This window comes from Mustela nivalis, assembly GCF_964662115.1.
Source record: "Mustela nivalis genome assembly, chromosome: 17".
In the NCBI taxonomy this organism is placed as follows: domain Eukaryota; kingdom Metazoa; phylum Chordata; class Mammalia; order Carnivora; family Mustelidae; genus Mustela; species Mustela nivalis.
The window spans coordinates 12,944,088-13,016,176 of NC_139036.1; the positions used below are offsets into that span (position 1 = coordinate 12,944,088).

Genomic DNA, 72,089 nt, shown 5'->3' on the forward strand with positions numbered 1-72,089 from the left:
TTTAATAATCCAGGGAACTCAATGATCCAAATCCAGAAATAGTAAACTACAATCCTTACAGGAATTGAAAAATCTGGGGAAGTTTTTTTTTCTTTCTCTTGAGTTTGGAATACAAGCATACGTCTATATGCATAAACACACGCATGTCTTTGTGATTCCGTTTCCATGTGGGAGGCCAAGAATCTGAGCACTGGGAGAAAACTTGGTTCTTTACTTACAGAGCGAGAATGGAAACGCAACACAGTGTGATGGAAACTCTCTTTCTGCAAGCTGTCTTTAGTCTAAGATTCTCTTGCATTGATGCTGGCCCTGGGTCTAGCCCAGAGAAACTGCTTTGCTAGCATAGCAGTTCCTGTAGCGACAGTATGTATTTTTCCCTTCTTCATGGCGCAGTGGCAGTTTACTAACTGCCCTGACCAAGCACATCCTTGGACGTGATGGAATACCTGGGCTGGTGCCAATTTGGTGAAGTCTTCCCTTCAACCTCTCCAGGTAGCTTCCAGTTGCAACTACTTATACCTGGCATGAGAATGAGAAGCTAAGACATTACTTTAGAAACCTCAAGGCTCCCTGGGGATAAAAATATATGTTTATAAAAAATAAAAAATTAAAAAAAAAAAAAAGAAACCTCAAGGCTTACCAAAAAAAAAAAAAAAAAAAAAAAAAAGGAAGAATAGGAGAAAGAAAACAGACTTCAAGCCATCTAGGAGATTGCAAACTCAGGATCACAGAGAGCAGGTATACAACCTGTTGGGACTGGGATCTGAGATCTTATTCTGTGTTTCCATGGAACAAGGTAACCATGGGGGAGAAGATGCCAAATAGTGTGACTCAGCATGTAACATACAAGCCACCCTGAAGCATCCTTCAAGGAAAACGTGGTCTTCCAGCAGAAAGAGGCTGTGGAGAAATGACAAGCACTGACTGGGGATCTTAGAAACACAAAACTCAGACTGACACATAAAGTTTCTTCAGAAACAGTCCACTATCCACTAACCAGTAAAGTGAATATTTTCTTCTCTGCTGTTTCTCACATTTGAATGCTTTATTGTTCATGAATCTGCTTCTGTCCCAATGGACAGTTGAGTATTATGTTGATATCGAATAGTCCTGTTTAATAGGCCAAATGTAGATCTCTAGCCATAGGATCTATTTCTCAAGTTCTTTTTTTAGATAAACTGATACGAAGGCCAATATCCTTTAATCTAAGTATATTTGACGTACAGTGTTATGTTAGTTTCAGGTGTATAATATAACGACTCAACAATTCTATACATCCTCAGTTCTCATCATGATAAGTTCACTCTAATCCCCTTTATTTCACCCACTCTCCCCACACATCTCCTCTCTGGCAGCCACCAGTTTATTCCCTGTATTTAAAAATCTGGTTTTTGTTGTTGTTGTCTCTTATTTGTTTGTTCCTTAAATTCTACAGATGTGTGAAATCATATGGCATTTGTCTTTGGCTGACTAACTCATTTCACTTAGTATTATACTATGTAGGTCCATCCATGTTGTTGCAAATGGCAAGATTTTGTTCTTTTTTATGGCTGAGTACTATTCCATCGAGTATACGGACCACATCTTCTTTATCCATTCATCTATGGATGGACATGGGTTGCTTCCATATCTTGGCCTTTATAAATAATGCTGCAATAAACTTAAGGGTGCTTATTCTATTTTATTTCCTTCCTCCTACTAGCTTTGCTCAATATTTAGCCCTGAGATGATGTGAAACAATCTATCAGGGAATCAGTTAAAGCACTAACTCACTAACTTTCATTGAACTTGCGTGTTGTGATCTAATTTTCCCTTTTCTCATTAGTCTCTGTCTCTATCTCTGTCTAGCATCACAACTTCTCTGGCTCCTGTACTCAGGCAGAGTCCACAGGCTCTCTGCCTCCCAGGTAGCATACCAGCCCACACTCCACTAGTATTGGTGGGAGTTTCCGCCCAGAAGTCCATTTCTACAGGAAGATTCTACTGTGTACAGCACTCCCTGCAACCTGGGCTTTGCCTAGATATTGCTGTGTCTTTCAGCTCTGTTTTCCACTAAAGTGAGTGAGACCCTGGAGCCCAGAGAGCCTGCAGGCTGAGCAGCTGCTCTGCAGAGAAGTGGCCAAGGCGGCCTTCCTCTCCATTATGCTGTCTTCTTTTAGAGGGGCTTCAAAAGTGCTGTCTATGCCCAAAGATTTGGAGAATTCTTTAGCCTTTGAAGGGCTTCTACAGTAATAATTTATATCCTCTGAACTCTCCACAAAATTAAGAGACCATTATCATGGAGGCTAGGGTGGGACAGAGAGCCACCAAATCTAAGGCGTAGGTAACCTCATAACAGGCTGGGTCTTCCTACCTTAGGCATGCTGTGTACCTATGTTTCTCACCATAATCTGACACATTACACTCAGCTCAGACTGCATCTACCCAAAGTGGACTTACTTCCAGTGCCCTGTTGTCCTTCCCTCTTACTCCTACTGGGTCTTGCTGGGGACAGAGAGCCCTCATTTCTTCCATCTAGTCCCCTTAACTCCAGATCCTGGACACTTTTAAAAAGAGATTCACCAGTCTCCTTATTCAGATTGAAATACTATCTGCTAAAATTAAGGTATAGAGTCTGCTAAAGGATTTTTCTTTCCAACGTGAAAAGTTATTTGAAAAGACTTCCATGGTGTTGTGGACTAACTATGTGTGTTTCCTCAGAATTCATATGGTGAAACCCCAGACCCTGGAGTGATGTCTGAAGATGGGGCCTTAGAAAGATAATTAGCTCATGTGGTTGGAGCTGTCATGATGGGATTAGCATGCTTAGAAGAAGAGACACTAGAGAGCTTGCTGCTTCTTTCGCTTAGCCATGTGAGGACAATGAAAGAGGATGGCCATCTGCAAAGCAGGAAGAGGGCTGGCACCCTTGAGGCCTACAGAACCATGGGAAATGCATTTCTGTTATTTAAGCCACCCAGTGTATGGTATTTTGTTATAGCTTACAGAAGAGTCTAATACACATAGTTATAAAATAATTCACTATTAGTTTTCTATTTAGCAAATAAGTTTTTACAAATGACAGCAAACCAGGACAGTCTTAGAAAATCTGGACATATGATTATGTCTGCTTCAGTATGAACAGTAGCAATGATCAGCAAGTAAAAAAAAACTCATTGTACTTAGTCACCTCCACTTGGAATTCTCCTGTTGATCAGTTCATTCTGTGAGAGCTTCACTCCTGTATGTTATATAACACGTGGGATCCATATGGCAATTTATGAGAACCTGGCACCTTAATTACATTATGTAATTGACCCTGACCCTTGACCGTTTTCTGTTCCTGGCCTGCTACTTGAATGGGCCATGGTACCTCAGTTTTCCCTGGTACCGCTCTTGAGTGTGCTTCAGTTCATTTGCATTTCACAGCTTTGGTGATGCGTTATTTCACTTTTATCAAATTCTCTTCAAAAATCCTTTCTAGATAAGATGCCTTGGTTTTATGATGACTTTAAACACATGCCTCCCACCCCTGACCATTTTGAAGATGAAAACTACCACTCTGTAAATCCACTACATGTGTTTACCTTTGTTTCTCTTGAATTTGTTTCCATATCTGCTCTAGAAGTCTACACTGGACTAGCTCCAGATTGTTCACCAACCCTATGCTCCACAATTCCTCCAATACACCACACATGCGTGTGTGCACGCACACACACACACACACATACACACACTTCCTACTCTAGGCACAATTCTAGAGAGAGTTCATGATTGCAGAATGATGGGCCCTTCAGGTTTTTGGAGCAGAGAGGTTATTAGTGAAGATAGGATACGAAAGTTGTAAGAGCAGGATGTGGGAGATGGGAAATCTAGAGATTAAGTTTTGGCTTTATAACTTAACCAACTCTCTGTCTCAATTTCCTCATCTTGGAAACAGGACTCATAACACTTGTTCTATTTATTTTATACTGTTATCAAAAGAAATACTTTGAAAAACATAAAATTGTGTGCAAACATAAGGATGGGCAATGTTAGGTTTATTGCTGCTTAGAATATCTCGATTACCTGCAGGCTACCCAGCAGTGCCCAGGAGTCCCACTCAGCATGGACCTGCCATAATACCCACACTTGCTAAGGCAGACTCATATCCTTAGGAGGCACATATCCACGGGTGTGGACCTTATGGGCAGGGGTAGGTTATGTTGTGTCTCATTTTTGAAAATTATTCTTCATTCATTTCATAGAGAATTGAAACATGTGAGATGGGATGATTGTCTCAAGAGAAAAGTGGGGTGTGCAGAGTGGGTGAAGCAAGGGGAAATGCCTCTGTCAGAAGAGAATACCGAGGGAGAGACTCGGGAAAGTGCTTGGGATTTTACGGCTAGAAGGTACAGTGAAAGGAGTGAAAGAGGGAGCAGTTTTTGTGTTTTCTTTTTTTTTAAAGATTTTATTTATTTATTTGACAGAGATCACAAGCAGGCAGAGAGAGAGGAAGGGAAGCACACCTCCGGCTGAGTGAAGAGCCCGATGCGGGGCTCGATCCCAGGACCCTGGGATCACGACCTGAGCCGAAGGCAGAGGCTTTAGCCCACTGAGCCACCCAGGTGCCCCAGGAGGGAGCAGTTTTTAGAGTGCTTGATCCCCAGAGAAGGGGACACTGACCCTGTGAATCTCAGGCATTTTTATAAAGGACTCTAAGACTCATTGGTTTTGACTTAGGTGTGCATATTTCTAAAATTCTGCCCCCTTACAAACACATTTGTTCTAACCATATTGCAACAGATCTTCATTCCTAGCCAATTCCCTTGAATTCTTAATTCTTGTTAACAACTCTGACAATTAACCAATTACTCCTTCCACTGAAGGGCTCAGGGAGGAAGGGACTGATGATTTATAGCAGCCCAGCATCCATGCTTGTTGAATTGAACTCAATTGCTAGAGCACTTCATTTAGAGAATAGATAGGCAGGTGAGTAGCCAACAGGCTGAAGCCAGTCAAAAGATTAAAATGCCCAACAGGTGACACGTTGGCAGCGCTGCATCCTCTGACTCTTGAGCTGTGTCTCCCTGCTTCTCTCTCTTCATCTAACTCACACAAAAACCTATGGTGCCTGTGGAGTTCAGCCCACTAAGCTAGTGCTGATGGTTTTACTGAAATGGTGGAATCGAGTTGTTAAGAAGTTGTCTAGTCTAAAGGTGCAGGAAGCTGTTGCACACTGCCTTTGGGACCCTTTCCAGATATTACCAGCAACAACTTTGGAAGGCAACTCATTCCATCGCTGGACAACACCATTTGTTGGAGGGTCTCCCTTCAAAGGAGGCAAAATAAAACCCTTCCTTTTTGTTACATAACTCACCAGGGATTGTACTTTTGCCCTATGAAGCAATCCACAATAACTCTGCTCTGCCTCCCCTTGATAAGGTACCTCCAGAATCTGAGAATAGCTTCCAGGTCTCCATCCTCCTCCTTCGCTGGTGTTCCTCTACCTCTCCTGGAGCAGGTGTTATCCCTTCTCAGCACCTTCCAAAGACACCCTTTTATTTTTCAAGGCTCTGCTTAAGTCATAGCACCAACATTTTAATGTAACTGCCCATATTGCATTTCTTGTGAGCCATGTTCCCGCCATCTAACTTTCCCATATTATCTTTGGTCCCAGTAAACCATAGATTCTGGGGGGAACTATTCAATTAAAGCCAATAAAATGACCAGGAACATTCTGATGACATTTGCTAGTTCTTACCTGAAATAACTTTGGAGTCATCATTTCTGTTTCAAGAACTGTTTCTAGGGCTGTGTGGCATGACTTGAACTTTTGATGTGCTCTTTAAGAGAATCTAAATTTACTGAGTTAATAAAACTATAGACACTGGTAAAGGCAATAATAGAGGAAAGGAAGAGGAACAATGGTATCAGCCAGCGGGAGGAAAGAGAAGGTCACTTGGGGGAGAGGAAGGCAAATGGTTCCTACAGAGGAGAAAGCTCTTTGCTGGTAGATATGGAACCCCCCAAAGGGCAAGACTGACCAGATGCGCAGACATCCCAGTGTGTGCATGATGTGAATTGAGGGGTGCTAAAATACCATCAGTTCCCACATATTTGTTGCACACCTACACCAGACATCCCCATGTGGTTAATACCTTTTGCTTGAGGCCACCATAAAAATGTTAATGTTCTCTGGGAGAATAAAATATTAATCCATTATCAACCAGTAACATCTTAGCTCTACTTGACCAAATTAGTACCAGCTGGTCACTGAGTGGACCCCTAAGGGAATAGGCTATAAAGCTGATATGTTTTAATTGGGGGAGAACAAAGAATGATATAAAAAGACAATGTTTCAAGAATTTGTGGTGGAAGGGGGTGAATCGGAGGGACACGGCGGGGATAAAGATTTGGTGGGCAGTAAGCTGCTTGAAAGAAGTGGGGTACTTTTATGTAGGCCTATTGGATATGTAGCCATGTGGATATCAGGAGCTAGATGGATACAGGGAGGATGCTAAAAAGGAATCTTAATAAATCTCTTAGGTTGAAACAATATGGAGGGAGACCCTGAGGAAATATCTATAGAGTTTGAGCTCAGGAACTATGAATCTGCTGGTTAGGCATGATGCCCTAGTTCTTTGATTTTTAATTATCATTTCCCACTTCTGAATGGACTTAAATGACTTCAGAGCTGTAAACTACAAGGGGAAATGTCATTTAGTTCTCTGCTTTTTTCTTTTTATTTTATTCTCTTTGATTTCCCCCTATTTTTTCCCTGCGATTTTCGTGGCCAAGCCCCAAAAGAGTGGTGAATTAGCAAATGGAAGGAAGGTCAGAAAGCAGATCATAAATGGGAAAGAAAGATAAGGAAGAATAATTTTCATGTTCTTTATAACTGTAAACTAGAAGGACTCTTTGACTTCTAATGACAGAGAAAAAAAATGAATTTGGCACAAAAGAAGAATGTATTTATTTCCATAAACAAAGAGTGGAAAGGGGAGGGTAATCTCAGGGATGCTTTGATCCTGAGACTTTAGCGCTGGCATCTCTTTCTCTTCCAGTTCTCCACCCGCCCTTTCTTCTGTGTGTTTCTTTCTAACATGGAGTGCCTTTCTCTCCATATTGTAGGTTTCCACCTCTACCCCCTCTTGACAATATAAGAAACAGTTCCTTTTTTTGTTTTTCTTTTTTTGGTCTGTTTTAGGAAAAACATAAAACAGAGAGGGGCTCTGATTTGTTCAGTGAGGTCATGTGCTTTTTTTCCAGAATGATCACCAGCCAAGGTGAAGGGTGCTATAATTCATTTATTCTAGATTCCATGTTATTCCCATGGACAGACAGTTGATATCTGTTACCAGTCTAGGAGAGAAGAATGTTGGACAAACAAATTAAGAATCCTCTGGAAGAAAGAGTGGGGCAGTCATTAGACAGCAGCGTCCCTGCACTCCTAATGAACATGAAGATCTTGGTGGGGTTTTTCTTTTTTTTTTACAACTTGCAACTACTTAGAAGATTTTAAAATGGACTGTATTATTTTTCTAAGGCTGCCATAACAAAAGACCATGGAGTGGGTGGTTGAAATACAGAAATTTACTCCCATAGCTCTGGAGGCTTAAAGTCCAAGATCAAGGTGCTGTCAGGGTTGGTTTCTCCTGAGGACTCTCTTCTTGGGTTGCAAATGGCCTACTTGTCACTGTGTCTGCCCAACATCTTTCCATTGTGTGCACACACCCCTAGTGTGTGTCTCTTTTTGTAGGAACAGCAGCCATATTGAATTCAAGTCTCACCCTTATGATTCATTTAACCTTAATTAGTCCCTTAGATGACCTGTCTCCAAATCAGCCACATTTGGGGTTAGAGCTTCAACAAAAGGATTTTGAGGGAACACAGTTCAGTCTGTAACATGGACTAATCTAGGTTTTACTAAGGAAATGGGCCCAGCTGAAGAATGGTGTTTGGGTTCATTTTTTCCCACTAAATCTTGGAATAAATCAGGAAGGGTAAACATACTTGAAACACATATATGAAATATTTGCATTGTAATGGTTAAGGACAATTAAGATGTGGTTATGACTGATAAGGCCACTGAAGACCAGATGCAGCAGACAGGTAGAAGACATTGGACTAGTATAAGCTGGGAATTCTACCTCACAGAAAGACTGATGTTAAGTTCTTGGAAAGTCTCCCCAAAGAGGAGAACCCTAGTTGGTGAGGTCATATTTTTTGGCAGTGCCATCATCTGAGAACTAAGTTTTTAAAAATGTCTAGGAAAATGTAATACTTATCTGTGAATATGAATGCTAATAGGACCCTAATGCTGGCTAACATTCATCAGAGGAAATTGTTCCATATTCAAAATATCCATGGATGGACCCCTAAAATTATCACTGCTATTAAAAGTTTATACAAGAGTTCTTGTTTGAACTAAAGTGAAAATCCTGTCTCTATACTGAGAGAAAAATACTCTAGTAGGCCTCCTACTTATTAGGAAGAAATGAGTTTTGGGAAAAGAGAAGTAAAAGCATTTTTAGAAATCAGTTAGGTCTGGGGAATAATTACTATTGTGATCCATTGAATGGAAGTTGTGTGTTTGCTCAGTTGGTGAATAAATCATTTATAATCCTCCTACATATGTACATAGATCACATTTGGTGTGAGAGAGAGAGAGAGAGAAAGAGAGGTGGGAGCGAGAGATAGAATAAGTGAAAGAGAATGAAATCAATATATGGGTAGCATAATTAAGAAATTTATCTTTTTTTAAAAATATTTTATTTATTTATTTGACAGAAAGAGACAGAGCGAGAGAGGGAACACAAGTAGGGGGAGGGGGAGAGGGAGAAGCAGGCTTCCTGTTGACCAAGGAACCTGATGCAGGGCTCGATCTCAGGACCCCAGGATCATGACCTGAGCTAAAGACAGATGCTTAATGACTGGGAGCCACCCCGGCACCCCAAATTTATCTTTTTTTAATAATATAGATTGAAAAGTAAGATAAGCCTGCAGTGAGGGGTGTGTGCGTGTGTGTGTGTGTGTGTGTGTGTGTGTGTGTATAGACAGGTTTGTGTATACAAAAGGAAAACTTTTTTCATATACAAAAGGAAATCCATGTATTATACCCCCTGCAAATATAAGCAAGGATGTGCACATATGTCCCAAATTAATTCTGAAACAATTTCAGACCCAGATTTGAGTTAATGCATTTAGCAAGTAATTAGTTGCCCATTCATTCATTAACAGCATATTTTAAAACTTCCTAAAAAACCCTACCTCCCCCTTCAACAAAGTGGCACTTGTAAGAAGACAGAAGGGATATAAAATATGTGGAGTAAGATGGGAAAACAAATCAAAAAATAAAACTACATGTTAGTTGTAAAAGAATCTTAGTTGCAGAAATGGGATTTACAAAGAAAACACTTTGCTTCCCTTTACCTTTCATACAAAAAAGGGTGAAGTTGTGAATCGGAGCTGCATCAGTGAGTACTTTAGCATTTTATGGTTTCAGTTTAGTATAATGTTTTTCTCTCTTGGACATAAGAATTTTTCTTCCATTTGTAAAGTGCTTTATAGTTTTCTAAGCAGTTTCACATAGAGTAGTTCATTTGTGGAACTAATGGCATTTACATGGGATAACAATATTCTAATAGAATTGTACAATTCACATAATGAGTTTAACTTGGATAAGATTGAGTGAGGAACCAGGCTGGTCAATAGTGTTTAGGTAGATGATGACTGTTGCTGATTCGTAAGAGGTAGGGATCCATTGTATCTTTCTTCGGGCCTCTTTTTTTTTTTTTAAAGATTTTATTTATTTATCAGAGAGAGAGAGGGGGAGAGAGAGAGCACAGGCAGACAGAATGGCAGGCAGAGGCAGAGGGAGAAGCAGGCTCCCTGCTGAGCAAGGAGCCCGACGTGGGACTCGATCCCAGGACACTGGGATCATGACCTGAGCCGAAGGCAGCTGCTTAACCAACTGAGCCACCCAGGCGTCCCGTTTCTTCGGGCCTCTTGATGCTTCCTCTTTATTTGTATACTGCCTGTCTTTTGCCTGTCTCCACTTTTAGTTAGCAGAGAAGATGAGTCAGAGCAGAGACAGTGGAAATAAAAGGGCTGTCTGTACCTTCTAAGAGTACCAAAGAATGTTTATTTATTTTATTTCTTGCTGATATTTTGTGGAAAAAAAAATGAGGGACAACTGGATGGCTCAATTGATTAAGCATCCAGTTCTTGGCTTTGGCTCAGGTTATGATCTCATAGGTCCTGGAATAGAACCTTGAACCAGGCTCCATGCTTAGAGGGGAGTCTGCTTGAAGGATGTTTCCCTCTATCCCAAATTCAAATTATTTGAATTTATTTCATTTAAATAAATAAATAAATCTTTTAAAAAATGAAATAGTATCCAAATGAGCATACTTGGCCTCTTCTTAGTAGTTGGCATAAAGATTTGGAGATATTTTATGCAGGGTGAACAGAGACCCAGAGCAGTGTTTAGAATGAGCTAATAGCATTGTACCCCATCAAAATGCAGTTCTAGTCTTAACACAGAAACAATAGACAATACCTAGTGTTGAATCACCCTGTCTATGCTTTCTTCACCTCTCTTTAAACATTGATGGAGCTCTGATTTTCTGTCTTGAGAACTTCATACCCTCTTAAAATCTTACTTTTGGCAAAAGGCAAATCATCTAGGATGGGACAATTAATTGGGAAGTTATCGGTCTTAAGGTATTTTTAGAAAAGAGAATATGAGGATCTGGAGCAAAAAAGAGGAAATAAAAGAGTGGGAGGTAAGAAATAAAATTACTTTGGGGGAGTAGGACCATGGATTAAATATTATAACATTCAAAAAGGAAGGCTAAAGGTACAGAGATGCCCTGTTCCAGCTTCACATAATCCTTAAGTATTGTGACAGAAATTTTTGGTTTCCATTCTCATTTTTTCTCCCTATAGACACATGCCCTGCTTGTTGGATGTGACAGGGTGCCCAGCTAAAAAACTGCAGCCTCCTTTCTCCTCCTTGTTTCTGTAGGCCTACAGTTTTTGCAATATGGTGACTTTCTTGCTGTGGGGCTTGATCCCAGGATATTTAGATCATGACCTAAGCCAAAATTAAAAGTTGGCCACTTAACTAATTGAACCACCTAGGCACCCTGAAATATGGGGACTTTCTAACCACACAAAGCTGTAGGGAATAAAGCTGTGTGCTCAGGTTGGGGAAAAGAAGGATGGAAGGAATCTGAGATACTGAGGTTATGTTGAACACATCCTATGCACACCTGTTTTTCCAACTACTGCTAAAGTGATAAGCTTCACTCAAGTACCTCTCCCTAATCCATAGAATCTCTGACTGTTGCCTTCACATGGGATACTAGGAGGAACTTCTCTGACACTGAAAGAAGTACTAATCCAGAACTGTGTAACACATTTTGGGAATACTGAGTACCCTTATCAATGAGGGATGGGAGACAATGGGTCCATGCTTTCTTCTTTCATTCTGTCAGATGGTCTCTTACTGCAATAGCAGAAAATGATTACATTAGAAAATAGAAAATCTCATATCAACAAACTAAGCTTTGACCTCAAGAAGACAGGAAAAAAAAGAGCACAATAAATTAATAGCAAGAAGAAGGAAATAATAATAGAGATCAGATAAATTGAAAATACTAAGACAATGGACAAAATCAAAAGAGCTGAGTTCTTAGAAAGATCTATAAAATCAACAATCCTTTAACAATACTAATAGGAAATGAATGAAGACACAGTTTACCAATATCAAGGATGAAATCGCATATAAGAGACTCTGCAGACTTTAAAAGTATATACGGGAATAATGTGGGCAATTCTACATATATAAGTTTGAGAATTTGGATGAAACAGATCAGATTCTCAAAGAGTACAAATCAGTACAAGTCACCCAATATGCAGCAGATAATTTGAACAATCCCGTAACTATTGAGGAAATTGAATTCGTAAGTTAAAATCTTCTAAAAAAGGATTCTTCAGGCTCAGATGGCTTCACTGAAGGACACTACTAAATCTTTAAACAAGGATCAGCAAATGTTCTATATAATATCTCCTGGGAAGTAGGAGAGGAGGGAATATTTCTCAGCTCATTTAATAAAGCTAGTCTCAGCCTAATACCCAAATTGAAATAGGTAGTACTCCAAAAAATGTAACAGTGGAATTTGTCAATGATGTTAATAACTGTTCCCATAAAAATACATATGTAAATCTATGTTATCCACATATCACAATTTGGCAAGTCTTATTGAGAAGAAAATACTACATAAACATAAACATTTGATGTGTGGAAGGGGATATAACCACAGATGTGAATGATATTTATATAATAGCAAGAAAATACGTTGAGCATATTTAAGGCAACAATTATTAATTCTATTTATATGGATATTCTAATGAACATGTGTGTTTGTGTGTGTGCATATTTTAATGAATGTGTGTGTTTCCGTGTGTGTGTGTGTGTGTGTGTGTGTGTGTGTATTCTTAACTAAATAACCATTGAAGGACTTTGAAAGTCAGTCAGCTCTGGATTTTCAGCCCTGGTAATAATGAATAGCTAGTGTAAATAACTATCCTATTGGAAAATCCCTGAATAATGTAGATAAAATATTTTTTAAGTGCTCGAAGGCATTGGAGATCTAGTAAGACATTGAGAAATCATCAGATCAAAACATAAGAGAAATCAGAAATACAGAGAGGTAATCCCAGTGTCTAAGACCACTTTGATTCCAGTGCATTTACTGACACCTGATTCACTAAGCTAGGGTGAAAATAAATAATGACAACTAGGAGCTAAAAATAACTATTTTAAAACTTTTATGAGAATGTTAGAATCGAATGGTATAATTACCACAGTTGAGAGCTCAATGTACAGACTTATAGCATATTAGGTACATTTGAAAACAGAAATAGGAAACTAGTACACAGGTCAGATGATAAAGTACAGAGAAACAAACTGAAGGAAAATGTGAGAGGAAAGACATAAAAAGGGAGGTTCTAACGTACATTCTAAGACATATCCAGAAGAAGAGAGTTTAAGGAATAATATTTGAAGAGACAATACCTGAAATATAAAAACAAATTACATATGAATTCCAATGAGTCCCAAGTAAAAAAATTTATGAGAAAATCACACCTATCATCGTAAAACTACTGAAAGCTGAGGACAAAGAATAAGTCTGAAAAGCAGTTGAGCAAAGAGACCAATTACTTTAAAAGGAACCACTGCCTGACCGACAGCAGACCTTACAACAGAAACAATGGAAGTCAGAAAACATTGAAATGTATCTGCTATGTTGAAAGACAAAAAGGTTAACCTAGAATTTTATTTTTTTAAAGATTTTATTGATTTATTTGAGAGACAGAGATCACAAGTAGGCAGAGAGGCAGGCAGAGAGAGAGAGTGGGGGAGAAGCAGGCTCTCTGCTGAGCAGAAAACCCAATGCAGGGCTCGATCCCAGGACTCTGAAATCATGACCTGAGCTGAAGGCAGAGGCTTAACCCAGTGAGCCACCCAGGTGCCCCAACCTAGAATTTTATAACAAGTAAAATCATCCTTCTGAAATAAACACATTTTCAGAAAACTAGTTTTTAGAAAGGTTTAGATATAACAGTAACACACAAAAAGAAATTCCAAAGGGTATTTTTCAGAAGGAAGTAAAATAAATATATGAAGAAGAACAGAATGTACAAAAAGGTAAACTTGAATACATCTAAATGAATAGTAACTGTAAAAATTAAATGCATAATATGTTTTAGGGTTTTACACACCACACACAGAGTCAAAATAGAAAATAGAAGCTTAGAAGATATGAAACAGGGAAATGGAATTAAAGTGTCCTTGAAATGCCTGGGGGGAAAATGTACCATTTTATATCAACTTTTTATATGTTAAGAACTTATTGGGCGCCTGGGTAGCTCAGTGTGTTAAGCCTCTGCCTTTGGCTCAGGTCATGATCCCAGAGTCCTGGGATTGAGGTCCACATCGGGCTCTCTGCTCAGCAGGAAGCCTGCTTCCCCAGCTCTTGCTGTCTGCCTCTCTACCTACTTGTGATCTCTCTCTGTTAAATAAATAAATACAATCTTTTTTTTTTTTTAATAAATAAATAAATACAATCTTAAAAAAAAATAACGTGCTCTAATTTCTAGTGTCATACTAAAAAATAAAAGTAAATAATGTCAGGTAGCAGAGGAAAGAAATAAACAGGTTTTAAAAAACCCCAATTCATCCAAAATCAGGCAAAAAGGAGAAAAATTTCAAAGAAAAAGTGAGACATACCTAGAGGAAATAGTAAGATTTTACATTTGAAAACAAATGATGTTAGCTATTACTTTCACAATAAATAGACCTAATGATCTAAAAAACACAAAATTATCAGCCCAAGTAAAAAGTAAAACCCACCTAAATGCAAATTAAGAGAGTTTAAGGACACAGAAAGGTGAAAATTTTAAAAATAGAAATGCATGAAAACTTAGCAGTCCTTAACCAAAAGGCAGGTTGTGTAACTACATTATTATCAAAGACTTCAAAGCAAAAACCATTAACAGAGATAAAGAAGAATGTTTCACAATGGCAAAAGGTTCAGTTCCTCAGGAAGGAATAATGATCATAAATTTGTGTATTTACCTAACACATACTCAGATATATAAAACAAAAATAACTGGCAAACTACTACCAAGAAGTCTAATGAAGATACGATCTTTGTGATACATTTTAACACACTTCTCTAAATTAACTCATAAAACCAGAGAGTTAAACAGAAAGAAGACAGAATATAGAATATTTGAACAACACAATGAACAAAGGTGATATGACTGATATTGAATACTGAATCCAACATATAAAGAATATGAATGCAAATGAAGTGCATATAGAACCTTAACCAAAATAGATTATCTGTTGATACATATAGAAAATCTAAATAAATTTCACAAGATTGTAGTTATGTCGACCATGTTCTCTGACCACATAGCAAATAAAGCAGGAAAACCAAAAAAAAAAAAGATAACTAGTAGATTCCCATATGTTTTTTAAATTAAGATGTATATGTCTAAGTAGAGTCAAAAAAGAAATTACAGAGGAAATTATAAATTTATGAGAGATAATGAAAATACAACATGCAGATTGTGGCTTAGGAAATTAGAGGGGTAGGGACACCTGGGTGGCTCAGTTGGTTGGACGACTGCCTTCGGCTCAGGTCATGATCCCGGAGTCCTGGGATCGAGTCCCGCATCGGGCTCCCAGCTCCATGGGGAGTCTGCTTCTCCCTCTGACCTTCTCTTCACTCATGCTCTCTCTCACTGTCTCTCTCTCAAATAAATAAATAAAATCTATTTTTTAAAAAAAGGAAATTAGAGGGGTAGTTATAGACTTAAATGCCTATATTAAGAAGGTAATAAGGATCAAAAAATCATTTGACCACCCATCTAAGAAAGATAGGCAAAAGATAAATGTGAAACCCAAAGAAAGGAGAAGGAAGAGAATTACAAGTAGAACAGAATTTAAAGAAATAGGAACAAACATGCAAAAAAGCCAAATGTTAACTCTTTGAAATGTTTACCAGATTGGTAAATTTTAGTCTTTGAATGAAACTGATGAGAGAAAGATCAAAATCAAGAATAGAAAAAAAAGGCATTATTAAAGATCTTACGAGTAATAAATGCTTATATTAGGAACAACTTTATGCTAGACATTTAAAAATACAACATTCAGTGCAAAAATTCTTATGGAAAATTTCTCTTACAAAAATGAAAATTAGAAGAAATAAAACACTTAAGTGTACATAACTGTTAAACAGAAATGACTAATAAAGAAGTCTTCTACAGAAAATAAAATACACTCTATGGCCAGATGGCTTCTTGAGTGAATTTTACCAGTTACTTAAAGAGAAAATCATGAAAATCTTAGGCATGCTCTCTCGGAGAAGAGAAAACAAACACAAAATTAGGGAACTCTTCCAACTCAATTTATGTGGTATACATAACCTCTATACCAAAACTGACAAAGAATTATGAAAAAGACTATTACAGGTCAGTTTCTCTTATAAACATAGATAAAAACTTCTAAATAAAAATAGAGCAAACTGAATGCAGCAGTAAATAAAAAAGGTCATATTTCATGATCAACTTGGTTTTATTACAAAAATGCTGTTTAACATTAGAAAATTAGTTAATGTAACTTACCACACAAACACAGTAAAGGAAAATAAAAATATATTTTTTAATAAATTCAGAAAAGACAATTTTAGAAATTTGCCCTCTATGATTAAAACAAACAAAGAAAACTTAGCAGAGTCGGCATAGAAATGAATTTCCTTCATCTGATAAAATATAGCTAGAAATAAACTTGTGGCAATTATCATGCCATTAAGTATATTGAAATATTTAAAGGTATTCAAGATTGGGAATAATTTGAAGATGACTTCCAGTACTATTCAATATTTTATTGGAATTCCTTTAAAGGGCAATATAATATTAAAAAAAATAAGAAAGGAAAATGAAAATCTTCTTTATTAAAGATGATATAAGTATAATCATAAACACCTAAAATGTTTTAGATGAGTTGTTGGAATTAAATGGGTGTAGCAAAAATTTAAAAATCAATTATATTTCTGTATACTAGTCTCAGAAAATTTTAAAAAAATGAAATATATCAAAAGATACCATTTTAATGCATAAAATTATTTATTTAAAGCAAATCTAATGGAAAATATGTACACTGTTTACACATAAAATGATAAAATAATATTAAGAGAAAATAAAGTGGTTCTAAATAGAGGAAATAGCATGTTTGTTGATTGGAAGACCCAGATAATAAAAATATCAATTCTCCCCAAATTTATATTTAGATTCAATACAATCCCAAACAAATTTTCTAATAGATTACATTATGGAAATTGATATGCTAGTTCTATAATTTACATGGGGGCACCTGGGTGGCTCAGTCTGTTAATCTTCTGTCTTCATCTCAGTCAGGGTTCTGGAGTTCAGGGATGGAGTCTGGCATCAGGCTTCCTGTCAATGGGGAGTCTGTTGCCTCCTCTGCCCTTCACCCTGCTGTGCTTTCTCTCATTCACCCTCTCTCTAAAATAAATAAATAAAAATCATTTTAAAAATTTAAAAAAATTTAAAAAATTATATGGAAATGGGCCAAGAATACCTGCTAGGACTTGTCCTATTAGACATCAAACTTAAAATGAAGCTAAGTAATTAATAATATGTGATATTGACAAATCATACTTAGAACAGATTCAGGACCAGATACACGCATATAAAGAGGCTTGATTTCTAATGGAGATCCTTGTAGAAAAGTTAAGAATGGGCACCCTTTTCAGTAGGCTTTGCTAGATCAACTGGATATCCATACAAGGAAAAAAAGGGGTTTTGACCCTCACCTCATATCAATAACAAAGTCAACTTCATCTGGGTTGTAGATTATAAAATTTCTGGAAAACACACAACCTCCCACCTTGGGGACCTGATGCTTCAAAAAGAGAATATCCGAATTACCAAAAAGCATATGAAAAGATGCTCAGAGAAAAATATAAATTGAAATAACTGATATATTGGCATATATTTTCTAGACTAATTAAAATTAAAAAGACATAATGGAAAGTGATAGCAAAAATAAAATGACCACCACTGCTGGTCACTGCTTGCTTGGGATGTCAATAATTATATCTGTTGGCATTATCTGCTGAAGCATTTCTATTCCTTGGGATACCATATAGAAACCCATGCTCATATGTACCAAGACACATCAAGGGATGTTAATAGTTTAAAAATGTCATTTGGGGGCACCTGGGTGGCTCAGTCATTGGGTGTCTGCCTTCGGCTCAGGTCATGATCCCAGGGTCCTTGGATCTAGCCCTGCCTCGTTGGGTTCCCTGCTCAGCAGGAAGACTGCTTCTCCCTCTCCCACTCCCCCAGCTTGTGTTCTCTCTCTCTCAAATAAATAAATAAAATCTTTAAAAAAATAAAAAAATAAAAGTGCCTTTTTACAAAAAAAATGCATTTTACAACATTAGATGAGTAAATTGCAATATATCTGTATAATGAGATACTATATGGCAATGAAATGGATATATATTTTGCTACACACATGGAAACATGAATTGATTCAAAAACATATTATGTTGAGGAGAGGAAATTACACATGAAAGGGGACCCAAACCATATGATTTTACTTATATTTAGTTCAAAAGCAGGAAAACGAGCTATAATGTTTAAATGTAAGGTATAGATTGCACATGAGGAGGAAGAGGAGTGCAGTAACTTGAAGATATGAAAGATCATCTTGGGTTCTGGTAGTGGTCTGTTTCATGATCTGGATTGCAATTACATGGAGTTTTACTTTGTGATAATAATTGAGCTATAAAGTGTATTTTGTGCACTTCTCTATTTTTCTAATATATGAATTACCTAAAAATGCCTAAATAGTTTACTATATTATCCAAAGTCTCAAGAAAACCATGCATTATAAAGCTATAAAGAACTGAGAAAAAAAATGAAGGGAACTTTATGAATCTGTTTATGGTATTAGCACATTTAATTCCCAAACAAGAGAAAAACAATATAAAAAAAAAACAAGAAACAAAACTAAGTCAACTTTATTATTAAGACTAGATGAAAGTGTAAGATAAGTAAGTAAGGTAAGATAAGTATAGAAAATACAAGCAAATTTTATCCACTAATAGATAAATAGTAAATAGTAAATACCAAACAAGAAAAATAGCTCAATGTGAGAAAAGTATATTGGTATAATTAATAGATTAAAAGAAAAAATATATGGTGATCTCAGTGGAGAAAAAATATCTTTCATATACATCAATACCCATTTTCAGTAAATATTTGAATGAAATGATGAAGGCATGAGGTTTTTTAAAAGCATATTTTGAAGGAAAGATTTAGGACAGTTATTTTAAACCTTTGTTTTGAGAAGGCTTTCTAGAGCAGGAAAAAAAGAAAAAAAACTCAGAATCTACAAAGGACAGATTAACAGATTTTATGACATAAAAATTAAATCTTTGGTATGACAAGATTCCTTAGGCTAAGAAAAAAAGATAAATGACACACTGAAAGAAAATAACTGAAATATATAAAAAGAGGAAGAATTATCTATCTATCTATCTATCATCTATCTATGTGTTTCAGGGGAGCAACAGATGTGAGACTGAAAAAGAAAAGAATATATCTCAATATATTATCCAAAAAAAAATGAATAAGTTCAGACTGGAACAAGTGGAAATGACATAGAAATTTAAATAGACATTAAACTTAAAAAAACAAACAAACAAACAAGAACATTTAAGTAAGAAAAAACATTTTGAAGGATTAGAAACACTTATATAGTGTTTGAGCGTGTGTAAGGAAACACAAACCATCAGTTGTAATGTAAATGTGTATAGCCTTTTTAGAGGGCAGTTTGTCATTTTGTATCAAAATTGTCAAAACTTTGACTTGGAATTTCCACTTCTCAGTTTTTACTCTTGAGCAATGCTTACAAAACATATAAAGAAGTAAGTAAAAAGATGTTCATTGTGGCCTTTTTTTTCCTGGTAATTCAGAGAAATTAGGGATCAAAGTTGCTAATAAATTACAATAATCAAATATTTGTATGATTTAAGTTCATCTATGTTATGGAAAACTATTCAGAAATCTAAAGCAATAAGGCAGATTTACAAATACTAAAATAGAAAATCTTCAAAAAATTAAGTGGAAAATTTAAACTATAGAACAGAATTGAGGTACTGCCTTACTTATACAAAGGTAAACCATTTATATATTAAACACATATGCAAATATGTATTTTAGATAAATGAATAATACAAAAACAGGAAGATACACTTAAATCATTACAGTTATAATGACTGTTTCTTTGGACTGGAGTCAGGTTGGGGATATTGCAGTGAGATTTTTACTTGTTCGGTTCATATTGTTTCAAATTATGAAACAAATGTGTGTTTGGGCATTGCTTGTGTAATTAAAATATGAATTCCAAATATGCTGAAACACATGTCAGGGTATATGGGCTTGTGGTTTTATCAGCCCCCCTGTGAGGTTATTTTTCAGTAATTCAAATCTATGTTTTATGTCTCCCAACATATCATCTCTGGTATCAAAGGATAAAATTCCAACTCAAAATATCAATTATAAAAAAAAGAATCTCATAGGAAAAAAGTAATAAAACATGGTAAAGAATAGTAAAAACACAGTAAAAATAAATCACAATGGGTTGTACCTGTCAGCTGAATTTAGCATTTGAGAACATTTAGATTATCAGAATGTCTAGATCGCTCTTAGAAAGATCGCCACCTAATATTGGCTCTAGAGTCCATCTGATAGTTACTGCAGAATTGGGGAACTGCATGGCAACATTCTATCCTCTACCTCTTCATTCCCCACTTCCCTTATTATTCTGGCTACATGGAGAGAGTACTGACTTCTGTTCCAAGCATATGTCTTTCTTAGTGGGACTCCCCTTCCAGACCCGAGGAATCTTGAGCAACTAGTTTGTGTGCCAGCAGTTCTGTATTTTTGGATGATGAAAATTGATTTTCCTCCTTTTAGCAGGTGCAGTCTCCGAGTGAGCCTCTCCCCTCACGACCTGTGCCGATTATGCCATCAATAGTGGGAGAGGGATGAAGACGAACATTTGGGGACCTCAGCACATAGCACCAAAGGGCCCGGCGAAGCCTTGCAGCAATGAGGGTGCACTAAAATAAAAGGTAATAATAAACTCAGCTTAGAACTGTTTCCTTCGGAGTGGAACTGGATCGGGTTTGCTGCCAGCGGCGTGAGCTTCGGCCGCCACTTTACAACAGCTCCACTCGCGCCGGACACAGGGAGCAGCGAGCACGCGTCTCCCGCAACCCGATCTCCTCGGACAGGATCCTTCCGCCGCAGCCCAACGGGGAGATCTCTGGAAACCTGGCTACAGAACATGTTAATGGAAATGGTACTGAAGAGCCCATGGATACTGCTTCTGCAATTATCCATTCAGAAAATTTTCAGAGATTGCTTGATGCCGGTTTACCACAGAAAGTTGCTGAAAAACTAGATGAAATTTACGTTGCAGGGCTGGTTGCACATAGTGATTTAGATGAAAGAGCTATCGAAGCGTGAAAAGAATTCAATGAAGACGGTGCATTGGCAGTTCTTCAGCAGTTTAAAGACAGTGATGTCTCTCATGTTCAGAACAAAAGTGCCTTTTTATGTGGAGTCATGAAGACTTACAGGCAGAGAGAAAAACAAGGGACCAAAGTAGCGGATTCTAGCAAAGGACCAGATGAGGCAAAAATTAAGGCACTCTTGGAAAGAACAGGCTACACACTTGATGTAACCACTGGACAGAGGAAGTATCGGGGACCACCTCCAGATTCCGTTTATTCAGGTCAGCAGCCTTCTGTTGGCACTGAGATATTTGTGGGGAAGATCCCAAGAGATCTGTTTGAGGATGAACTTGTTCCATTATTTGAGAAAGCTCGACCGATATGGGATCTTCGTCTAATGATGGATCCACTCACTGGTCTCAATAGAGGTTATGCGTTTGTCACTTTTTGTACAAAAGAAGCAGCTCAGGAGGCTATTAAACTGTATAATAATCATGAAATTCGTTCTGGAAAACACATTGGTGTCTGCATCTCGGTTGCCAACAATAGGCTTTTTGTGGGCTCTATTCCTAAGAGTAAAACCAAGGAACAGATTCTTGAAGAATTTAGCAAAGTAACAGAGGGTCTCACAGATGTCACTTTATACCACCAACCAGACGACAAGAAAAAAAAACAAACAACAGAGGCTTTTGCTTCCTTAAATATGAAGATCACAAAACATCTGCCCAGGCAAGGCATAGGTTAATGAGTGGTAAAGTCAAGATCTGGGGAAATGTTGGAACTGTTGAATGGGCTGATCCTATAGAAGATCCTGATCCTGAGGTTATGGCAAAGGTAAAAGTGCTGTTTGTACGTAACCTTGCCAATACTGCAACAGAAGAGATTTTAGAAAAAGCATTTAGTCAGATTGGGAAACTGGAACGAGTGAAGAAACTAAACGATTATGCTTTCATTCATTTTGATGAGCGAGATGGTGCTGTCAAGGCTATGGAAGAAATGAATGGCAAAGATTTGGAGGGAGAAAATATTGAAATTGTTTTTGCTAAGCCACCAGATCATAAAAGGAAAGAAAGAAAAGCTCAGATGCAAGCAGCAAAAAATCAAATGTGTGATGATTACTACTATTATGGCCCACCTCATATGCCCCTCCAACAAGAGGTGGAGGGCGTGGAGGTAGAGGTGGTCATGGATATCCTCCAGATTATTATGGCTATGAAGATTATTATGATTATTATGGCTATGATTACCATAACCATCGTGGTGGATATGAAGATCCTTACTATGGTTATGAAGATTTTCAAGTTGGAGCTAGAGGAAGGGGTGGTAGAGGAGCAAGGGTTGCTGCTCTATCCAGAGGTCGTGGGGCTGCTCCTCCCCGCGGTAGAGCCGGTTATTCACAGAGAGGAGGTCCTGGATCAGCAAGAGGCGTTCGTGGTGCGAGAGGAGGTGCCCAACAACAAAGAGGCCGCAGGCAGGGAAAAGGAGTCGAGGCTGGTCCTGACCTGTTACAATGAAGACTGACTTGCTATGTGGGATTACACCAGAAGCTTGCAGTGGAGTAATGGTAAGGAAATCAAGCAATCTTAAATATCTCGGCTGTATAGGAGCATATTCTGTTGCAGAAGACCTTCCTATGAAGATCATGGAATCAAATACAGGACATTGAACTAATACTTGGACTTTGATATGAATTTCTTTAACAATTTTCTCTGCAGTGCAAGTTATTAAGCTAAAGCTACTCTATTTTCCAAATGTGTTCCAACAGAAATCCTTCATAACTTCTAGCATGGTATCTTAATAAATAATAAAGTTATTCTCTTTAAAAAAAAAAAGAAGAAGAAGAACTGTTTCCTTCTTGGCCCTTCCTGGGCACGTTGAGTGTTTTATATGCATTTTCTGGGATTATCTAAATGGACAATCTTTTTTTTTTTTTTTAGAAAGCACATCCATTTTATAAAATTCAAAAATACAAGCAAAAAAAAAAAAGGCTTTAAAGCATCCCCAAACCTGTAATAACTATAGTGATAAAATAACTGATAAAGTTTTGTATACCCTACTGTCTAATTCCCCATGCAAACACAGACCTATAATTTCTAAAAGTAGAGTTACATCATACATAACTATTATGTTGCCTGGGTTTCTTTTTCTTTTTTTTTAATATAATTTTTTATTTTTTATAAACATATATTTTTATCCCCAGGGGTACAGGTCTGTGAATCACCAGGTTTACACACTTCACAGCACTCACCAAAACACATACCCTCCCCAATGTCCATAATACCACCCCCTTCTCCCAAACCCCCTCCCCCCAGCAACCCTCAGTTTGTTTTGTGAGATTAAGAGTCACTTATGGTTTGTCTTAAATGGACAATCTTTATGCAGGGCTTATTATGGGCTGTGCAGTTCTAAATGGGTCACTTTTGTTAAACCTGAGTAATGGGAAGACTCCATTTAAAGAGAAGAATATAAAGGAGATCAATGTGGCTCAAATTATGTTTATTATAATGCAACCTATATTTTTCAAACCTAAGTAAGTCTTATTGTGCTTATAACTGTTTTGTTGCTAGGATAATCTAGTTAAAGAGGTGAAACTTTTTTGATACACAATACAAAATCTCAGAGATTTTGAGTTAGGAAATAAATACAAAAGTAAATTTTGTGCTTGCATATAGGATAGATGGGCAATTTGGGTGTAGGGTCAAATAAACTAGTCAAAAAATTATAACAGGTTTCTAGGCCTAAGTGTTAAGTGTCTGAACAATATGGTGGCAGTGGGAGCCAGGGACAGGGTTGGGGGTAAATGCAGGTACAAAAACAGAAGTCTTTCTACAGATGATGAAAAAACTCAAGAGAAAAGCCTTCTAAAGTTCTTGGAAGTTTTTAGGTATTTTTTTCAAAAGGTGAGACTGGCACTCCGTAGTAGAAGTTAGTGTCAATGGCTGAAAGACCGTGGAAGGTGGGGAAAGAAAGAGTATGATTGGAGGGTAGAGTCACCAGATGACATAAACAAAAATCAAGTTATTCAGGAGTGAATACACAAGACAAGCAGGCAGTCTACCATGACAACTTATGATACAGCTTCTGGAAGAAGCCACATGAAACAGTAGCTCCTGTGAACATCTAGAAAGTGTGGGCACTGCAGGAAACATCAGTATATTCTGTGGTGCCCTAGGTTAGTTTTCTTCCCTCAACTACTCAGTGGTTGCATGTTCTAGAAATAGTTTGTGTCCTTGCCATAGGAAAAGGGGAGTGAGGAAAAGATAAAGAAGGAACACTTTTTAATTCTTCAGATAATTGTATGATGTGGAGGAATTCTAGAGAGGTTGAAAAATTTATGAGATTCAAGTCTAAAAGATGTGGGAAAGTTGTAGGAAAGCAAAACTAAGGTCATATACAAGAGGCAAAATGCAGAAGATGTAAGAATCCCCTCATGGACGTCCCCTTTCTGATTCAGGTGGGACATATACACCCATGAGGACTTCTAATGGCACTGAGTTTGGTGAGCTAAGTGATGATCCGTTTCAAAGAACAGGACTTGCTTTGTTGGAATAATGTGTAGGTCATTAAAATTATGCAAGGGATGATAACTTAGTGATTTGTCCAAGATCTCTGAAGGTAACTGAAATAGAGAAGCAAAATTGCCCACCCAAACTCTCAGAGAAAAACAGCCAGAGTGAGTACAGTATTCTCTTAGTGTGCTCAAGAGAATAGCATATAGGATCCCTAGTACTTTTCTGTAAGAAGGACAATGGGCTTTCATATGTTAATAGAACAGGTGGCTGATGTGGTAGCAAACAATTAAGTTAAAAATTTGATACAGGGACTAAAAACATATACCTGGTGTGTGATTTGTGATTGGAATACAGAAATTCGAAAACAAATCTGCCTGGCTATAGCTTATGTAAAAAAAGTCTTTCTGGTATTAATTGATTCCTCAGTAAATCAGTGTGAGGAGAATTTGAGTGTGTGTGTGAGTGTGTGTGACAATGTGTCACAATATATATTATACCTAAATACATATGAAGCTCATGGTTCAACATCTGAACTGTGGTTCACATTTCTGGGTCTCACATTTTAAGGACGCATTGCAAAAACTAGTGGTCATTCAAAGGAGCCCAAATAGAGAAATGCTTTGCCAGGCAGTCATTTCATGTAGGAAGTGGGCTAGTAAGCCAAGAGAAGAAAATACCTCCTTGATGCATGATTACTCTAACAAATACTTGGAGGCCTATTGTGTCGAAGAAGGACTGGCCCTTTTATTATACTAGAGGGCAAAACTTGAACCAGCTGGTTATATTCCCAAGGAGATGGATTTTAGTAAATATAAGACATAGCTTTTTTTCTAACAATAAAAGCTTCCCCGACCCCAGAACAGCCTTCCTGTGAGGCAGGGGTGTTTTGGTCACTGGGAGTGACCATGTTGAGGCTGTGGTGACAAGCTGCCAAGATTTCTGCAGAGGCTTTATTTGTTGGATGGAAGGTGGCACTAGGTTAGTCTTGAGGTTCCTTCCAAATTCAAAATTAGATTATCCTATGAAAATAAATTAAGATCTAACTATTTCAGACTATGGCAGCTCTTCTCCGCGTGTGATTTACAACTTGTCTATGAAAGTAAACTGAGGGGAGAAATTACATTTAAAAAAAAAGATCAACTAGAACAAGGCTAGGATAATGGGATACACTTCCAAAGTGGACATTTTGCAAGTTACTGTACTTGTTTAAACAAACAAGGTGATGGATAGATATACAGATATGCAAATGGACATAGATAAACATATGGATACAGATAGTTATTACTTTTTAAACATATGTCATAGGCTCGAAAATATCCAGATAGTTCAAGGCACCTTCCAGTGAGCATTTCTTGAAGTGGCAATGGATGAGTTAATCTTTTGTCCTCAAAGCCCACAGGAATGTTTATCAAGCCCAGAGCAGGCCTCCTTTCTTTCTTTTGGTGAGTTAAGTCTGTCTCTGCTTTGTTTGACGCTGCCCATTTGAGGAAAGCTTATCCCTGACCTTCTGCCAGAGAGACTGATGGCAAGGACAGTTTACACTAACCTTGACATTCACCAGGGTAAATGGCTTTTTCCACAAGTAGTCTGCAAACAAGGAGAGCCAGTCAAGAGCTAATGAATCTGCACCTGAGAGAAACTGAACGACAATTGTGCTTTTAAAGAAAAAAAGAGTCCTTGGAAGGTGCAAGCCCATCTGGTGCTTTAAGGTTTAGGGGAAATTAACCCTTTTAGCCAGTGCAGTTTGAAAATAAATAAATAAAAACAACCCTGGTCTTAAAATCTGCCATGAGGGGTCCTTTTAAAGCTTGACCTTCCAGTCTCTCCAGCTTTAAATGAACTCTCATTGCCATTCTGTGGAGCCTGGGGAAGACAGAGTGATGTTCTGGAGTGACCAGGATGGCAAGGCCCATTTTTTTCAGCCACTGCTTTTGCCACTCAGCCCAAATCCTTCTTCACTGAGTTCAAGGAAAGTAAATTGTGAATTTTTTTTTAATTTTTTATTTTTTATAAACATATATTTTTATCCCCAGGGGTACAGGTCTGTGAATCACCAGGTTTACACACTTCACAGCACTCACCAAAGCACATACCCTCCGCAATGTCCATAATCCCACCCCCTTCTCCCAAACCCCCTCCCCCCAGCAACCCTCAGTTTGTTTTGTGAATTTTATTTTTTTAAAGAATAGCTCAGTTTATTTACTGTATATGCTGTAAGAAGTCTACAAAAAGCAATATAGAATGGAATGTCCGTATGATAGGCAATCAGACAAACTAGTATTCTCTAAGGGATCCCTGTGACCAGATGCAAATCCTACTGGTCAAACTAAAAATTGTGCCCCTCTGATGTTTTGCTTCCAAAGGCCTCTCAATACCCTGTGAATTCTGCCCTTATTCCTCTGATACTGATTACTCTGTTTTTGTGGTATCTGTATATTACTCTCTCTTCTATATAGTTATGTCTTTAATACAGTCCTACCAGGACTGTTCTTTACTTTGGGTGTGTATGCTTTGGCTTTTCACTAAGATTTGTGAAAAATTATTCAGGTTATGAGACATTATTTTATCCCCCACAGTGTTACTCAATTCTGGGATATTAATAAGAGTTTAGCATGGAAATAAGTGCTGGTGCCTTACAGAAGTTTACTAATTATATTTTCTCAAGTTTCCACGTAGAGTCAGTGCTAGTGTTCTCACCCAGATGATATTATCCACCACAGCAAAACTACTTCTATATTTCCATTACCTTCTGTTATTTCTCACTTTGAATGTTGGCATTATAGCATGCATAAAAGATGCATAAATTTCAGTTGTACAAAGTAAAACATTTCTACAGAGTAACATAGCCGTGCAATCAGCAGTCAGATAAAGAATAAAATATTATCAGTACAACAGAAGTTTCCTTAGTGCCTTGTATGGGTCACCTCCTTTCAAGGTAACTCTCATGTGTCTGGAGTTTTTGCTTAGTGTTATCTTGGTGAAATTCATCCTGTGGCTGAGTGTAGATGTAGTTTGCTCATTCTCAATGCTATATAAAATTCCATTGTATGAATATACTTCTATTTATCCAATTTCCTATTGACAAACATTTGTTTCCACTCTTTTATTGTTGCTGTTTGTTATTAAAAATAATGCCATTGCATACATTTTTATAAGTGCATGCATTTTTGTTGGGAGTGAAATTGCTGGGTCATAAGTAATACATATGTCAGTTTTAAAAAGAGATTGTCAAATAGTATTTCTAGTGTATGAGAATTTCTCTTTCTCCATATCCTTTCAATACTTGATATTACAATATTTTCTTTTCTTCCCTTGTCTTTATTTTTTTCTGTTTTAACCTTTTGTGGGGGGTGGGGATATGGTTAACTCATGGCTTTAATTTCCATTTCCTTAATACTAATAGTGTCAAGCTTCTTTTCAGAAGTTTATTGGGCTTTTGGACACACTGCTATGTAAAGTGATGTTTCATGTCTTTTGCTCATTTTTTTAAGCTGGGTTATTTGTCTTTTCAATTTTTGTTTTAGATAGAAGTCCTTTTCCAAATAAATGTTGTATTATAAATATATTTCCACACTGTATGGCTTGCCTTTTCATTGAAACTGTAAGGTGTCTTTTGATCATGAAGACTTCTTAAGTTTATTTTTTGTTTTTTATTCTCTGTGCTATACTTTTCATCTATATGACTTATTTTTTAAATGGAAGTTTGTATCTCTTAAGAAACTTCTTAATTTTAGTGAAATTCAATTTACCAATATTTTCCTTTATGCTTATTGCTTTTTATCTTCTGCTTAGGACATTTTGCCTTCCCTAAAGTCATAACAAAATTATCCTTTGTTGTATTCTAGAAGCTTTATTGTCTTACTTTTACATTTTGTTCTAGAATGCAACTGAAATATATTTTTCTATATATGAGAAAGGATCAAGATTTATTGATTATTTATTTTTTAAAGATTTATTTATTTGAAGGAGTGAGAGAGAGTGAGAGAAGGTGGGGGGTGGAAATGGCCAGAGGGAGAGGGAGAGAGAGAATCTCAAGTCCCTATGTTGTTTAAAATCTATATCTTTACCAGTTTTTTGTCATTGTATATGATCAGTTGCTGAAAGTAATTTTAAAAGTCTTTTATGGCTGACTGTATAATTCTCCTTCTGGTTGTGGCATATTTTGCCTTATATATTTTAAGACTCTGTTATTAGGTGCTTACCAGTTTAGAACTCTTAAATATTAGTCACTTGACCTTTTCGTCATGAAAAATTTCTTTTTATCTTCAGTAATGCTTCTTAATTTAAAGTCTATTTAATCTGATCTTTGGTAGTTAAATTGGCTTTCTTTTGGTTACTTCTTGCATCTTTATTTGTTCACTATCAGTCTTTACATATCTCGATATTTAAAACAAAATACTATTGGATTTATTTTTTCTAGACAGATAATTTTTATTTCTTATCTGGAATAATGACTCTATTTGCATTTAATGCAACTACCTTATAATAATTATCTATTTGCATCATCTTTTCTATTTTTTTTCTCAATTTGTGACCTTCTTTTTTGCTAATCTGGTAATTATTTTTAATATTTCATCCTTCTGTTATGTTTTAGTTATATACTACTTAATTGTTTTTTTTAGTTTGATATTACATTATGCATCTTTGACTTATTATGGTTTATTACAGATTACTCTTTTTCCTCCCTTTCTAACAATGCAAGGGGTAATCTGTTTCCATTTACTACCTTCTCCAAATACACACTTCTATTGCCTTTAATTCTCTGTACATTCTAAACCACACGGGACTGATTTTTAATATTTTATTCACTCAGTATCATGTAAGGTTACCCATATGTTTATCATGCTGTATTTTTTCATACGTTCTTGAGTTTATAAGCTTCTCTCTGAGATTATTTTCCTTTTATTTATAGAACATCTTTTGATAATTCGTTTGTTAAAGTATTTTGTTGATGATTTCTCTCAGTTTTTGTTTGTCAGAAAATGTCCTTTATCATTGATGTTTTTGAAAGAAATATTTACCAAATTTAGAATTATAGCTTGACAGTTATTTTCTGTCAGAACTTTCAGATTGCATTCTGTTATTCTCTGGCTTCATTGTTTCTCTTGAGAAGTCAGCTGTATATTTTGATAATGCTCCTTGGGAGATAATTATCTGTAAACCATAATCTCTTTTTGCCTTCTTAATATTTTACTTTTCTTCTTGGTTATAAGCAGTTTTTCTTTTTTATATATGCATAAGCAGTTTTCTGTGTTATGACTAGATATATTTTTCTTTGAATTTATCCTGCATGTGGTTCACACTATTATTTACTTCTATGACTTGATACTTTTTCTTATTTGGGGACAATTTTGTTGCTATTTTCTCTTAAAACCTTTCTTCTGTCCCTTCTGTGACTGTAATTACGTGTATATTAGATATAAATGTGATGTCCTTTATGTGATATCCTGTATGTCTCTTATATTTTTGTAACCTGCCTCCATCTGGATGACTCTCTGGATTTTCCTTTCTGCTGCTGTGTCTAACATAGCTTAATCTATCTATTGAGTTCTTCATTTAGTCACTATGGTTTTTCAAATACTATACTTTCTATTTTATTATTTTTTAATAGGTTCATTTTGTCATCTATTTTCACAAATATATTAAGCCTGCTTGCCTTATTAGTACTGAAATCCAAATTTCATCACTTAGATGCATATGACTCCTGAACACTCCAAGCAACCATTTCCTTCTTGCTTTCCTTGCCTTTGGACCACTTATGATAAAATGCCTCAAAGAGCAGGTAGAAAACAATGCCAGTTCACCTGAATGTATTTTTCTTTCCTCTAAAAATTACGGTTGCTAAAGTCTTTGATGCCTTTGTTGCTCCCCACTACCTTCAAATAACTATATTGTGACATTTGTCTGTTTTATAGTTCTCTATGGAAGACAGTATACTCCTCATATCCATGTGACTAGTAGTGTTAGCATATTCAAATGTTATTTCAGAGGAGGGTAGAAGTGGAAATTGGGCACTTTCCTTAGTTGAAAAGGCAAAGAAGAGGAGTAAACAGTGTGCAAATTTTGTGTAACACAGCCAATGGTGGATAGAGTAGGTAGATAGAATTTTGTTTTGACCTAAAATTTTGTATGTATTTAAGTAATTTTGACATTACGATCTAGAAATGTTTAGCTCATTTTAGTCATTAGAAAAAAGGAGGAAATTGCATCCTAGAGCATTGTGGCATTTTACTGTGGGACCAGCTGATAAGAACCAGAGTTGAGAGCACTTCTCTCGTTTCCAAACTTTCAGTAAGGTGGCTGTTATGAACTGAATGGTATTTCTACAAAGCTCATATGTTGAAGTCATAACCCCCAATGTGTAGAGGTAGGACTTCTGAAGAGACTATTAAGGATAAATGAGATTATAAGAGTGGAGCCCTAAAATGATAGGATTAATGTACTTATAAGAAGAGAAAGAGAGATCAGAACCCACTCTCTTTCTTTATCTCTCTCAGTGCATGCACATAGAAAAGGTCACATGAGGACCCAGTGAGAAGTTGATTGTCTGTAATCCAGGAAGTGAGGTCTCACCAGACACCAACCCTACTGGTACATGGTACTGGGACTTCTAGCCTTAGAACTGTGAGAAATAAATTTCTTTTGTTTAAGTCACCAGCCTGTGGAATGTTGTTATGGCAGCCTGAGAAGACTAATACAGTAGACTTTCCACTAAACTGGCTTCCACTTGTTCCTCAAAGCCCTGTTGATTACTAGAGATATCTAAAGGCAGTCGGACTCTATGTACTCCCACCTCAATCAAGGGAAGTTCTGTTTATCTTTTCTCAATATTGGGATTCTGCATAAGATTTTTTTGGAAAAAGTCTTTGCTAAAAATAATTTGAAAGTCAGTTGTCCCATAATATATTCAAGATTTGGAGTATTTCCATAAATGTGGATATATAAAATGAGGTCAGGAATTTTTTAAAGATTTTATTTATTTATTTTACAGACAGAGATCACAAGTAGGCAGAGAGGCAGGCAGAGAGAGAGAGAGAGAGAGAGAGGGGAGGAAGCTCCCTGCTAAGCAGAGAGCCTGATGTGAGGCTTGATCCCAGGACCCCAGGATCATGACCTGAGCTGAAGGCAGAGGCTTTAACCCACTGAGCCACCCAGGCATCCAGAGGTCAGGATTTCTTAACATGTTAGGGAGCTGAAGTAATTCTGTTGGATATCAGAGGACAGTGTCACATACACAATTCATTTTAATTTCTCCAAGTGTCAGTTTATCCATCTGTGTAGCAGGCAGTAATTCTAGTCCTTGCAAAAAGTTACCTGTGTGAGAAATATAAATTAGTTTATTCTTCTGTGATTCAGCTTAATTTTTATTTTGTCAACTTGGCAGAAATGTAATGCCATTTAATTTGAGATGCCCTCTTTTCCATGGCTGTTTCTAAGTTCTAGAAGACTTATTTAGTGCCATGGCCTCATTGTGAAGAGAAGATGATTAGAGGGTATGTAATCCTGATTATATGTATTTATAGTGGCATGATCCTTTTTCCCTTGCAGTCATCTGCAGACACTCCACACAGGTTGCAGCTAAAGTACCCCTTACTTCATTCTGCAAGTCTCTTCAGCTCCAGTGGCTTTCCCAGCTTTTATATTATAATGCTCACTGGAAGTGGTAAATTCTTGAAGGTGTGACCTAGGCTTTGCCATTCTATATACAGCATGAAGACATTCCTTTTGGTGATATTTGTATTCCTTTAGCCCACTCTCCATTGTGGGAAACAAGTCATCCCTGCTTTCAGATGTTGCAAATCTTGGAGTTTTAGTAATTCTCCAGGGCTTGACCCAGGGGGCAGGACATGGGACCCCACTTTCTTTGGGATTTACTAAGATCTATGCATACATCATTGCCTCAACCCAATCTGTAGGAGGTGGACTGCCTTAAGGTGTGAGTTTTGTTCTTTTATCATTACGTTTATTCCCAAACTGATAGTCTGTACTGAGTCATTTCTGTTGCCTCGAGGGTCTTGGCTTTTGAAACTCAGAGCCAGAAAAATGCTGCCTATCTTTCTTTTCTACTGTCATATCATTTCCCTGAGGCAGAAGCATCGAATGGTCTAGCTGCCACTTGAATAATGGAGAGAGTGGAGAAAGTTAAAGGGATGTATGGATAAATTGATGAATAGATAGATAGATTTCTCACAAAATATATAGCTTCAACTAGGTATGTAGGTTTACTTACAATTTATTTACAATTCTAGTATATAATAAAAATAATAGTTACAGAGTTTCTTTTGCTAAATAGTTATTCTGCAGGTTACCATCCTAAATATTTTACATATATCAATCATTTTTAACCTGCCCAATAATCCTGTAAGGCAATCTTATCTGTAATTCACAAGTTCAAAAACCAAAGCTTGCAAGTCTTTAAATTAACCAAGATCATGGAGTTAGTTAAGAGACAAAACCAATATTCTCATTCAGGTCTACCTTACCCTTCACATTTTGCTCTTAATCATGTTGAGCTACTTTTCTTTAGGCTACCAAAGTCTTGCCATTCCATAACCTGTGTCAAAACATATTTAGTTGTATTTAGGAGATTGGAAGTAATGAAAGAAAACATCAATGCATTGACATTAGGTATGAACCAGGCCATTATTTCTCCTGTGATAAGTATATGATTTATGTACATGTTCATTTAATATTCACAAGAGAATTAAAATATTATCCTATCATTGTATTTATTTTATAGGTAAGAAACTGATGCACAGAAAGGATTGAACCCAGGCAGTGGGGCTCTATAGTCCATGGTCTTAACTATCATATTTTTCTGCTTTCTCCATAGAAGAGACGGGAGGGTGATGGGTACTCCTAGGCAAAGCTTGCCAAGTGGTAGATAAATATACAGTTTCAACTGTTAATGGGAGCCCCAGGTCCATTTATGCTTCCTGAAGGCTTACCAAGCAAAATTGAGTACAGTGGGGAAAGTAGTATTTCATCTCCTTCTAAGTCCATTGGTTCTCAGCAGCATGCTTTCTGGTTTGAGATTTGAGGATCTCCAGGCTGACAAATTCTACAGTCCAGCAAAGGGCAGTCTAAATATGAGCCATATAAACAGCACCTTAACCATAAGCACAAGGCTGATTTGTAGCTCTCAATTCATTCTTTCTTTTTAATGACAAGGCATAGCATGAATAACAGAGAAGGCAAGGAGTCAAGGAGTTCTTTTACTGTCTGAGGCTCTACTTACCTAAAAGTTGTTTTCCTGGGTCTTTGCTCTTATATTCCTCTGCAGCCTGAACATTTCTTTCTAAGTTTACCATGTGTCAAATCTTGTGTCTTCCTTTATATTTTTATATTCTTTGTTGTGGTTATTGAAGCATGCATGTGCATGTGTGTGTGAATATATATTTATAAAAACATGATACCTTTGTTGCAATTTGCAAAATAAAGACATAATAATTGGAAACATATTTTGATTTTCAATGCATTGGTTTCAGGTTAATAAATTCATGTTGTTCATGATAAGTAGGTCATTACTTGGAACTCCATGGCTGTAAACTTCTTTCTTCACCCTGCGCAGCACCTGCATGTTGCAGTCCTCCACAAAAACCCACAGGGGATGGGCAGACATCTTTGAGCCTTCTTTCTGATGAACGTCTGTGATTGGACTCAATCATAAATTGCCCTTGTGATCTTTTTGACTATCTGTTCCCTCTGAAATATAGCTATGAAGAAGTCATCTTCAAATTCTGCTGGTAGATCTCAGGTGGGCTAGCTTGTCATGCTTAATGGATTTAAAAAGACCTTTGGAAAACGTTATAAATTAAATGGACTTACATGCTCTCCTCTCCCTTTTGTTATAATTCTACTGAGTTGTCATGGTTGTGCCAGCATAGAAAGTGTTCCTAGATGCTTGGCTGGCTATGGTAATTCTACACTTTAGTCAGGCAATCGCTGTTACCATAGGGAATCTAACTCTTTCTACCATCAGTTCTTAGGCGTACTCCAATTCATTATGGGCCTCTGGTGATTATAAATACAGACAAGTCTTAGTTATCTGAGTTGGAATCTCTCATGTGGTTTTGTTCCTGGGGCTAATATCCGTTCTCAGATTGGCATCATCTGCTTGTGGTTCCTGGTATTGAGGAACTGTTGAAGAATTCAACCCTTGTCCAAAAGTAATCCAACCTTGCCCCCAGATCACCGCCCCTATAATACTCACTGTTTCAATATGTAATAGAAGGCTTGTTTGTTTGCTTATATGCTTATCCATATAGCTCCGGCATGTTTCACCTATATTATTTATATGGGAAGAGTATTTCTCCAAAAACTGAGACCTCTTTTCAGGCTGGGTTCTGACACTCACTGGATGGCTGGCTTTGAGCAACCTTCTTGATCTTTCTGGATCTCAGTTTCTTTATCTTTATGATAACAGAGTCATTGTGCTTTAGTCGCCTCTAGAGATATTTCTATCTCTGAAACACCCCTTTTACACTCTGGAAACCTCAGTAAACTTCCTCTCCACATTTTCTATGGTATGCCTTTAAGACTGCCTGATTAACATGCCACATGATGGAAAATCTCTAAAAAAACAAAACAACAACAAAAAAAAACCCCTTCCACATGTGAGCTTATTAGAGGGGTTGAGGAATCAGTTGTGTGGCTTGGATGTCTAGCTTGTGCTAAGAGCATGATGGGGTGTTCTGTATTCTTCCTGCCAAATTGATACTGAACTGAATTATGGAAATTACCCAGTAAGCCTCTATATTTTTCATTCCATAAAGTGAGCTTTGAATGTTGATTACATTCAGATCACACTAAAATTTTCATTCATTTAGAGAAATGCATACTCTCCACTCTAGAACTTGGTATTCTTTTTCCAGTTGAACTCATTTGCCTTCTCCCAATAGATACTGGATTTAGTCAGTTTGTGGAAACTAATTTTTGGTGTCACTGCACATTTGCTCAAGGTATTTATTTATTTTTAAACTACAATAAGCTAATATTTTCCAACAAAGGATCCGTTTGAGGTTCACTGATGCAACTGTAGATGCTGACAAGGGAATTCTGGTTCTGTTAGCCAGCTCCCTGATGATGGCTCAGGATTCTAAATTGCACAGATTATCTCTCTGCTCTGAAATCTTAATACAAATAACTTTTCAATAATTAGTAAGGTTTTATCACTTGCATAAAGACATTGTAAATTTATGAAAAACACTAATGTTGTTTTAATTGCCTTTAGGTTCCCTATGGGAGTTATATTTTCATTAGGATACCCCTTACAATATTCACAGTTGGGAGGACACATCTGAGTCCAGGGAGGAATACCTTTTAATTTGCTTAACTCTTTCAAACCTTCTCATTTCAAAAAGTTGTCTAATTTATATATATAAATCTTATCTGATGATGACATTGTTTTGAAAACACAATAAATGAGAGGCCAAATGATATATGGAGGAATCACTAGGAAAAGCCAGGTGTGGGAAAGACAAGGGACAGCAGACTGGTATTAGGCATGTGGCACACTTGTCCCAGAATGTAGATGCAGTTTGTACTTTAGTAAAAGTGTCATGGGTCGTGCAGTTAGAATCATTTTCTTTAAAGGCAACAGAGATTTATTAAGGTTATTGCATCCCTCAACCACTTTGAGTATAGTCCACTGAGAATACACAGTCGAAATATCAAGCAGGCATTGGGCATCCATTTAGGTATGATATAGAAAGATTCAGGAACATCCAGCTGGACCTTACATGCATATGCAATGCCACCAACCCTGGCCAACCAGGGACCAATCAAGACTCTTGGCTACAGAAGCCTGTCTTGCTCCTGCCATGCTGGAGTCTCTGTCATCTCTCACTTCCCCAGCTCCCATCATCTCTCACTGTCCCCCTGATACTCATCCTCCAACTCAGTGTTGCTTCTCACTTCAGTGTTGGGTCAGAGGAAGTCAGCATAGGGTCAGCAAGAGTAAGAAATGAACAGAGGAAAGCTCTCCTCATACTTGACTCAACTTTTCTGAATTCCAAACACAGAAGTATCCTTCAGTGTAGTATTCTTGCTTTTACATTAATAATGCCTAGTAAGGGACTGATCTTGACTGAGAAATATTCCCTTTGGTCTATGCCAAATATCAGTGCAAAGCTCCTCACTTATCCAGATCCCACTTGTGACAGGTTTCCCAAGCTATGAAACCATGACCAGTAGCTTGGAGCTTCCACTGCCCAACAGGTGAGATGGTAGATTAAATCCTCCTGGTGGATATCTTGCCAGAGAAGGAAGCATGTCTGCTGATGTAAGTTCTAATTCTTAGTGTATTCTCCAATAAAAATTGGGTGATGCTATTTTATATTACTGTAACTAACAGCATGTCATAGTTACATTATGATAGAATTCAGAAACTTATTTAATGTCTTACATATTTTTCCAAAAAAGAATAAAAAATGTAATCCAAGTTCTAACCTACTGAATTATAAAGAACTTATAGAACAACATCTTTTTGTAATATATTTGGGGACAAAATAAGCAGGAATAAAAACAAAAGTGATAGTTATATTTCAAATATTTAGTTGACACAAATTTTTAGTTTTTAGAAGTAATACCAAATCTTTGAATAAAGTTTTAAATACGCACACACACACACACACACACACGCTTCTATGACACTTTGAGCTTTCAAACTAGCAGAGTCTTACACAGGAGATATTTAACCACTTAATAAACAAGAGAAGATTAATTTAGACCAGGCAGAATTTTATAGGCACAAGAGCGCCTGTTTGGGAATAAAGAAACTCCAGTTCTAGTTCTGGTTGCATATTCTCTGGTTTTGTGATCGTGAGCAGGCATTTTATCATACTGTGATAATTTTCCTAGAAATACAAGATTGAACCCATAGCCTTTGAAGTTCCTACTGAATGTGGTAGTCTCTGGTTCTAAAACTGACCTAATGATACAGGGTTATATAGTAGTGAATTGATATGAGTGCAAAACTTAGTGGTCTTTCCACTAGACCTGTTTCTGCATGGATATAGCCTGAGGGTCCCCAAAACTATCTGGGCAAGGGAGGGGAAGATGCAAGGAGAAACAGGGATGGTAATTGTTAGAATAATAATATGGTAGGAGCAGTGGGACCATGAACCAAAAAATTTATCATGCAAGTCACAGAAAGCAGGAAAGAAGAGACTGTTGGAAGGTGATACAGTTTCAAACATGGGGCACCTAACATGCTCTTCTTCAAGTGAGAAATAACCAAAACATATGGTGAAGGGGAAGGAGGAGTACCAGGCCCTTACTGGACATCTCTGGTCTAACCCTAGGGCTTTTGGAATGGTGAATGTGGTCAGATCACAACTCTCTTCAGGTGAGATCAGCTGCATAGTCCATATTGGTCTGTATCAACTGTATCAACTTGGGTATAACCTTAAAACAAATCCATTGTTTGTTGTTTCTGATTTTATGGATGTAAATAACAAAATCAAGAATTTTTGTGAGGTCAGGTGTGCTTTATGAAACATTTATGTATGAAAAATGGGAATTGCAAAGGCAAAAATAAAACGGAGGTGGGCTCTATGTTTTATATATGGATATTTTACTCTATGCAAATAAATTCTGTAGGATTATTTAAAATGTAAACTCCTTAGTCTTCTGTGTGTATAAATAGCGATATAACTAATTAATTACATAACAATTGTAGATTAAAAAGGAAAGCTGAATCACTTCTATTTTACTATTAACAATAAAAATGAAGATAGAAGTGACTTATAATAATAATGTTGGGAAAGACGGATTTTGCCTATCAAATTTAATGACATGTCTTTTCATATTGTACAATTATGTGTTAATAGTAAGTATGGCTCTTTCAGATGAAAATGTATGTCCACACAATAACTTTGCATAATTAATCATAGCATCATTACTCTCAATAGCCAGAATGTGGAAACAACCTAACTTCCATCTCCCGCTGAATGGATTGACAAAATGTGGTCTATCTATGCACAGAATATTTTTGCAATAAAAAGAAATGAAGTATTAATATATACTACAACATGGATTAACTATGAAAACACAATAAAGGAAAGAAACTAGTCACAAAAGACCACATATTTATATGAGTCCATCTATATGAAATAGACAGATAAGCCAAATCCAAAGACACAGAAAAGAGATAGTGGTTGCCAGGGGCTGGCAGGAAGGGGAAGTGGGAAGTGACAGCTAATGGACAGAGGACTTTTATTTTTTGGCTTTGTTTTTTTTTTTTTTTTTTGAGGCTATGAAAACATTCTAATATTAAATAGTGGTTATATTTGGACAGTTCTGTGAGTATTTAAAAAAGCTCCACTGAATTGTTTCTTACAAGGGTAAATATTAATGACATATAAATTGTTTCTCAGTAAAGCTATGTGTGTGCATGTGTATGTGTGTGTATAAATGGCCCTATCCCATGCCTGGCTTTGTCATACTGAGAGATGCCTGGAGATCTGAGATCCCTGGGATTGACCTTTGTGAGAACATATAGGCATATAGAAAACTACCATCAAAATAATAGAGATTTTGGACTCACTTGGTCTAATTTATATTTTGCCTTTATCCTAAAGTAAAATTTCTTGATAATTTGTTGCCCAAATGAAGGGAATGGAAATAATATTCATTACTAGTCATCAAATTGGATTGCCTGTGAGAGAGCAAATATTAAATCATACACAGCCTTGGCCTGCTGAGGAAGTGTGCATCTCTTGCAATCCTCTGGGGATAAAATCACAAGTTTGTGATACTATCCTGTCTAAAAACAACTGTAATATTAAATGTTTTTGCCACATTTCTGATAATATAATACATTTCAGACTATACCATAATAGCTTCTATTTCCCCATTTATTTCCCTACTAAACTGGGAGTTTCTTGAGGACAGGGGTCCTATGGTACTTACCTTTGAGTCCCTGTACCTAACAATGACAAGTACACAAAAGGTGTTCAATATGTTTGTCAAGTAGTTAAGTGACATAATAATTTAGACCTAATAATTATTAAGATATTATAAAATTCATTTGTTCTAAGACTTTAAAATTACTTAATAAACTAAAAGATATTAGAAGGAATGAGGACTTCTGCTTCTGGCAATAGCAGTTTAACTGGTACTGTACCCAACATAAAAAGTTACAAAACTGAACAAAATAATCGAAGCAAATGTTTTCAGACTTTGGACAACAGGCAGCATAGTGTTTCCCCCCCTGAGAAAGGAAAACAAAGGGAAGAAACCCCCTAATTACTCCAGTTTTCTCCCTGGAAAGTCCTTTCCAAATCAAGGTACAAGAAGGGAGATCTTAAGCAGAATGCTCAGCTGTGGAGGCAGAGATTGTAAGTGAAGGCAGCAGAAAATTTGCTGGGCGGATTTCCAGAGAGGAGGGCACTATGCAGAGAAGGATCACCGTAAATCTGCATACAGATCCTTTGAAATCTTTGGCTTCATACTAGACTGTATCAACACAAGGAGAAACTCCACAAGAGCTGTTGGAGAATGACTTTTGGGCAACTAGAGGTTGAACAGAAACTCCAAAGATTACTCAGTGGTAGGGTTTCTGATCAACCGGAGTGAAGACACCTTGGTGAACACCCTCAGTACTCACTGAGGCTTTAGAAAGGCCACAGATATTAGGAGTAGAGAAATTTAAGACCTATTCTCACAAAGCTTTAAAATAAGCCTTGAAATGTCAAATTGATCTGCCAGAAAATCAAATGCTTTCCAAAATAAAACTAAACACTCTTTAAAGAAAGTAAGCAAAAGCTAGATTCTCAACTGTATAGAAATCTCAACATCCATCAGTTAAAAATATTACTAAAAAATAAAAAGTAAAAATATTACTAAATCTGTGAAGAATGGAGAATGTGATCGATTTTAAGGGGGAAAAAACAGTCAACAGGCTAAGATGCAGAAATAACTGAGTAGATGAAATTAGCACCCAGGCTTTAAAATAGCTGTTAGAAATAATCTAAAGAATTTAAAGGAAAACATAAATATAATGACAAAAAGAAAGGAAGATACAAGAAAAGAATCAAATGGAATTTATAAAGATAAAAAAATGCAGTATCTGAAATATAAAATTTACTAGCTTGGCTTAAAAGCAAGTTAGGTACTGCAAAGGAAAACATTGATGAACTTAAAATTATTGTAATAAGTATTATCAAAACCAAAACATAGAGATCACCTGTACACACAAATTACAGAGCATAAATGATTTTATTACTATAACAAGTAGACAAAAATCACTAAGAATATAGAAGATTTGAGAAACTTCATCAACCTGATCAACCTAACTAACATTTATAGAACACTCCACACAACAATAGCAAAATGAATAATATTTTCAAGTGGTCTGTTCATCAGTACAGACCATCTGTTAAACATCAAAAGAAGTCTCACTAAATATTAAAGGATTAAAACCATACAGAGTATGTTCTCAGAACAAAATAGAATTAAATAAATAATCAATAACCAAAAAGATTTGGAAAATCCCAAATACTTAAAAACTAAGTGACTCAGTTCCAAACAGCCTCTTAATCAAAGAAAAAAGAAAAGATATTTCTAAATAAATGATAATAAAAGCCTAACATTACAATTTCTGGAAGACAGTTCACAAAGTAGCAGGAAGAAAATATTTGAAGCAAAATTTTTATAAAAAATGATATATGTTGGCCAAAAAACACATGAAAATACGGTATTCTCATTGGTCATTAGGGCAATAATAAATAAAACCATAGAGAAATGCTGTTTCACACCTACTAGATTGGTTAAAATTTAGAAAACTGACAATACAAAGTGTTGACAAGAGTGTAGAGAAAATGGAACTTTCAAACACCACTGCAGAGAGTATAAAATGGTGCAGCCACTTTGGAAAACAGTTTATGTTTTTTTTTTAATTTTTTATTTTTTATAAACATATATTTTTATCCCCAGGGGTACAGGTCTGTGAATCACCAGGTTTACACACTTCACAGCACTCACCAAAGCACATACCCTCCCCAATGTCCATAATCCCACCCTCTTCTCCCAAACCCCCTCCCCCCAGCAACCCTCAGTTTGTTTTGTGAGATTAAGAGTCACTTATGGTTTGTCTCCGTCCCAATCCCATCTTGTTTCATTTATTCTTCTCCTACCCACTTAAGCCCCCATGTTGCATCACCACTTCCTCATATCAGGGAGATCATATGATAGTTGTCTTTCTCTGCTTGACTTATTTCGCTAAGCATGATACGCTCTAGTTCCATCCATGTTGTCGCAAATGGCAAGATTTCATTTCTTTTGATGGCTGCATAGTATACCATTGTGTATATATACCACATCTTCTTGATCCATTCATCTGTTGATGGACATCTAGGTTCTTTCCATAGTTTGGCTATTGTGGACATTGCTGCTATAAATATTCAGGTGCATGTGCCCCTTTGGATCACTACGTTTGTATCTTTAGGGTAAATACCCAATAGTGCAATTGCTGGGTCATAGGGCAGTTCTATTTTCAACATTTTGAGGAACCTCCATGCTGTTTTCCAGAGTGGCTGCACCAGCTTGCATTCCCACCAACAGTGGAGGAGAGTTCCCCTTTCTCCGCATCCTCGCCAGCATCTGTCATTTCCTGACTTGTTGATTTTAGCCATTCTGACTGGTGTGAGGTGATATCTCATTGTGGTTTTGATTTGTATTTCCCTGATGCCGAGTGATATGGAGCACTTTTTCATGTGTCTGTTGGCTATCTGGATGTCTTCTTTGTGGAAATGTCTGTTCATGTCCTCTGCCCATTTCTTGATTGGATTATTTGTTCTTTGGGTGTTGAGTTTGCTAAGTTCTTTATAGATTCTGGACACTAGTCCTTTATCTGATATGTTGTTTGCAAATATCTTCTCCCATTCTGTCAGTTGTCTTTTGATTTGTTAACTGTTTCCTTTGCTGTGCAAAAGCTTTTGATCTTGATGAAATCCCAATAGTTCATTTTTGCCCTTGCTTCCCTTGCCTTTGGCGTTGTTCCTAGGAAGATGTTGCTGCGGCTGAGGTCGAAGAGGTTGCTGCCTGTGTTCTCCTCAAGGATTTTGATGGATTCCTTTCGCACATTGAGGTCCTTCATCCATTTTGAGTCTATTTTTGTGTGTGGTGTAAGGAAATGGTCCAATTTCATTTTTCTGCATGTGGCTGTCCAATTTTCCCAGCACCATTTATTGAAGAGGCTGTCTTTTTTCCATTGGACATTCTTTCCTGCTTTGTCGAAGATGAGTTGACCATAGATTTGAGGGTCTATTTCTGGGCTCTCTATTCTGTTCCATTGATCTATGTGTCTGTTTTTGTGCCAGTACCATGCTGTCTTGATGATGACAGCTTTGTAATAGAGCTTGAAGTCCGGAATTGTGATGCCACCAACGTTGGCTTTCTTTTTCAATATCCCTTTGGCTATTCGAGGTCTTTTCTGGTTCCATATAAATTTTAGCATTATTTGTTCCATTTCTTTGAAAAAGATGGATGGTACTTTGATAGGAATTGCATTAAATGTGTAGATTGCTTTAGGTAGCATAGACATTTTCACAATATTTATTCTTCCAATGCAGGAGCATGGAACATTTTTCCATTTCTTTGTGTCTTCCTCAATTTCTTTCATGAGTAATTTATAGTTTTCTGAGTATAGATTCTGTGCCTCTTTGGTTAGGTTTATTCCTAGGTATCTTATGGTTTGGGGTGCAATTGTAAATGGGATTGACTCCTTGATTTCTCTTTCTTCTGTCTTGCTGTTGGTGTAGAGAAATGCAACTGATTTCTGTGCATTGATTTTATATCCTGACACTTTACTGAATTCCTGTATAAGTTCTAGCAGTTTTGGAGTGGAGTCTTTTGGGTTTTCCACATATAGTATCATATCATCTGCGAAGAGTGATAATTTGACTTCTTCTTTGCCGATTTGGATGTCTTTAATTTCCTTTTGTTGTCTGATTGCTGAGGCTAGGACCTCTTTTGATACTGGTTGAGTCCTGATTTAGGACCGAGGATGTGATCTATTCTGGAGAATGTTCCATGTGCACTAGAGAAGAATGTGTATTCTGTTGCTTTGGGATGAAATGTTCTGAATATATCTGTGATGTCCATCTGGTCCAGTGTGTCGTTTAAGGCCTTTATTTCCTTGCTGATCTTTTGCTTGGATGATCTGTCCATTTCAGTGAGGGGAGTGTTAAAGTCCCCTACTATTATTGTATTATTGTTGATGTGTTTCTTTGATTTTGTTATTAATTGGTTTATATAGTTGGCTGCTCCCACGTTGGGGCATAGATATTTAAAATTGTTAGATCTTCTTGTTGGACAGAGCCTTTGAGTATGATATAGTGTCCTTCCTCATCTCTTATTATAGTCTTTGGCTTAAAATCTAATTGATCTGATATAAGGATTGTCACTCCTGCTTTCTTCTGATGTCCATTAGCATGGTAAATTCTTTTCCACACCCTCACTTTAAATCTGGAGGTGTCTTCGGGCTTAAAATGAGTTTCTTGGAGGCAACATATAGATGGGTTTTGTTTTTTTATCCATTCTGATAGCCTGTGTCTTTTGACAGGGGCATTTAGCCCATTAACATTCAGGGTAACTATTGAGAGAGATATGAATTTAGTGCCATTGTATTGCCTGTAAGGTGACTGTTACTGTATATGGTCTCTGTTCCTTTCTGATCTACCACTTGTAGGCTCTCTCTTTGCTTAGAGGACCCCTTTCAATATATCCTGTAGAGCTGGTTTGGTATTTGCAAATTCTTTCAGTTTTTGTTTGTCCTGGAAGCTTTTAATCTCTCCTTCAGGGTGAGTAATCCGCTCTGGTTTGCTTTCAGGAGCTTTTGTTCCCTGAGCGCTTTCCGTAGAGTTCCGGAGGACGGGAATACAAATGGCAGCCTCCTGGTCTCCCGCTGGGAGGAGCCAAGAGCCCAGGGCCGCACTCCTCAGTGCGCCCTCAGAGAATAGCGCCCAGTTACTCCCGTCTGCCTGACCTCCGGCCGCGCTCCGAGCTCACCGAGCCTGCGACCGGTTCAAGGTCACCCCGAGCTGCGAGCTTACTATCGGCTCTGTCTCTGTAGCTGGCTTTCCCCTTCCAATACCCGCAAGCTCTGCGACACTCAGACACCCCCCGATCCTTCTGTGACCCTGCGGGACCTGAGGCCACGCTGACCCCGTGTGGGCTTTGCCCCGGGTAGCCTCTGGAGCGATGTCCCTCAGCGGAACAGACTTTTAAAAGTCCTGATTTTGTGCTCCGTTGCTCCTCCGCTTGCCGGGAGCCGGCCCCTCCCCCTGGGGTCTATCTTCCCGTCGCTTTGGATTCACTTCTCCACCGGTCCTACCTTTCAGAAAGTGGTTGTTTTTCTGTTTCCAGAATACTGTTCTTCTCTTCGATCTGCCGATGGATTTTCAGGTGTTTGCAATCTTTAGATAAGCTATCTAGCTGATCTCCAGCTAGCTGAAGTAGTCTCAGCCTGCTACTTCTCCGCCATCTTGACTCCTCCCTCCTCAAGCCAGATTTTTGATGTCCCTTTCTCTCGCCTCACTCCCTGCTCTAGCATCACATACTGACATTTTTAATCTCTACAACTTGTTTAGCCCGAATCTGTTTCTCCGTCCCACTGCTGCTGCCTGCTCCAGGCCTCCATCGGTGCTTCTTGGATGACTGCTGGTCTCCGCTCTGGCCCCCAGGCCCCTGCTGCTCTTCTTCACCTGGGTAAGGTTTTCGAGTCCCCTGGCTCTGGGTCAGGGGCACCGGAGTCCCTGACCCCCATGCGTCCCTTAGGCATGTCCTTAGGAGGTACCGGCAGGCGGAGAGTTTGGCTGGACAAAAAGGAGAGACGGTGACCTGGCGCCTGGTTCCATTCTCCCGGACGCTGCGAGCTGCAGCCCCTCCTTGGGCCCTGTCTGCAATCTGACTTCAAGCAGTGATGCTTTCTTATGCCGCAGAGATTCGGGCCAGCCAAGGGGCTGGAGAGCTCTTTCTTTGCCTTCCTGGACCAATGCTGAGATCATTGCTAAGGCCTGGGGCCATTCTCACTCCCAGCTGAGGCTTGATACTGAGGTTAAGCTTGAACTCCCAGAGGGCAGCTCTGGGCTGGGGCCAGCCCCCAGGCCAGCTTCTGCAACAATGCAGTTGCACAAGTGGTACACAACACAAACCCAGCGCTGCCGCTCACAACCGAGACACCCGTGCAGTCTCTGAGGCCTGTGGCCTCTCCTCGCTGCCTTGGGGCTCCGGAGGGAGCTGCCCACACACTCTAAGGGGTGAGATCCGCAGTACAAGTAGACCAAGCAGTATAGGATGGGGGGGAATGGGGGACCCAATGGAGGCTGATTCTGCAGGTGCCAACAACTTGTGAACTCATTCATGAGCTAGAACATGTTTGAAAGGTGGTACAACCTCCTACCAACACAGGCACACAGATGTGTGCACACACTAGGCACACACACACACGCATATAACTGTGAATGGAATATTACACAGCCACGAACAAGAATGGCCTCCTGATGTATGGAACAGCACAGACAAGTTCAGTTACAATGTCAAATGAAAGGATCCAGACGCAAAAGGACACATGTTGTTGAAGTCCATCCATACGAAATTCTAGACTAGGCATTAATCTGTGCTGCTAGACATTAGGATCCTGGTCGCCTGCGGCAGCAGGTGGACCACCGATTGACTTTCCAGTTTGAGCAGGTGGCTGGAGCTGGACTCGAAGGACAGGCAGTTCCTGCATCAGGAGAAAGGGTCTGACTAGGGGAGGTTCCGTGTCCATGTGTCCTGTTCAGCTGAGGGTGGGTTTCACAGTTAAAATTTGGGGTGAATGATTTGCCAAAGGTCACATTGTCTGCACTTGTTGCTGGCCACTGCTGGCAGCTGTCATCCTGTGGGCCGAGGCTGCAAGGGGCAGGCAGAGAGAGGCCGGGAGGCTGGTGGCTGGGCTGGGGCTGTGCTGGCTGCTGGTGGAGGACGGGGAGCCGGTGGTCAGAAGGGTGAGTCTGGAGTGACCTGGTGTGGTGAGCCCCTCACTGAGGCAGGTGTGAGAGAAGGGACACGTGACACTCAAGACCCTCACTGTTCAGAGACACGGACAGACTGCTTGCCATGGGCTCTGGCCCTCCCAGGAATGACTTAACACAGACAGGTGCCCCCGTCTCCACCCCAACCCCTCAAAACCAGGCCCACTTGCCCTGTCCCCATGGAAGAATAGCTGGGCTCAGCTGCTGGGGCCTAATGGACAGGTGATGAAAGGTGCATCAGTGAACTTTACTAAAGAGTCTTGTTTGGGGTGGGGGGGGGGGTGGTCAGTGAGCCCGATTCCTCCCAGGGAGAGGACCCGGGTCCCAGTTCTGAGACAAGTGCCCCAAATGGCCACGAGGCCCTAGCCCATGCAGTGCCAACCATAGAGGTTGAACTGGGCTGGGGTCATTTCTTGAACCTCCTGTTACCCCGTCCCCGTGTCTGCCCAGCCAGGAGGCCCCATGGAACATGAGAAAGTTCAGGTGGCTTGAACCAGGACCCGTTCAGAGGCGGGGACTGTCAGTGTGGATTTTGTTCATTCAGCGGATGGGGCTCCTTCTGCGCCTGGCCTACGCGGTGATAAATGCCAAAAGGAGGCTAGAAACCAAGTGGGTGGCAGAAGTGAAGTGCAGCTGACAGCACCCTTGGTCCTAGGAGAGGTGACCCTCACACCAGCCCTGAAAGCTGTTAGGGAGTGTGAACCAGCTCTGGAGTCCAACTCCCGGGGTGTGAACCTGGCTTTACCCCTCTCTCACTCGGTGTCCCCAGCCCAGGAGCTCATTTCTCTGTGCCTCAGTTTTTCTCCTCTGTAAAATGGGGCTGATAATCACAAAGTTGTATGAGGATGAAATAAGTAAGAACCAGCAGCACGCAGAGGGGCCACATAAGTCTAGGCGCTCTCTCTCTCTCATCGCCTTTATCTGGTGTCGAGCAGCCACGGTGGGAGCGGCCTGGGGCTGGTGCTCCTGGGCTAGAGGAGAAGAAGGGAGGCAAGGGTGGCTGCAACCGTTAGCCCCAGGGACAGAGTTTGACCAGGAGGAGGGATGGGCTGGGGTGGGGTCCACTGACGGGGTCCAGGTATGGGGGGAGCAAGAAGGCCCGTGAAATGGCTTCTTCTCCAGAAGGTCACTCCACCTGCTGAGGAGGAAGTGGCACAGAGAGGCCAGGGTGGTGGCCTCTGGGAGGAGCAAGGAGGGGACTTGGGCCAGGCTTAGGAGGCTGCACAGCAGTTGGGCTGAGGGGACCCGTGGGGACACTGAGGCATTGGCTGACCCTGTGGGTTTGGTGTGAGCCTCCAGCTGGGTGGGGAGGGGCAGGCTTGGTGGGAGGGATGGCATCTCTGGACATTTTGAGATGCCAACAAAGGGCACAGGGACTTTGGAAGGCAGTTTGGCACTTTCTTATAGAGCTAAACCTCTATTTAGTATAAGATTGAGCCATTCCTCTTATACACGCAGCCCGAGAGACATGAAGACTCGTTTTCACACAAAAGCCTGTAAGGGGACGATTATAAGAGCTTTATTCATGATTGCCCAAACCAGGAAGACACCTGGATGCCTCTCTCACCTGCACATGAGTGACCACACCATGGCCTGTCCCCATGGTGGAACCATCCCGAACAGCGAGAAGGAACAGCTGTTGTTCCCTGGTGTGACCTGAGGCTTCCCAAGTGCGTGCTGCTGAGAGACAGAAGTCAGACTCAGAAGGATCCTGTGTGTCTGGCGTTCTGGAAAAGCCCCAACTATAGGCACGGAAGAAACATCAGTGGCTTCCAGGGCCATGGGGGTGGGGGACCAAGTCCAGGAGGCAGGGCTCCAGTGGGATGGGAGACAATTTTGAGGGGTGACGAAATGCTGTATGTCGCGATTGTCACGATGGCCACAGATGTGCGCAATTACTCAAGACCCGCGGGACTCCACACAATGAGGAGTAAATATAGGTCAGTTATACCTTATTAAAAAAACTAAATAAAGGGGAAGGAAAAGCAGTTGCCAACCCCACTTGTGCACAGAGACACCAACATGTCAGATTTTGGATAAGAGATCAGGTCAGGAGGTCAAGCCTGGGGACTTGCTGGCGTGTGGACGGGACCGAGTGACCATGAGATGGCAGAGACACGGACGATGCACAGGATGGGCTGGAAGGGAGGGAGGCGCTGAGCATGACCGGGGCCTCCAGTGCACAGCGGGGTCTCCGAGGTAAGGTTTCAAGAGCAAAATGTGTCCCAGTCACCTCTGCCAGCACCAGCACCCTCGAGGATGCCTGGGCTTCTGGGAAGAGAGGCCAAGGATCAGGGGCTCCACTCCAGCCTAAGGTCCCCCAGGACATTTAGAAAGCGACTGAAAGTCAAGGGTGACCCATAATTTATTGCCCAAGTCCAGACCCTTTTACAAAGGGAAGGAGCTATGATTACAAATAACTGGATCAGAGAGCTCAGAGACCTCCACAGGCTTGAGGTTTGTACAGGAAGGCTTTCTCCCGGTGCCCCCCCCCAGGCCACACATCCGGGTGAGGTGCTCACACACGGCATCTCAGAAACTCTCTGTGAACCGTCTCCCCACTGCACCGCCAAACACGGTGCCCCAGGCGTGTTCCTGAGCACAGCTCACCACACTCACAGCAGCGCCTCAGCTCCGCCTCGCTGTGCCTCACACACGCACTGACTCCAGCAAACATCATGTCTCGGGCAAACACATCACAAAACACAGCTCAGCACGGACACGGCATTAAAGTGGTACACAGGGAAACCAGCAGAGAGACAGATACATACATATACGTAAGACAGATGGAGAGATACTCAGTCAGAGACAGAAAGACACACAGATTTTATGCGTATGTATACACAGAGATATATGGAGCAAAAAATATAGACAGACAGACAGAAAAACAGACAAAGAGATAAGATAAAGTGACAGATGGACCTAAGACATAGCCTGGTAGGTGGACAGGTAGATAGAATCAGAAAGACAGACATGTTAACAGACAGACAGATGGACAGTACATAAACAGGAACGTGAGTAGGGAGGTGTATGTAGACAGACAACTGTAGAGACAGACACACAAAATAGGTAGGTAGACATGCCAATGCAGACATGTACGTAGCATCAGACAGACAAAGAAAAGAGAGGCCCAGCCATTCGAAGAGATAGATGTTTGTCTATCCACCCTCTGTCTGTCATCTCTCTACGGACTGAGGGAGGAAGACAGCCAGACATATCCATATACAGATGGAAAGACAAGTACACATGCAGACAAAGAGACAGATGGACAGATGGAAAGACAGTCTGGGAGTCAGACAGCGAGGCAGGTAGGCAGTGGTGGATAGAGTTATGGGAAGAGACAGATGCAAAGAAGGACAGATTGGTAGGTGGGCAGATGAGGATGAAGTCAGAAAGACAGACGGAAAGACAGACAGCGTGAACAATAGAGAAGCAGGCAGATGGATGGATGGATGGGTGGACAGAGACAGATAGAAAGATGGACAGATAGACAGATGGACAGGTAGAGAAATGGGCTGAGAGGGGGACAGATGGACAACATGTAGACAAATAGAGAGATTGAATGGTGGACATACGGACAAATCCATATAGAAAGATCAGCAGATAGGCATAGAGTGAGACAGACAGAAAGACACATCTACAGACGGGTGGGTAGACAGACAGAAAGAACTAGACTGACAGAAAATGGACAGTCCTCTATACAGAAATAAGTAGGCAGGCATACAGACAGAGGAACGGACAGATCCACAGACATACAGATAAATGGATGTACTGATGAAGAGATAGGAAGGAAGACAGACATGCAAATAGACATAAAATATCTATAAAGATAAGTAGTTCCACAGACGGACACACAGAGAGGTAGAAGGACAGACAGGCAGATGTACATATAGATACAGAAAACCACAGACAGAAAGACGGAAAGGCTGGTAGAGAGACAAATGGATATACAACAGAGATAGATCGATGGAAAGACAGACAAGTGGATATTGTACAGGCAGACAGAGAGGCAGAAAGATGGACAAATCGACAAGCTGACAGAAGGATGGGCAAAGAGACAACCAGCAATACAGAAAGATCGGCAAAGAAATGATCAGAAGGACAGAAAGGCAGGCAGACAGAGAAATTCTGAGAGAGAGAGAATGACCTATTGACAGAGGCGGACAGAGAGACAAACAGAAACTAACTGAGCAATGGCAGATGGACAGAAAGACCGAAAGATCGAAAGGCAGACAAACAGAGACAAGACAGACAGGTCATCAGGCCGACATGGTGGCAGGCAGGATGCACAGAAGCACCTCGGGACTTGCTCTCCAGCCTCCTCAGGATCCCGGATCTGTCCCGGCCCCTCCCGGGATGGGCTTGTCTGCTCTAGAGAGGCCCGGGGGACGCCGCAGAGTATCCCTCCCATTCACGGCCTGCTCCGAACTCACCCGGACTGGCTCCCGCAGCTTCTGATGGCCTTTCTGTTGAACTCTCTCCTGGACTGGGTCCGGGCGGCAGGGTAGGCCGGTGGGCCTCGTGCCCCGGGCCGGGCCCTACCACCCAAGGGCAAAGAACCTTGAGCCCCTTTCCCTGAGCTGCAGAAGGGGCCTTCCAGGTGGCTGTGGATACAGACAAGACAAACCGGGAGGGACTCTGGAAATCCCATCTGGCATCACCATCTGGAGTGCGGGGGGCGGGGGGGGCTGCAAGTCAGCAGAGCGGGTGATGACAGGAAAAGCACGCACTTCAAGCCTCATAGAAGGAAGAAAATGTGCATGGATTAGGAATTAAGGTTTCTATTGACTGTATTTCCATTAAAGTGCACACTTATTGAAAAATTTAACTGGCAGGACTTCTGACTTAAAGGACATTTTGATTTCTGCTTCTTAAACTTTAACCTTGAGTTAGAGAAAGTGACCTTGTCATAGTAATGACTCCCCTCCTGGTCCTCTCAACAAGTTCTAGAAGCTGTTGATTGGCTCTTGGCTGAAATGGCTCAAGGGTGATCATCTCTATGTCTGTACTCGTGGGCTTTGGGGAGATGGACCAGAAAAGAGTTGGGCGCACTCTTACAGATGGGAAGTAAGAATGTGTGTTTATTTTTTTATTTTTTATTTTTTCTGTGGGGGGAGGAGAGGGCATGGGAGGATGTGCGTTTAAATAACAGATCATGGGTCATAGGCCTGGGCGTTTCTCAGCAGCTCTGTATCCACTCTGTTCTCTCCACTCTCTGCTTGGGTGGTGCCTGGACAATGAGGGCGCGCTCTGGGTCCTCACATCTACATAGAGTCACCCTCAACCAATGGGGAAATGCCCAGTGCAGGAGAATATCCTGCTGAGATTGAGAGAGAGATAGAGAGAGATAGAGAAGGCAACACAGAGTCAATGCCACTTTGATCATTCAGGTGGAAACAAGTAACTATTCGGGCCATGCGTGTGTTCTGGGACAGTGTGGCCTGCCTGGTCTAGCAGCTTCTGTGTCATCCTGGCTGTGTTTCTATTTGTGTGTTCTTGTGTGTGTCCCCTCTGTGTGTGTGCTTTTGCTTGAAATTGGTGGACATTCTCTGGTTCCGGTGCTGAAAATCTCTGCACCTACACAGACAAGATCATGTAACAAGCATTTGGAGTATGAAGGCTTTGTCAGCTTGAATTGTGTTTGGACGCACCCCATGTTGCATGCTCTCTGCCTTTGCGACCAGGAGGGCTTGCCACTGAGGCAATCTGTTCAGCAAATGGCCAGGGGAAGCTGCTCCCCCAAGAGGAGTCACTACTGAACTCCGCTATTAATTGAGAATCTTACATCCTGCATGAACTGTTGCAGAGTTTTGATCAAGTTCAAATGGCATGAAGAGCAGAACAGTGTAGATCTGAAATCTTCTATGGGACCAGAATACTTTCTGAATATTTGACGAAGTGCATATACATCAAACGTTTCATATTTTTATTTATTTTATTTTTGCTCATTTTGTGGGTTGGGAGATTTTGACAAAAGTTGTATCCTAGGGGCGCCTGGGTGGCTCAGTGGGTTAAGCCTCTGCCTTCGGCTCAGGTCATGATCTCAGGGTCCTGGGATCAAGCCCCGCATCAGGCTCTCTTCTCAGCAGAGAGCCTGCTTCCTCCTCTCTCTCTGCTTGCCTCTCTGCCTACTTGTGATCTCTCTCTCTCTGTCAATAAATAAAATATTTAAAAAAAAAAAAAGTTGTATCCTAAAGCTGCGTTCTTGGAATATGTCTAAACAAGGGCTTCCAACGTGAACCAGAAGAGGGCAGCAAAACACTAGGCACTAGACTGTGTCCCTTGATGTGGGACTGGAAAGCAGCTGCAGGCTTTCTTGCCTCTTTGGTTCTTGTGCATTTGCTGGATTAACGTAACTCCAGGACCTGCAGCAGGTCCACACATCTTTAAGGAACACACCAAGCCTTTTGTTTTTACCTCGATATTTCTCAGCAATGAGATATCAGAACATGGCTAAGTTATTCAAACCAGGGTGGAAAAAATAACCAAAAACCCACTCAAAATTAATTTTACTAAAGATCCAGTGAATTGAATCATATAAATAAGATTGAATCATATAATTAATTGAATCCTATAAATAAGAATACAGAAAGAATATCTTACTGAAATTACCAATTTTAAGCTTATTTTCTCCATGTATATTGCATTATTTACTAAATTCTGCATTCACAAAAATACAAGTCAGGTGTTTAAAAGACTGAGCCACCCAGGAGCCCGTATCTCTTTTAAATGGAGAAATTACAAAGAAGTGTTTCCTTTAAAATTAGCTAAGGGGCAGCTAATTCGCCCCACCAATGTTATTTGCTATTGTGCCGGAATGTAGATGAATGCAAAGTTAAGGAAACAAACAGGAGGAATCAAAGCTACAACAATGATGCAAAAACACGTTAGGTCCTTTTTTATTTCTGGCTTGTTCACTCAAGGTCATGTTTGTGAAATGTAGCAATAGCTCATTCCCTCATTACTCTGCATTGTGCTAATATATCAAATGATACACATGTCCTCTAGTACTAATATAAAATTGCTTTGTGTCCACCTTTGCTAGCTTTTAACTACTTGCACAACTCTCAGCGGACATGAGCAGTAATCTCTGTTGGTCTGTATCATAGGAGGCATGCTGTGTATGTTTAAACTTTAGATCCTGCCTTTTCCACTTCGGTGAGGTTTCAGAAGTACTGAAATATTGGTAAGTAAAATCCTAGATTTCAGTACCGGGAACTGTAGATTCCCCTGCTAGCACAAGGGATCTGAGCTATCACTTTGCAAGAACCCTACAAAGTATCCGCAGATGGTGGACGAGTTTCCAGTCCTCCCTCAGGACCGCTCTAGGCGTGGACAGCATGTGGCCCTCAGAGGGGCCTCAGGCCAAGCGCACAGCTGCCACAGGTGGACCTCAGCAGTTGGGTGGGCTCCGTCCTGCTGTGACCGGCCTCAGCTGGGGAGTCCATGCAAGGACACCCCCTGCCATGGGTGGGTGGGCTCATGGCAACCCTGAAGCCCTGGGGGATTTCTGAAACGCAAGAGCCGTACATCTACTGCTCTAGGAGAATACTTGCCTATCTTCAGGAGAATTCCAAAATTGCACAGAAATGAATGGAACTTTTGGGAAATGATGGAAGGAATGACTGCATAGTTAGCTTTGAGGTCCACACCTGATACAATATTTATTGTGCTGCTGGGCTCCATGGGGCCCCCTGCCATCAGGGTAGCCGGGGGACAAGATAGGAAGAAAGAGTCTTTTCAAAAAATGTTTCCCTCATGAAAGTTTATAGTCTAGGGGCGCCTGGTTGGCTCGGCAGAGGAACCTGTGACTGGGTCTCAGAGTTGTAAGTCTGAGTCCCACGTTGGGCTCAATGCCTTGAGAAATGCTTTGATGGGACAATGGAGACCAACATTTAAATTTTAATTTAAAATTAAAATTTAATTTTAAAATTAAATCTTAAAAACAAAATATGGTCTAGAGGATGTACAATGAAAACTAAGGTCTCCCTTGTTCCCACCCAGAGGTAGCCAGGGGAGATGGCTGGCACCCACTGCACCCCATTCCCCTTCCTCAGTTCAGCCTACAAGCCCGAGAGATCTGTGAATCCCCCAAGGGTGGGAACGAGGGAGTTGACCACTCCACAGCACCTCTGCAGGCCTGATTCATGACCTGGGTGATGATGCAACAGAAGCTGTGTGAGTGCACAGGGGTTCCTGCACGCGCACTCATTCCTCAGGCTCCAGGTTCTAGAGCTGTGTCCTGGCAACGGGCCCCGCATTGTGCTCTAGGCCTTCAGCCGTGACTTGGCAGCTGAAGGTGAGCGCTGCGAGCCTAGTTCGCTATCCTTGGCGTCTGGCCTTACCCTACTGCTCTATGGGCACTTCCTTGAGCAGGCCGTGCCCCTCCCCCCATCCCCGGGCTCTGCGGGATCCGCACCTGCCAGGAGGGCTCATCCGCCCCCACCGGGCTCGCCTTGGCCGCAGACAACTCCTGGAGCACAGGGCTCGCATGGCGGTCCACGCCCCAGGGTCCACTCACAGGCGGTCCTCCAAGTACCCCGCAACTTGGCAACCCGGCTCAGTCCTAGCAGCTTGGAGAAGGTACTCCGGGACCCTGGCGACCCCGCGCTTTCTTCTGGGGCTTGTTACATCCTCCTTCAGGTGGGGCTGCCGGCTGAAGTCAGTGCTGTCAGATGCCAGATCACAGACGTCCTGCCGCTACCGCTCCGAGTCCACTGTGGACACGGTCACCCCCTGTCTGCTGCAGAAGCGGGTCATCACTGGGCTACGGCCCTCAACACCTAGAAATGACCATGGTGTCTCCACAGAGGAGCAGGTATGCAGAGACTCAAAAGAGAGCGGCAAAGGGACAGCCCAGATAGAGACTCACAGAAAGAACCCTAAAGGGACTGAGCCCCCACAGGGGGCATTTAGGCCCGTGGGGGTCCACGGAGGCCTCTCTTCCTTTGGGCCCAGGCCTGGGCCTCTGCTGAGAGCCGTCCCCCGGCAAGAGAGCTCAGAAGACCCATACAGTAAGAAGTCCCCCAGCTCCCACAGGAGCTCCTGCCCCACTCGAAATGCCATCACCAGTTCTTACAGTTCCACCAGGGGCTGCCATCTGGTGCAGAGGAAGAGGCATCTGGCCACAAGTCAGGCCTCGCGGCCCCCGAGGTCCCCCCAAAAAGTCAGCCAAGAGAGCCCCTTGTGTCCTGCTGGAGTGCCTGCACTTTGCCAAAAGAACCAGCCGGAAAAGGCTGCCGATACCACCACGGGGCAGAAGGCAGCGCAGAGGAACTATTCATCCCCAGCTGACTGTTCCAGGCCCCAAAAACGCAAGATTCCTCTGCTGCCACACAGCCGAGGGGAGCCTCTGAGGCTGCCATCACCCCCTGAGCCGGGGTTTCGAGTGACTGCTGAGGACCTGGAACGGGAAAAAAGAGCTGCTCTCCAGCGCATCCAAGATGCTCTTCGAGGGGACACAGAGGCCACCTGCAGCTGTGGCCCAACTAGCCCATCCAGTGCCTTGGCCCTGCCTGCTGCAGTGGCTGCTCCCCTGCCAGCCTCTGACTCCCAGGTCACCTCTGTGGACTGCTCACGTTCTTCCCAGCCTCTCCTCTTGGGGTCTCACCCTGGCTGCAGTGGGAGCAACTTTGCATCTACCCAGGCCCTCTCAATACCATCCGGGGACATCACAGCCTCAGTCACAGTCCCCCCAGGGCTGCCTGCGCTCCCTAGAGGTAGTGGCAACCCAGGATCCACTGCCCAGGCCCCACTAGGGGCTTTTGGTGGGCAGTGGCCCGAGGCCACCACCCTTCAAAGCTCTCCCCCACATGGACAGCCAGCAGCTCAAGCTCCAGACCCACTCCAGGCCCTGAGCAGAGCAGTAGTCCATCTGTCCTTGGGCAGTGGCACCCAGGCGGGTAATGTGGTTCCCTTACCCACATCTGCCTCCCAGGGGACATGTGCCAGTGCCCAGCCAGGTTCGGTTACCTCCTCTACTGTACTTGCCCCTGGCGCAGCTGCTGCCACTGGCTTGACATCGGCCCCACAGCTGCCCGGCGCTGTGTCCCATGCTGGGCCCAACAGCCAGCACCCCAGCCCCCCAAGTGGCAGCACAATGCCGGCACCCATCAGCATGGGGCTTTCGGCAGCACCCGCAGATTGGGGGAGAGGAGATGATCTTGCAGATCTATGCTCCAGATTTGGGACTCTCAACATCACAGCAGGAACAAGCAGGGCCCCCAGCAGCCCACAAGGCTCCAGGGCAAGCCTGGGCCCGAACACAGGAGGCCGCCCATGCCAGAACACCCTGTCGGGGACCGCTGGAGCCAGCACAACAAGCCAGCTTGTGTTGGGAGCCCCGAGTGCCCCTCCCTTCCGTCACATCCCCAGGAACCTGACCAAGCAGACGTCCAGAACAGATGGCTGCACTTCCAGCAAGGCTGCCCGCGGGGATGGGGGCGTCCTGGCCTCTCCTGCTAGCAGCACTGCCTTTGTGGTGAGCACGGCCCACACCAGCCTTGCCACCAAGACCCCCTCATTCCCTGACCACAGATTGATTAGGTGCAAAACACCGTGCAATAAGCCATCCTCCTGCACATCGGAGCCCACGGCCGCTGCCCCTGGCTTGACAGCGGCCCCCCAGCTGCCCGGCGCTGTGTCCCATGCTGGGCCCAACAGCCAGCACCCCAGCCCCCCAAGTGGCAGCACAATGCCGGCCACCATCAACATGGGGCTTTCGGCAGCACCCGCAGATTGGGGGAGAGGAGATGATCTTGCAGATCTATGCTCCAGATTTGGGACTCTCAACATCACAGCAGGAACAAGCAGGGCCCCCAGCAGCCCACAAGGCTCCAGGGCAAGCATGGGCCCGAACACAGGGGGCTGCCCATGCCAGAACACGCTGTCGGGGACCGCTGGAGCCAGCACAACGAACCAGCCTGTGTCGGGAGCCCCGAGTGCCCCTCCCTTCCGTCACATCCCCAGGAACCTGACCAAGCAGACGTCCAGAGCAGATGGCTGCACTTCCAGCAAGGCTGCCCACGGGGATGGGGGCGTCCTGGCCTCTCCTGCTAGCAGCACTGCCTTTGTGGTGAGCACGGCCCACACCAGCCTTGCCACCAAGACCCCCTCATCCCCTGACCACAGATTGATTAGGTGCAAAACACCGTGCAAGAAGCCATCCTCCTGCACATCGGAGCCCACGGCCACTGCCCCTGGCTTGACAGCGGCCCCCCAGCTGCCCGGCGCTGTGTCCCATGCTGGGCCCAACAGCCAGCACCCCAGCCCCCCAAGTGGCAGCACAATGCCGGCCCCCATCAACATGGGGCTTTCGGCAGCACCCGCAGATTGGGGGAGAGGAGATGATCTTGCAGATCTATGCTCCAGATTTGGGACTCTCAACATCACAGCAGGAACAAGCAGGGCCCCCAGCAGCCCACAAGGCTCCAGGGCAAGCCTGGGCCCGAACACAGGGGGCTGCCCATGCCAGAACACCCTGTCGGGGACCGCTGGAGCCAGCACAACGAACCAGCCTGTGTCGGGAGCCCCGAGTGCCCCTCCCTTCCGTCACATCCCCAGGAACCTGACCAAGCAGACGTCCAGAGCAGATGGCTGCACTTCCAGCAAGGCTGCCCGCGGGGATGGGGGCGTCCTGGCCTCTCCTGCTAGCAGCACTGCCTTTGTGGTGAGCATGGCCCACACCAGCCTTGCCACCAAGACCCCCTCATCCCCTGACCACAGATTGATTAGGTGCAAAACACCGTGCAAGAAGCCATCCTCCTGCACATCGGAGCCCACGGCCACTGCCCCTGGCTTGACAGCGGCCCCCCAGCTGCCTGGCGCTGTGTCCCATGCTGGGCCCAACAGCCAGCACCCCAGCCCCCCAAGTGGCAGCACAATGCCGGCCACCATCAACATGGGGCTTTCGGCAGCACCCGAAGACTGGGGGAGAGGAGATGATCTTGCAGATCTATGCTCCAGATTTGGGACTCTCAACATCACAGCAGGAACAAGCAGGGCCCCCAGCAGCCCACAAGGCTCCAGGGCAAGCCTGGGCCCGAACACAGGGGGCCGCCCATGCCAGAACACCCTGTCGGGGACCGCTGGAGCCAGCACAACGAACCAGCCTGTGTCGGGAGCCCCGAGTGCCCCTCCCTTCCGTCACATCCCCAGGAACCTGACCAAGCAGACGTCCAGAGCAGATGGCTGCACTTCCAGCAAGGCTGCCCGCGGGGATGGGGGCGTCCTGGCCTCTCCTGCTAGCAGCACTGCCTTTGTGGTGAGCATGACCCACACCAGCCTTGCCACCAAGACCCCCTCATCCCCTGACCACAGATTGATTAGGTGCAAAACACCCTGCAAGAAGCCATCCTCCTGCACATCGGAGCCCACGGCCGCTGCCCCTGGCTTGACAGCGGCCACCCAGTTGCCCGGCGCTGTGTCCCATGCTGGGCCCAACAGCCAGCACCCCAGCCCCCCAAGTGGCAGCACAATGCCGGCCCCCATCAACATGGGGCTTTCGGCAGCACCCGCAGATTGGGGGAGAGGAGATGATCTTGCAGATCTATGCTCCAGATTTGGGACTCTCAACATCACAGCAAGAACAAGCCGGGCCCCCAGCAGCCCACAAGGCTCCAGGGCAAGCCTGGGCCCGAACACAGGGGGCCGCCCATGCCAGAACACCCTGTCGGGGACCGCTGGAGCCAGCACAACGAACCAGCCTGTGTCGGGAGCCCCGAGTGCCCCTCCCTTCCGTCACATCCCCAGGAACCTGACCAAGCAGACGTCCAGAGCAGATGGCTGCACTTCCAGCAAGGCTGCCCACGGGGATGGGGGCGTCCTGGCCTCTCCTGCTAGCAGCACTGCCTTTGTGGTGAGCACGGCCCACACCAGCCTTGCCACCAAGACCCCCTCATCCCCTGACCACAGATTGATTAGGTGCAAAACACCGTGCAAGAAGCCATCCTCCTGCACATCGGAGCCCACGGCCGCTGCCCCTGGCTTGACAGCGGCCCCCCAGCTGCCTGGCGCTGTGTCCCATGCTGGGCCCAACAGCCAGCACCCCAGCCCCCCAAGTGGCAGCACAATGCCGGCCCCCATCAACATGGGGCTTTCGGCAGCACCCGCAGATTGGAGGAGAGAAGATGATCTTGCAGATCTGTGCTGCAGATCTGGGGCACTCTGCATCGCAGCCTCAACGAGCAGGGCCCCAAGTGGCCCGCAGGGCTCCAGGGAAAGCCTGGGCCCGAACACAGGAGGCCGCCCAATATTCGGAAACTTCCCAATCCCTGACCCACCATTTTGAAGGAAGGTGGGGGTCTGAGGCCTCGTCTGTGATCCCAGGGGGCATGGGCCTTGGGACAGTACATGGAGATCCGTGTCCCTTTGGCCTCCAGTCCCACAGCTCCTGGGACTCCTGCCGCTGCCCACAGATTTCCCCTCCCTTCTCCCCATGTTCTTCGCAGAACCTTTAGGTAATGTTCATTACATTAATTAAATCCTGTTCTAGTTTCTCTGCATAGCTCTCCTGAGTCTCTTCTGTGGGTCAAGTGGGCAAAAGTTGGGAGCCGAATAGGTGCTGGCATGGGAAGCCCGATGCCATCATTTCCAGGCTCCTGTGGCCCAGCAGAGTGGGTAGAGCTAGGAGGACGGACCCTTGAAGAGTGAGAGTAGGTTTTCCGTTTCGGGCATGGGCCTGGGAGAACACTGGCCTGGGGAGGGCAAAGTGGTGAGACTCACCCTTGTCTATTGGAAGCGCTGCTCCTCTCCCACTGGGGACCCCACGGAATCTTTTCGCTTCACAGCCCTAGGGCGATGTAAAGACACTCCTGGCCTAGAGTATGGGTCTGGCATCAAAGATTGTGGCTCAGGGCAAAGGAGGACAGCTTTGCCTTGAGGGTATGACAGCTCCCTGAGCGCTGAGTGACTCCCACTTCACACAAGCCCCAGGCCTCCCTCCATGCATCTCTCCCCTCTGCCAGGCATTTGGGGGCCCCTTCCTGATGGCACTCAGGAGAATGAGGAAGAAACAAGTCACCTGGGAGAGGGAGGGAGCAAGGACGACGCTGAAAGGACTGTCACCCCCCAAAACTCCTCAGTCCCATATTTATTAGATACAAGATCACCAACCAACAAACGAGGTTATACATTAGTCTTGGGTCTTGTAGGTCAACCAGAAGGAATGGGAGTCCTACATCGACCATAGTCTTGCAGGTAAACAGTAGGCTGTGCCTGGCCCAGAAGCATGGAATTTTTGGTGGAGCAAGCGCACAGAAAGGGATTATTCTAACAGCAGGCTTTCATGAGGCAGAGGAGACAATGGAAAAGGGAAACAGGCGATGTTCCAGCCTGAGCTGCTGGGCTTCAAGGACGTGTATCCCCTCTCCACTGGAGGCCTGCTGCTAGTTCAGGTTTTCTCAAGGTCATCGTCAAGCATGCTTGCATGACCAGTACAATTTCTCATTAGTGATATTTCAAGCAGCCTGTCATTCTGAGGGACGGTTACATTTCCCCCTTTTTGTTAATGCAGAAGCAGCAAAATCCGTTTTGCAAGTTCTTGAACCATTAGTCGTCAGAAAGATTTCCATGAGCATCTGAGGACTAAGCATAAAATGATTATAGCAATAAAAAGTGTCATCATTCCACCTATAATACCAGCACCAGTGTTTTGATCCAAGCAAAGGGGTTTACATCAGATAAAATATCATTAATCCTTTGAATGAAACTCACACTTGGAACTGATTGTAAGGATCACAGGGAATGCCCTGAATAGTATCTTGAAGGTGTTTAATATCCACAGTTAAATTACCACCATCATGACTACTAATATGGGTCTGGGATATATCACATAGCACAGCATGGCCTGGGACATGAGCATAAGTAGAAGTACTTGACTGTGACATTTAGATATAAGGAATGTGGCAAGTCTGTGGGTTTCCATGATATTTCTATATCCATCATTTTCATATATTCTCTTCTCAATTTAGTTAATGTCTAAATCTGTGCACTCATTCTATCAGTCCTATTTTTTTTTCCCTTGAGATGTCTTTAGATTGAGATCCACTGTTTCTTGGTCAAATAAATCATTTGGATTTTTTGTTTAATCATCAGTTGAAAGGGATTTTAACTCTCCCCAGTGCAGGTTTTTTGTCTTCATAAGAAAAATTTTAAAATACCCATCTGCCTTATTAAGTTGCTGATTTTTATCTGAATTGCAACCCAGATTTCCTGATTTCAATGAGATTTGGTTGAACAAGCATTTTTTCATTTCATTTTTCATTCAATTTTTCATTTCATTTCATTTTTCATTCGCAAGCGGTCTGCTCTTTGGGTTCATCCACTTGTTGTTCTGCTCTGTTTCTCCTGTAGCTGACACAGGATGTGGCCTCTTATCAGTCCACTTGGCAAATAATAAGGGCTTCTTGTGGCCCTGGGGGAACATGGCAAACTACCCAAAGCCCCCCTAGGACGGAGCTGTGACAATGCAGATCCACGATCTGGACCACAGAGTGGTGTTTCCATTCACTGTGGCGGGAACTGCGGATCTGTGTGGTCTAAAGTGTTTAGGTCAGAAAGGGCAACTAACCGGGATCCTCATTTCCCAAAGAAAGGAAGGAGTTAAATCAATGGAACTAAGTCAGGAGGAGGAATTGAATGCGTATTAGTCGGCATTCTCCAGAGATACAACTGACTGTTTACACCTACATCTCCATGTCCTCTCTCTCTAGAGAGGGATTTATTAGAAACTGGCTCACACGGTTATGACCCAGGCAGGAGAAGACCAATGTCCCAGCTCAAAGACAGAGGGTTAGAAAGAGGGGCTTCTCCCTTACTCAGCCTTTTTGTTCTGGCTCAGCCAGTTGGATGAGGCCTGGCAGCATGGGGGTGGCAATCTGTTTTACTTAGTAACCGATTCCAATGTTAGTCTCATCCAGAAACAATCTCATAGGCCCGGAGCAAAGTTTCACCTGATTGGGCACCTTGTGGTCCAGCGAAGCCAACACAAAAAATGAACCATCGCAGCATATTCCACAAGAGTGAATGAAGCTTCTGGGTCATGGGGAAATGATACCAAATGAGGTCACGGAGGAAGAAAAGAGAGATTCCCATGTAGGAGGCTGTGCCAATACATTTGAAGACCTTTTAAGTGCTTTAAAATTTCATGGAGAGTTTTATCCACATTTTCCATGTTCTAATCCTTGTGGCATCCTTGAGAGTACCTTCAAATCTGGCTTCTAGTTAATTAATTCCTCTGTATCTGCTTAGCCCTCTAGCTGAGTTTATAATTTTAGTTATTTCATTTGTCAATTCTAGAAGTTTCGCCTGGGTTCCTTTCAAATGTCTGGATATTTTTGGTAATCTTTCATCTTAATGTCAATATTTCTTTTGAAAATATACAGAGTCTGTCATTTGCAGTATGTGGTCTTTGCAAGCTTATCTTCTCCTGTGTGGCCGGCACCCACCGCATGCTCCAACCAGGCTCAGCAGCACTGGGGAGGGGGGGGAGTCTGGGCCTCCAGTAGCCACTCTTGGCCTGTGACAGAGAGCAGCAGGCAAATAAGGAGCTCAGCTTCCCCACTCGGGTGGTGGCAATGGGAGCGCTCCAGACCCGCTGCCCACAGGGGCATCCTGCTTATGAAGGGCCCTGGCACCGGCCCCCTTCCCTTCCCACCTCCCTACAGGTCTCCCGGTAGTAACCAACCAGGGAACCACCCATGCTCAAACCAAGATCTTGAAATCTACTTCTGGGGGAACCCAGACTTTGATACCATAAGGGACCTGGGGGGAAGTAATCCCTCCCATGACAAGAAAGGATATGTGCTAAGGTTACCCTATAGGTGGCCCTAACACCTCCCGCCCAGAAATCCCAGCCATGACAGCCCCACACTTACCACAGTGCTAAAGTGGGCAGCTGTCTTTCCCAGCCAGCAGTCAAGGGCTGTGTGCCGTGCTCCAGAGACCAATGTCCCGAAGAGCCCTGCACTTGGCATTTGTGTAGAGGGCATGGGATCTCAGTGGTCACAGAGCTGACTGGGGTGGGAGTGTGATGCTCCTGATGTCTGCAGCTGGATTTATTTTCTGACTCCAAGTGCCCAGTGAGTGATTTCATCCTTTCACCTGTCCACTTACTGGGACCGCTGGCCCACTCTTGGCCCGAGTCCCTGACTTGGGGACCCTGAGGTGTGTGCATGCCTGTCTCTACACCCCTGAGAACCTGGCCTCCCCATACCTGCCGGTCCCGACCCGGACCTTCCTCCTCTTCATCACTCTCTCTCCATGCCCTGGGGCAGGCGGGTGTTTAGCTGCACTGGTCAGAGTCACCTGCTCCTTCCAATGCCCTCTGCCAGCAATGGGGGCCTTCCCACATGGATCAGGGTAGGATGGCTGGCTTGAGGGTCAGTCCTGCCTGCATTTCTCGCTTTTCTATGCTCAGACCTAATGTCTCCACCTTAGAAGTCCAGAGAGAAACTACACCTTAGCAGTCCCTGCAATGACCCCAATTCTCACACGTAAATGGGGCGGGTGTGTGTCTGTGTCTGTCCAGTGGGGGTGGCGGACAGCAGAGCAGTGTGCCGTTTCGGAAGTCTCCGGAGTCACCCTCCAGCCCCAGGTATATGGAGTGGAATAAGCATGAGCAGATGGCAGCAGGTTTTCCACACCCTGTGCCCCTGAAGGGAGTCCAGTGCAGGGAGTGCAGGGTCAGAGTGGCACCAGGGGAACATGCCATTAGGCCCCTGTCCTGCTGTCCAGAGCTGGCCTGGGGCCCTGGCTCAGGTGTGGGAGGAGAACACGCCCAGCACAGGGCTCCTCAGCCTCTGCCTCTGCCCTCGGAAGCATGGCACACATGCAGTCCAAGGCTCCTCCTACACTGGGGCTGTCGGTGTGTGCTCAGTTCGGGGCCTGTGGCAGATGGCCAGGTGGGCTCCCCAGTGGGTCTCAAGCGTGGGCTTCGGAGAGCGCTACGTTTTTCAGATCTCCTCTGCAAGGTGCCAGCTGTGGCAACAACACCATCTTTCAGGCCAGGAAATGGAAACATGCTGCCAGGTGGTAGGCCAGGCCGCTGCTTAATTAAGGAGCCTCCCAGCTTGTGGGCACCAGTTGTGGTTTATAAGTAGTTTGTGCACTGGCTGTACCCACGCATGTGCGGTCAGAGTGCTCCCTTGCTTAGAGCAGGGGCTGCCCAGGCATCCCCGCCCACTGGAAACAGGAGGGGTCTTTGTCTCTGTTGGATGTTTATTCTCTGCCAGGCATGTTGTCCGCATTCATCCTGAGAGCACAGCTGATGTTGAACTCATGGAAGTGCTCAGAACACGTCCCGAGGCAAACCTGAATTTGAGCATCGCTTTGCCATGGTGCAATAGGCGGTTCTGTGTATCTCAGGGGTTACTGGGAAGATTCAGGAAAATTCCATGGATGGAAATCTTCCAGTCTAGAATTTGACAGTTAACAATATCTGCTGTGATGGTTAATCTTCTACGTCAACCTGGCTAGGGCCCGGTACCCAGGTACTCAGCCAGACGTGATTCTTGATGTTTCTGTGGAGATGTGTGTGTGTGTGTGTGTGTGTGATGAGACTAAGACTTAAATCAGCAGTCTATGAAAGAGGGATTATTTTCCATGGTGTGGGTGGGCCTTGTCCCATCAGTTGAAGGCTCTCCTAGGAAGGAGGAATTCTGCTCCAAGAATCGCTCAGGCTGAAGCTGAGATGCTCCCTTGGGCCTACCACCTGCAGCCTCACTTGCCACAATGCACACTTGCCAGCCTTCACCGTCCATGAGCCCATCACTGGAAATAACTTTCCATCTCTGTACACATCCTATTGGTTCTATTTCTCTGGCCGATCCTGACTAAAACACCGACAAGGAGAACCACAGTTCAACAGCGTGAGGTATACCAGGAAGGTGTATCAGGCAGTCATTGAAGAGAACAGGTCACACCTGTTTCTTCTGACCTAAAAAGACATTGGTCAGAAGACAGTTGAGCTTCTCAAGCACACATCTTCATCAGACAGGCGCACAGGGGCAAAGAGTGTGCGTGCTTACAGGCACACAGGAGGTGGAAGGGACATGGCACGCTGCTGGCCGACACCTTCGGACTGTGACTGGGCTGTGGGGTGCTGCCGGCAGGCAGGTGCTGCCCTTCTCTCTGTGCTCTGTGGTGCCTTGATTTCGGCATATGCTGTTTCTGTTATTAAAAGACCAGCAAGTGTGTATACGTAATGGGAAGGATTGATTTTGAATCCCCTTCCCAGCCATCTGCTGGCAGGGATGACAGTGTGGCCGAGTCTCTCTGTGCCAGGGCCCCTCCTGCCCTGGGGCAGCCAACTGGTGCTACCCTGATTCCTTTCTGGTTACAGAGCCCCGCCGACACAGCTCAGAGTGTCCATGGCCATGTGTGGTTTTAGAGGCCACTCGTCCTGCAATTCTGGCCCTGGTTTCTGGGCTCTCCAGGAGGTGGGAGGCCGGCAGCATAGCTGGGGAGGCCAGGGCCGCGCTCTCGCACCCGAAGGCACCATGCAATATGGAGCTGCTCCTAGGTGCCAGACCCTCCTAGACGCTGAGAAACCAGACGTGGCTCCAGTGGAGGTTCCCAGGGAGGAGCATTCTGCATGTCGCGAGAGCTGTGAAGTCTGGGTGGTGAGGCCTGGCCATCTCTGCTTTGCCAGGGGTTAGTCAAGCAGCCGGATCCCCTTGCAGAGATGCTTGCAGGGTGGGCTGCCCACTGCTAGTCACTGGCTGGAGGCCGCGCCCACATGCGCCCTGCACAGAGACCTGCCTCCTGCCCCTCCTCCACACAGAAGGACGCAGGGCTTGAGGGTCCTGGGCATCCTCCTCGGTCTGCTGCCCTGGGCCGTTCAACCCAGCAGGGGGTCGTCTGAAAGTAACCCCAGTCGCCACCTGCGGACAAGCCCTGCCTCCAGAGTCTGCGTGCGGGCAGGCTCCACAGTAGACACAGACGCAGCAGAGGAGCAGCGCTCGGGTGAGACGCGTCAGAAGCAGCCAAGCGCTGGAGTGGAGCCCGCCTGCCCGCACCCAGTGAGCACCCCTGACTCCAGAATCCCAATGCGCTGTGCAGCGTGCGATTGACCATGCTGGTGTCGCCTGGAGATGCGGCTGCCCCATTAAGGCAGACCCCACTGCAGCGGCCCCGGATCTGTTCAGTAGCCAGCTGGGGTGGGGGGGTGGAAGCGAGGGACGCTCTCCTGAGAAGTCGCTGAGCCCAGGGACCTCCGGGAGCCGCGATGCAGCTCAGAACCGCTGCCCACGTCCGGACTGTCCAGCCACGTGTCCTTTGTCCCTGAGTGTGCGGAAGGGCGGGTCCTGCAGCTGACACGGGGGGAGCGGGGGCCGGGCAAGGAGCCTGGGGATGCTCGAAGGTGCCGCCATGCCCACCCTGCCCGCACCCTTCCAGGGCCTGACCGCCAGGGCCACGCGGCTTCTGTCGTCCTTCCTTCCTCCAAGGAAGACGGCGGGACCACAGCAGCAGCCCGTTCTCCAGACGCGGCTGGAAGTGCGGAGCGTTTGCACCCTCTGTGAGCGTCAGAGGGCCACGGCCGGCCGGCAGTGCCGTAAGTATCCCAGGCCAGCCGGCAGCATGGGATGGGCGCAGCCGGAAGTGCGGGCCGTACGCCGGAAGTTCCGGAAGTACGCCGGAAGTGCCGGAATTACCCCGGCAACGTCCGCAGGCGTTCACAGGGAGCCGGGCAAGCTGCGGAGCAGGATGTCCCTGAGGTGCCTGGCCGGCCTGCGCCCAGCCGCCTGCTCCCCCAGGCCGGCTGCCAAGGCGCTGAGAGAGCTCGGCTATGAACACCCGCGCCTTACAGCTCAGCCCATTGAGTCATCCCGTGACTCTTTTTCGAGCCCCGCGTTGGTGGGTGCCACGGGCGGCTGCACACTTCGCCTCCATTGGCGTGGCTTAGGCGGCAGAGCTGGGCTTAGATCCTGCGGCCTGCGGGACGGACGTGCTCCAGAGTCTCCAGAGCCCACGCCCCCGAGGCCGCGAGAGACGGGAAATGCGTGCGCCTGGTATGCTGACGGCTCTGCGCGGTGCTCCCTGATCCTGAGGAACTGTCGTCCAAGGTGGGTGTCCGCGGACCTTCCACTGCTCTCGCTGGTAGCGAGCTGTCCCATCCCCCGTCCTTAAGAGTTAGTGGTCTGGGTCATCCAGTCTTAATCTCGTGCACTGCTCCAAACGACCTCCTCTCCAGCCCCCATCAGCCAGGTATCCCGTGGGGTGCGACAGCCACGTGGGCAACAGGGGCCAAGGACGCCCCCTCTCCACCACTGGGGGAGCTGAGGGAGGGCAGTCCCCGGAGGCTGGGGCTCGGGGTGGGCTGCGTCCAAGCTGGTCCTTTCTCTCTGGGACGCTTCGGGGATTCTCGGGGACTCTGGTGGCAGCACCCTGGCATGGGTGGGTGGTCCTTCCTTCCCAGGTGCCCCTCAGCCCTGGCTTCTTGCTGTGCACTCTGCAGACTCTGATGGGATCCACCCCCACCCACCCCAGAGCTGGCCTCTATTCAGCAGACGTTCCTGCTCACCCTTTGGTGGTCCTGGGAGGCTTGTGTTCTGTCAGTGGGGTGCACGTGCCGCAGCCCCTGTGGTCAAGGCCCGCTCAGTCCATGTCGGTCTGGAAGGCTGCCTTGGGCTTATGACCAGGGAGGAAACCTCTTTCCCTGGGGGGAGGAGAGGGAAGGCACCACAGAGCTCCGGACAGCCCCATGGGACCTCGTCTTACCATCCCATGTCTCCCTGGGCAGACCTCCGGAGTGTTGGCTTGGGTCAAACCTGTGCAGAGCCTCCTGAGATGACCCAAGGCATCTCTGTAGCGTGTGGATACTGAGAGCCCTGTTCTCAGCCTGTGATGGGATGCAGCATCCTAGCGTGGATCCCAGGGAGTCCCCCTCCACAAAGGCACACGCTGTTCCTCCTGCCCGACCGAGGACAGATCCCATCCCCTCCTATAGCACTTGACTGCCCTGCGGTCTTTTTCGATGTGCAGAATGTGCCAGAAGTGACACTGTGTTGTTCAGGGCTGACCCCTGAGAGTCCATCCCATGCTCCCACTTCCCTGCAATCCTGCTGCCATGCTGCTGGGGGAGGGGCCACCTCCAAAGAGAGTTCCCTGGGGAGGACAGACAGCGGACTGTGCCTGCTGGATGTCTGCCCAGCGTGTAGGAGAGCTCCCGACCCCCGCCGGCCAGAGGAAGGCCGCTGTGCATGTGTCCCCGCCCCATCAACCCACACTCACGGGAGATGACCTGAGCCTGTGGTTCCTAGCCCCCATTTGCTGGAGCCGCATTGGGCGACTGGAACTGGGATCCACAGCACATTTTACAGGGAATGTGTGCTGCCATCGACATGAGTTTGTGATAAGTCTCTGTACGTGACCTGGCAGGTTGACTGTGTGTCCTGAGGTGAGAGGCAGGGGAAGGGGTGCTGTGAGGGGAGACTGAAGGGGTCGTTGGGGACCCCCCTCTGCTGGGCACACAGGCATCACCTAGATCCCGGTCTTCCACTCCCAGGCTGCAGTCTACTGGGGGGGGGGGGTGAGCGGTATTTCCCAGCCTCGACACAGGCCTGCTGTCCCACCTCTCTGCACACATTTCTGTGCCCGTTGCTGGTGTAGGGTTCAGGCAATGCCCTGTACCCCATTCTCCCATGGTGGAAGTCCAGGTCTCCCAGACGGTGGAGGCAGAGCCCTATGGGCACAGGTGGAGGCCAGCACGCTGCCTGGAGACCCTACAGCCACATCTTAGGGGTTCCAGGAAACCCAGGCGGACATTTGCTGGCTGCAGCGGGCCAGCAGTCCTGCTCACTTTCAGCTGGGCCGTTAACCCCCTCTCGTGGAGGGAGGGCATCACACGTTTAGGGACCAGCTATGGAACCATCCCGGAGGCACTGAGGTTTTCCACCACTAGCTTGGCTTCTGTTTCTGCCTTGAAAACACTGTGTCCCAGACAGGATTTCCCCTCCCTGGACTCTGGGCCCTGTGGTGGGAGAGTGGCCGTGCTGTGGTTGCCTCGGGTGACAGTGATGGTACCACAGGCTCTGGAATGGGGCTCGTTTGTTAGTGCAGCAGTGGCAGGTGGGGCCCACTGGCCAGAGGGCCAGGACGTGGGGCAGTACGCAGGGCCGGCCGAGACGGAGGGAGCTAGCTGTAAGGTAGAAGGAGGATGGAAGGTGGAATGAGGAGGGCTTGGTGGCCAAAAGGCTGCGGGGCTGGGAGGGAGCCATCCGGGGAACCCCGGGAGCCCCTGCATTGGGTTGGGTCCCACCTCATGGCCAGCCGGCCATCAGGCAGGGCTGAGGAAAGGAGTCCCAGAGAAGCCAGAGGAGTCTGCGTAGAGGGCAGCTGGTTGGGGGGGGGGGTCCTCGAGGCGGCCTGGCTTGGGCGATCCCCCAGCAGAGTGCACTGGAGTCCCGAGGGCTCAGCTCTGAGCTGGTTCAGCACCGTGTGCTTAGGAACTCACTCATTCATCGTTCCTTCAGCCAGCTACCATGTTGTGAGGACCTGCTGTCTGCTGGGCATGTTCCTCTGCATGCGGCATAGAGGCATGGACAAGACAGAATGTAGCCAGCCCTCAGGAGTTGGAAGTCCAGTAAACAGGTGACCCTGGCCTCCTGCCCATACCCTGCGTCCGCAGGGGAGGTGGTCTCTCCAATCCTCTCTGCCAGGACGTCTGCCGGCACCTTCCTGGCACCACTCGCCGGCTTACCTGGTGGCTGCTGCCACGCTTGGCCGGCGGCTTGAACCTCTGTCCCCACTCCCACATGCTCCTCTCTGTGTCAACCTTTCTCATCCGTCCTGTGTGGACATGGACCCTCATGTGAGGATGGAGGTGTTCTCAGAGGAAATCCTCCATGTGAGGGATGGGGAGGTCCTGGCCCTTGGAAGCTGCTGCTTCCAACACTGGGGCCCCTGGTGTCCTAGCGCAGGTGTGACCTTGACAGCCCCAGCAGTGATGGTTCTATCTGCTGCCCCAAATCCAGTTCCAAAAATAACATCTGTTAGACTCTCACGGACTCCGTCTCTAACTTCTGTCCCCACAGCTCCTTCACGCTCACATTGACAGCATCTCCGTTCCCTAGAGTGGTTGGAAAACAGAGTCAGAGTCCACCACGTCTCCTTCCCAGGGCTGGTAAGTGTTGCAAAGCAGACATCCTGTTTTCATTTTTGTTGTTGAAAAATGTGTGCCAAATTTCCACAACAGGGGATTCTTGTTATTAGTGAGGAGCTTTTATTAGGAGGGCTTTTTCCTCACTAGCAGAGTGGGAACCAGTAAGAGTGTTTCTGGGGTTGGGCGAAGGCTGGTCAGACGGAGGTCAGGAGATCTACTGGACACTTGTCGTTGGAGGTTGTTGCTGGCCGAGCAGCAGAGGGGTTTGCCTTTAACCCATCTCATAGCCATGCTGAGGGGCACAGGCATCTTGGAGCCAAGAGCACTGAGCCTCGGACCCGTGGCCGGCTTGGTCACCCTCCCTACACCCCGTCCTCTGCTTCGGGACATCCAGGTGGGAGGGTGACATCCTCTGGCCTGCCGTAGACCCTTCCTCACACGCTTCCCGCCAGCCCTTCCTGGCCTCCGGCTACAGCCCCAGCCAGGTGGCCCTTTCCTGGACCCCCGAGGGCATCTTTCCTCCGGGAGGCCCCGTAGAGCAGCACTGGTGGATGTTTTTATGGGTCATGTTCTGAACGTCACACCCGTTAAATCTGTGCTGATTCAATTAGAACACGCAAGCTGAGGGACTTCTTCATCGTTCCATGACGGGGTCCTGGTTGAGCGGCTTCTCTCTGGACACAGCTGTCCTCACTGCCGGGCTGCGAGCGAACAGCCGGGCCCTCCCTGCTCAGCCTGTGTGCCGAGCGGTCTTGCGGCAGGATGGCAGAACTGGAAGCCCATGGCCCTGCACACACGGGAAACTGAGGGCCGGGCGGCGGGGGTGGCACACTGCTCGGAGCCACACAGATAGGCTTCTGTCTGGTGGGGGGGCAGGCATCAACCCCAAGGCCCGAGGGGCTCTTGAAGCTGCACCTGAAGACCTGGCTGGGGCTTGGGTCAGATGGGGTCCCGGGCTCTGGAAGATGCCACATTCTGCTGCCCCCAACCTGGGAATGTGTGACATCCCCTTGCAGGAGGGGCTTTGCCGATGTGACTGATTCAAGGTTCTCACTGGGGGTGGGGTGATCCTGGATTGTTGGGACACACACCAGCTCCGTGCGAGGGGCTTCCTAGGTGGGGGCAGGTGGGTCTGCATCAGATGAGGTGAGACAAGGGAGGCAGAGGCATGTGTGTGCACACGTTGTATGTTGCTGTGTGTGGGCTTGTGTGTGGAAGAGACAGAGCGGGAGCGAGGGAAGCAGGTGGAGGATCGCTGCTGCTGCGGGAGGTGGAGGAGAGCCCTGGGGGCCAGGGCAGAGGTGCGTCTGGACTCCTGGGAGACAGGAGAACACACTTGCCTGGGGAGCACGGCCCCGAATTTAGA

General features: G+C 44.0%; 1 pseudogene across 1 annotated transcript; it reads left to right on the top strand.

The window, feature by feature from the left end:
* The first annotated feature begins 20,749 nt into the window (after window positions 1-20,749).
* LOC309851500 (heterogeneous nuclear ribonucleoprotein Q pseudogene) lies at window positions 20,750-22,875 on the top strand (annotated as a pseudogene). Its single transcript has one exon. The product of its transcript is annotated as a heterogeneous nuclear ribonucleoprotein Q pseudogene (transcript).
* The last annotated feature ends 49,214 nt before the right edge of the window (window positions 22,876-72,089 follow it).